This window comes from Vicugna pacos, chromosome 5 (assembly GCF_048564905.1).
Source record: "Vicugna pacos chromosome 5, VicPac4, whole genome shotgun sequence".
Lineage (NCBI taxonomy): Eukaryota > Metazoa > Chordata > Mammalia > Artiodactyla > Camelidae > Vicugna > Vicugna pacos.
The window spans coordinates 39,884,820-39,940,879 of record NC_132991.1 but is presented as its reverse complement, the minus strand read 5'-3'; the positions used below and the strand labels follow the sequence as shown (position 1 = coordinate 39,940,879).

The 56,060-nt window shown below is 37.0% G+C and overlaps 1 protein-coding gene across 1 annotated transcript; it reads left to right on the top strand.

The window, feature by feature from the left end:
• Nucleotides 1-14,460: 14,460 nt before the first annotated feature.
• GALNT3 (polypeptide N-acetylgalactosaminyltransferase 3) lies at nucleotides 14,461-54,763 on the top strand. Its single transcript, XM_006201089.3, has 11 exons — nucleotides 14,461-14,724; nucleotides 31,552-32,175; nucleotides 36,142-36,314; nucleotides 40,400-40,549; nucleotides 42,151-42,385; nucleotides 42,864-42,981; nucleotides 44,387-44,587; nucleotides 46,855-46,986; nucleotides 47,186-47,287; nucleotides 51,650-51,802; nucleotides 52,744-54,763. Exons 2-11 carry the CDS (start codon nucleotides 31,661-31,663, stop codon nucleotides 52,864-52,866), a joined length of 1,902 nt encoding a protein of 633 aa, XP_006201151.1. The 5' UTR covers nucleotides 14,461-14,724; nucleotides 31,552-31,660; the 3' UTR covers nucleotides 52,867-54,763.
• The last annotated feature ends 1,297 nt before the right edge of the window (nucleotides 54,764-56,060 follow it).

Sequence of the window (56,060 nt, the reverse complement as noted above, 5' to 3'; positions counted from 1 at the left end):
CAGCAGGCCACCTGCAAGGCAGAAAATGCGGCCCAGGAACTAAATCCAGCAGCACCTTTGTCTTGGCTCTCCTGCCTCCAGAACTGTGAGGAATAAATGTCTGCTGTATTTAAGCCATTATAGTATTTTGTTATAACAGCCTGAGCTAAGGCTACATATATATTTTTCATTCTGTCCTTTTGTTGAGTACCTCTCCTGAGAGTACAGCTGAGTGAAATCTGGGGGTGCTGTCCAAGCATATAGAATATAGTCTATGTATCTGTATCATATATCTCTATATCCAATACAGGATTTAGTGTCAACTATTTTTCTTATGATCTACGTCCTATACAGAAGGAAGGGAATAGACACAATCCCAGTCTTCTAAGAATTTTAAGTTGTTCCAAATGACCTAGGGCATTTAGACAGACCCTTTTTGCTCCCTACCAAACCTCCATTCACCCATCTTCTTGGCTGGCAGGATTTATAATTTTCTTTGAAACGTCTATGTACCCAACCCTGGGTACATAGATGTCTCACAAGGGTCTAAGTCATGAGACTCTTGTTTCCTGCTTTCCCAGCCCTCTTTAGAACTTGCAGTGTCCTTGAGATGTAAGACATTGCTAAGGGGGTTTCTGGGGAAGTTTTGCCTTTCTGACAAAAAAACACAAGTTGCTGGGAGGCCCTCTCTGCAGCCTGTCCTGGTTGGAGCATGCACATATTGCTGGCCAGTGGTGACCTTTTGTAACCCTCGTATGACAACCAGGGGAAGAAAAATCAACATGCCAAAGACAGTAGAGCAGAAAAATAGGGAAGCAAGTTATCGACTATACTGCCGAGTAACTAAGCCGAAGGCAGCGACCACCTACTTCAAGGCTTGTTACATGAGAAAATAAACCTCTATTTATTAAGCCACTATTAATCACGTATTTCTGATAAATTGCAACCAAAGATATTCTCAATAGATACCAAACAAAAGTATAATGTATGGTAGAATTTCTGCTGCTGTGAAATTTCAGGACAAGTAAACGAGGGAGTGAAAAATTGGCATGGCAACAATGAAAAAAAAGTTTTTCTGAGGAGCTCTTTCCCTCATAAGTGTACGATTTAGTTGAGCCAATAAAATCTTCAATATTTAGACTATTCTTAAAATAGATATAGTAGGCAATATAAAACTTTATATTTTGATCCAGAAAGGAGAAAGAAAAAAATATACATTTCAAAACATAAACAAAGAATTCTAGATGTATATGACTATCTGATGACAAAAGAAAAATATTTTGGGGAGTTTTTTTACAGTAAATATTAGTTATATAATGTTGGCAATTAACACATACAGTTTTACCAGCTGTCTCCACATTCGTCAATATCACGTGTTGAGATGCTGAAGGGAAGCGAAGCATCCGTATTTTCCATTTAAATTTCATCAGAGTCTGGCTGCAATCCGACTTCTTATTCCTAATGAATCCTCCCTCACTGCCACCACTGCGTATCAGTTTGCTTGTTTTGGAGTGCTTGCTTTACTGCTGTTTTCTCCTGAGACATTATTACCTCAGGATAAAGCCAGTAATCTTCTTTACTTTTTCAGCTTCAAAAATATCTGAGTTTTACATGTCTAAGCCTACACAAACTTTTAATACAAGTAGGACTAACCATAAAATTTTTTCATGGAGGTGTTTGATCATCGTTAGGCAGTCAGTTTATATACCTTTCCTGTTGACCTCATTTTAAACTGACTTTCCTATATTTGGAATACTTATTTGGCCATTACAAAATTTTTCAGCTCAAATGGAACCTTGTGATTCGCTATATTCAGGGGCATCAGAGTCAAATTTAGAAGTTCCAAAGACATCCCTTCAACATGTATATCTACTAAGTCACAGTAGCAGTTCGTATTGTGTAAGTAACCTACCTGCAAAAAGCAGCTTTAGTCTTTCTGAAATTTATCCCATAGAATTCCGACATGGAATGATGCCATTTAAATGATCAAACAGCAATTTTAACAGTGGTGGTTCTCAAAAAACAAAACAAAACAAAAACCCTTTACTAGAAATCATTATTAAGAAAATGTTTTGCATATCTGTGAATATACTCAGTGAAGTTCAGATCCATTATGTAAGCACTTTTTAAAAATAGAAAACGATCCTTATATAATACTATTTTAAAATAAATTTTAATAGAATCTAAAATTCTTTTAAAACAAACCATTTCTTTTCAAAAAAGGTAATAGAGAAAATACAAACCAAAGCATTGAAGTTCTTTTCTACTCAGAGCCTTTGCTCCTGTTTTGTTCACAGTCATCACTTTCTCAGCGACAGTGAAAACTAGCCTTTTTCCCCTCATTGAGGGAGCTATGATGGCAGGGAATGACTAGTCTTGTTCACCCCAGCATCTAGCACAGAGCCTGGAACTAACTGACACTCCTTAAGTATTTGTTGAATGAACGATATCCTTCTTGCTTCAAACCTTCAATGCCTCTCCTTTGTCCAAAAACTGAGCACAAATGCTTCACCTCAGCATTTAGGATCTTTATAAATAGTCCGTCCTAGTCCAACCAGGTTGAAATAGAAAAGGTGTGCCTATAAATGCCTTAAGCTTTTAGCTGCAGGGTCTGCTTTGAGCAAAATCCTGACTTCCTATTTTATCTCTCCTTAAAAGATTCCTATCACCTGCTTTACAAAGATGCTTCTTGTCCCGCTAGCCAACAGAATTTCTTTCCTCTGTGCATCCCCTCTGTGTATGTCTCTTACAGCACTTGCCATATTTGGCTTTTGATTGTACGTATTTGTGCTCACATTTTATCCCCTCATTGACATTGTAAGCTCCTTGGGGAGAGGGATAGTGAATGAGTCCTTGTGTCAACTCCCCACAAAGTTGGCATTTCCTTCAGACACAAGTGTATACACCACATGTTTGGATCATCAGAGTTCATAACTGTGAGAAGAAAGCTGCTAATGGAAAACATATATTATTAGGGTATTCAGAATTACACAGTGTGATTAAGGACACACGCTTCTGTAACAGTCAGCATGGGCTGAATCCTCACTCTGTTACTCAGAAGTTTTGTAACTTTGGGTAATTTACATAATCTTCAAAGTCTCAGTTTCCTCACCTGTAGCATAGTAATATTATTACCTACCTCATAGGGCTTTTGTGCAAATTAAATGAAATAAGGTATGTGAAATGCTTAGTACACATAATAAGCATTCATTGCTATTCACTCTTAATATCATTATTATCTGAGCTTAAGAGGTTTGATTTTTTTAATAGCTGATAAGTTTGCATTGCAATTTTGGATCATAGATTAGAAAGCATCTCCGCATTGAGTAGCCCTCCATCAACGAAACAATAACACTCACCAAATAATTTAGGGCCCATATATATTTCACTTGGAAATCTCAAAAACTTTCTGCCATTCTCCGTTTAATTTTTGTAGAGACCTGTGATATGTTTCTTATCGTGGTATTTAATGTCCAGTTACTCCTCATTAGGTTAACTGCAATGATTTCTTATAAATAACTCTGGTTACTCATTCAGTATTTATTACAGCATACCAGTGAGTGCACTGCCCCATCGGAATGAACACCTCATGAAAAATCTAAGCCATTGTACCTTCATTGCAAAATAGGGTTTTGCAGCTTTTTTGTCCTACTTCAGGAGACCATCAAGGACACATATGTTAATCAACTGAGCACAAGAGCTGGGAGGGTACCACTCAAGGAATTTTCAAGATAATGTTACCATTTACTTGACTATAATTTAAATAATTTGGAGTACTTCTAATATTAGGAAGCTTTGAAAAGCAGAATGTTGACACAAAGAGAGTAGAAAAGAAAATCTTTTTTTTGGCATTTTACAAAACGTTCCTTCTAAAGAACAACACGTTTTTATAGGCCCGCACTGATTAAAGAAAACTTATTAGATATAAGTGAGAAGCATGTGCTTCTGGTGGTATTGTACCCAGAGGATTTTAGTTAAGTGAAGTCTAAACTTTTAGAGTATATGAATTATACCCAGTTGGGCAGTGAATGAACCCTCTTCAACTTAAAGTGCAGAACTGTTACAAGAGGGAAAAAAAAAGTACAAAAAAGTTATGGAGGAGACAAAAAGATATTGAAATCCTTTCCAGTGTCCCCATTCTGATGATTTTTAGGCGTTATAGCTAAAGAAGCACAGCTTTTCCTCCATCCCTGAAACTGGGTTCTTGTATAACACGTTATTTTGAATGTCAGCAATCAGCCCTTGCACTTCTTTAGACTGAAGACCAAGATTGAGAATGGAGTGAATGCCTTTTCAGGCCCAGAAACGAAGACATCAGGAGTGTAAGAGAAGGCAAGTGAAAGATAAATACATTTGTTTTTCCATCTGTTAAGACATAACTAAAACATTCTTCCCATTTTTTCCGTAATATTTTGTTTCCTGGCAACAAATAACAAAAATTCCCAATCAACCACATCTTTCACAATTCTTGGTTCCTTGAAAAAGCCGCACTAACACTACTATTTAGGTTTCTAATATATAAAATTATTTTCAAAAAAGAAGTAATATACATGATAAAGAGTGACGTATAATTACATGTATAAGTGATCTACATATATCACACACAGCTCAGTGAGGGAGCATGCTGTCAAAGCCATAAGGATGCATTATGTAACCACTTCGAAAAACAATTGGGCATTATCTGGTAAATTTTCTATAACCCAGCAATTTCACTTCTAGATGTTTTTCCAAGTTAAGTTCTTTCACACCCACCAGAAGGCAAGTATAAGAATGTTTTAGCAGCACTGTTTGTGATCTCTTTTTCTCTCACACATGCACCTGGAGATTTTTCAAATGTTCATCAGGAGCAGAATGGATAAACCTATTGATACAGTGTGGAAATTAATTACAGCTACATGCAAAAATATGTACAAATCTTGTCTACATAACAAGAAAATCAAGTAGCAGAATATTACACATACATTTCCATAATATATAAAGTTAAAAATGTACAAAATTAACCAGTATTTTGTTTAGGCATAAAAGCTTATGTGGAAAAACTAAAGAAACACAGGAGAGTAATGAACACAAAATTCAAAGTTGAGAAGGAGTAGGACTTGACAGAGTAACATTCTTTCTCTTTAAGTAGATAGTGTGTAGCTAGTTGTTCACTGCACTGTGATTCTTTATATATTGCATGTATTCAATAAATGTTCTTTGGAAACTGCTCAATATTTGGTAAAAACACTGAAAAGCAAAGGGTGCTACAACATCACTGCCATTACTGTATTTAAGCAAAATATTGTAAAAGTAATACAATTTTCAGTTCTTTACAAAGTCATCTACTTGTGTGCAGTCTGGGACATTATTGAAATTATGGCAGTGTTTAAATGCTGTTAAAACAGTAAGATTGGCAAAACTAGTTGGTCTAGTTCATTATGCTCTGTCATCCTACAAAAGGTCAAATTCCATAAAATAAACTGACAGGCTGTCTGTCCCAGGACTTTTGCTTTTTACAAACCTTAAAAATGAAAAGTTATTTTGAAAACTTACTGAGACATTTTAAAACACATTTTTGCATGAGAGTTTTTATTTTGGCCTCCCTTTTCATTGAATGGTTTTATATTATCTACTTCTAGAATGATTCCTTAAATGAAATCCAGACGCTGCAATTCCATATGTCTATTGTGTTTGTATGGGCTCCACTATGATTCAATTATAAAACTCACAATTTTATTTTTTATATTAATGAATTTTATTGTGTCTTCTCAATTCACATTTTTGCTTTTATCGAGATGGATTTAGTTAAGAATCATTGGTCCCAAAGTCTTTCTAAGTATTTCATTTTCAACTAAAGTTTATGTATTACTTAAGAGATAAATTTTTAATATTAAAATATCAATTTGAAGGTATTTTATTTCCATTTTTCTAGTTATTAATTAAACTGATAAAATTATACCGTTAAATATTATGAAGCACTACTTTGGAGAATTTTATGTTTTTAAATATTTCATTAAAATTTACAATCACAGTTTGCAATTATGTCAAAATTTTAACATCTATTTTTTTATCCTTGTTATACTTAAATTATACTTAATGTACCTAAATGAACAAATCATGCTCGTATTGTTAAATGGAGCACTGTGTTGCAATAGTTTTGTACCCTCTTTTATTCTCCTACGTTACCTAGAGAATCCTGCAATCCTCAGTGTTTTGATTATAGAAATCAGTGTGTTAGCTTTGTGGCATGACATTGTTCCATAGCACCTTATATTTAAAGAAATCTTTATATGAAACGAAATTAACAATTTTTGTTTTAATATATTTGAAGATATTGTAAGATTTATGTGTGAAAAAAAACCTTATTGCTTAACTTTTCCATATGTTATCATTATATGAATGGAATAGAAACTGTGAAAATAGAAATTGTCAATGAATGCCTAAAGACAGGCTAAAGATGCCAAATTATTCATCCTTGGACTCAAGGCAAAATGGTTTTATAGCTTCGACAGCATGATATAGTTTATAGAAGATGGGTTTCTGGGCCTGACAGACCTGCTTTTACATTACAGCTCTATTAACTGTACATTTTTGAGCTATTTATTGAGATGTCCTCACCTGAAAGTTTACACAGGGGTTTTGTGGAGACTAAATGAGATAATGTAGGACTAATTCCTGGTACAAAGTTATTACCCAGTAACTGTCCTCCCTGCCCCACCTTCTAGATCAAAGTAGGAAGTAAAATTTTTTTTCAGTATAAGAACATCAAGTAATTGCAATGGATTACAAGCAACTTCTTTATCATCCAAAGCACTTACCAGTGCTTTTTGGTGACTTAAACTACAGACTTCAGGATTCCTGCCCCGCTGTCTCCTCCCACTCACTTCATACATGTTTTCCTATCTGTTGTTCTCTTTTATTTTAGGGGTTTGGGACAAGAGAGAGATGTGGTATCTCAGGGAATGGAAAACCAGAAGAGGGAGGGAGGGGATGGACCAAAAAGGAATGTGTAGCATCATCATCATCATCTTTGAAGAAAGCTTCTGTACGACATGAGTTGTGAACAAAATACTTTCTACGTGAAATGGCAATGCCATCTTGCAGCTTTGTAAGATAAGAGATCAAAGGAAATCCCATGGAGGCCAGACATTCCACATAGATTTCTCTTGCATCATTTTGTGCTTATCACTATGGAAGGCCTTGCAGTGGGTGCTAGTTTCTGAAGACAGAATCAGATATACAACAAATTCAATGTAAAATTATTTTTCCATTTCTATATCTAAGGTTAATTTCTCTCTCAAATCCATTCTCACCCACACTGAAAACATTTTGAGACCTCTCTGACTCTTCCTGGGGCACAAGAGGGCTTTAGGGCTGTCCTAGGCCTGTGTTCCTCAAGACCCCTTTTATAATGTTTTCTGTTCTTACTCAGCATTGGGCAAGGAATAACCTTGGGGGTCTTCCTGCTCTCCAGGGTAGGATCTAGGAGCCCGGCTTCTTTTTTGCTCTCAGTCTCCCCTCACCAGTCCAGTGCTTGAAGTCAAGTCTGCATTCCTGTACATCTATCCTGCACACCACTCTGTGAATGGTGGCCCAGGTAGTTGTGCAATATGGCATTCCTCCATGAGTACACTCTCCTAATGCCTTTGCCCCCAGCCCACCTCAACTCTCTTCTCTTTTTCCACTCTGCACAAATTTTGTTCAGATTTAGTGTGGGAAGAGAAAACTGGTTGAGACTGAGCACATAATCTTTAAAATACATGGTTTATGTCGTATTTTGTGCAGTCATGCAAGGCTTTAAAATTCCAACACATCCAAGATTTTGCATCTCAAAAGTTTTCTCTGTATGAACAGGGAGAGTACAAACGGAGCACAAGTAGGAAAGGTGCTTATATTCTTGTTCTTGTTGTGAGACCAAGTTTAGGTGAAATTGTTAAATAAATTAAAAATTCCCCTCCAAACTTAGTGGCTTAAAACAACAAATTAACATTGCTCCCAGTTTTGTGGGTTGACTGATGGTTCTTCTGCTGATATTTATTTGCCTGGGCTCAGACACAAAGTTGCAGCTGGTGGCCAGCTGGGGTCTGAGCTCAGCTGGAACATCTGAGACAGCTGGGCCCCCCTCTCTCTACATGGTCTTTCACTCCAGCCTTCCTCATGGCATAGCAACGCTCCAAGAGACTAAACGCAGAAGGTGAAAAGGCTCTTAAGGCCTAGCCTTGGAAGTCCATAATGTCACTTCCCCCATATTCTACTGGTCAACACAAGTGGCACAAAACTCCATGTTCAAAGGATAAGGAAACAGACTTCACCTGATTGGACACCAGGTTATGTGTGCTGTGCCCAGCCTGCATAGAAGTACCCTTGTCAAAGGGCAAGGTTGAAAGGGATCCTGGGCTCCATTCAGCCAGCTGGCTGCTTTGGAGTGGATTTACCGGTACTGGGAGGATGGGGGTCTTCCTCTTGCCAAGTCCTGTGCTCGTGAGCGCTCTCTGCCCACTAGCGACATTTTCTAATTCACGCAAAACACTGTTTAAGCTAGTCAAGGCCCTGCTGAATACCATCTTAATGTGAATCAAATAGACGCCAGACACTGATGGAGGCTAAGCTCATTCCCACAGAGTTTAGGTGGTTATTCCAAAGCTGCACGAGGTTGCAGTGTGGGGAGAAGGGGAGAGGGAGACAAACTGGATGTTTCTGGTTTACCTCCTCTGTGTCCTTTTCACTCCCAGGAGTGAAGCCACATTATCAGTCCCTGGGAGGGAAGTGTTCCCAAGATTGTCCTTAAGCCTTCTGAGCATGTCCCACATGGATGATTCCTTTGCTGGCTACTCTTCTCCTTCTTTATCATTTCTAAGCCCTCTAACCCCTTTTTGCAATTTCTCCAACCCCTTTCCCCTTTTCTCTGCTGTCCATCAGCCCTTCTAACAGAAATAAACACATTTCCTTCCCTAGCAGTGATTTTTTTTGGTCTGCGGCCTCAAATATCAGCTGCTTGTCAGGGACTCCTGTCCCTATAGCTTTGCAGAGGGGAGAAGTAAGCTGTGGTCTTAGTCTGCTGACTCCCTTGGGAGTAGAGAACAGGTACATTTTGATTCTGTGATTAGATGTAGGGAAAGAGCAAATGGCTTTTCTGTTAATAAACTAAAAGCAAAGACACTGAATTTGCAGACATTAACTACTATATATAAAAATAGACAAACAACAAGTTTCTATGGTATAGCACAAGGAACTATATTCAATACCTTGTAGTAACCTATAATGGAAAAGAATATGAAAACAAACATATGTATGTATATGTATGACTGAAACATTATGCTGTACACCAGAAATTGACACAGCATTGTAAACTGACTACACTTCAATTAAAAAAAGATTCATATAAAAAAAGACACTGAAAATATAGTTTCCTTCAAAATTTTGCTTCTGGTATGCATAAAAAAATCATTATTTTTCTCTTCAACTTAATTACAATGATGCTATATCTTTTAGTAAAATATCTTAGGCCAATTATGGTAAAAGGGCTTCCTTATCGCCTATGACTTAAATTATATAACAAATTATTGCCTATTTGGCAATAAATGAAACCACACCCAGGTAGCGTTTCTCTACAACTCTTTCTTCATGATATTGGAGTAAGCAGAGGGGTGAGGGCCAAAGGAGGAGGGAAGTTTCTTAAATGCCACTGTACTGGAATTAAAAAATATCAAGGAGATTTGGGCTGATCTTGGAGGTGCCATAGGAGACTGGGGTCTTCAGCTGGGCTAAAGGGCATTTGGGGAGGTGAAGAGAGGGAAGAATATAGTAATAAAAGATCCACAGATTTTCAAAGGTGGGAAGCTGAGTGTGGTATGATCAGGAGATGGTAAAATATCTGACTTTTCTAAAATAAAGGGGCACTCTACTTCCTATTTCTAAAGTGATAAGGTTTTAATTATTATAAGCATCCTTTACATAAAGTTTGGTAACTAGAATTCTTACAAATAGAAAATGCGAGATTGTTTCTATTTCTATGATTTATCTTTATGATAAGATTCTTCTATTGATATCATCATTGTTTAGGATCTTGAATCACTGACACTAAGTGGCTTAATAAAAGTTAGAAGAAAGTCATTACAAATGTTTCAACAGATGAGGACAGTGATCTCTAGATAAAGAGTGTGATCATCACCCACTGTTTGCAAGAGCAAAATTTGGAAACAATCTTCATTATGCAATAATGTGACTGATTAAATACACCTATGCAAAAAGAAACCATGCAACTGTAAAATAATGCTATAAAACGTGAATTATATTGATATGGAAAGATATGTTAAGTAAAAAAACTCTGGATACAAACAAGACCCCGCCAAATGATCTAGTTTTAATTTTAAAAGCCTGTCTCTGTCTCCTTCCATACATCCTGTTCCTCTCCTCCAACTTTTTCCAATTAAAAAAAATCTGAAAAGATACACGATAGAAAAAGGTCTGGTAGTAGTACTGATTTATCCTCTTGGGGGAAATTTTGGATGTTTCAAAACGGGCTCTTTTTAGTTCATCTGTATTTTCTAATTCTTCTACAATAAACATGAATTGCTTTACAATTTAAAGAATCATTTTACAGAGAAAGAGAGATAAATTGAGGAGAAGTGAGTCAGGAATACCTGGAGCACACCTCCGAGGTTGACATCATGCTGGACTATCACCATATTTTCCCACTAAATACCCTTTGGCGCCAGTATCAGAATTTAGAGCTAGCTAGATTGAATATAGCCTGACTCAGCATAGTATTTGTTTTTGCTCTTATGCTAATGCTTAAAAGCTTGAAACTCTGCACTCTAGTCAATCCATTTCATCAAATATTTATTGAGCACCTACTATGTGCCAAGCATTAAGGACACAAGATTAACAAGACGTAGTTCTATTGCAACTTAAGTCAATAAATGCCCTTACAGAAGTTTGTACATCTTTGAAAGTCCCAGATGGTTTTTCTGACGATATTAGCCAAGGGGAAAAAAATCATAAGCAATCCTCATACAATACGATGTCCACGAGAGTTCATACTAAAAATAATCCATCCATGTTTTCACTGTTTTAACTCATAATATTTCAAACACAATGTAGAATTGTGCTGAATCATTATTAAAAAAATACCCACATATTTCTGGCTCTTCACTATGATACCAGCACCATTCTCCTTTTAAATCAATAGCCTTTCAATTCTTTTCGTAGAAATTATTTCAATCTGTTCAGACTTTGAGCCAAAACTCTCAATTTGCCTTTGAGATCTTGAACTGAAGATTCCAATTCCCATCTAACACAAAATTGTTTTTAAAGGCTAAATCAGGCAGTATGTTTCAAACTAAAGTTGCTAATCCCTGGGTAACCATAAATTAAACACTTAATAAATGAAACATTTAAAGTTGGAATTAGTGAATCTGAATAATTTTACTAGTTATATTATACATTATAATTAATTTTGAATTAAAATTTCAATTTCAGTTAAGTAATTTTCACTTCTTCATTTGTATTTTCCATTATTACTCCTTTATCTAGTGGGGTTTTTTTTTTTGCATGACAATTATCATAGCATTTAAATGAATCAGTGTGTAAAGGAACTTGGCAATCATATTATACCATTATTTTATTTTGTGGAAGAGAAAATGTAAGCCCAGAAGTAAGTAATTTGTAGGAGTATATGTTTCTTTGCATAATGCCTTATGAAATATAAGTACATGATAACTGGTAACTATGGTTATTAGAAGCTTATCCCTCAGATTCCTAGTCCATTACCATAACTTGCCCCAGATAATTTCTCCATACTCTTTGGTTAAACTAGTCTTTGGACTTGTACTCTGCTCAAGACACTCTGTGTATTGGTTTTTTCATGGTATTTAATGGATCTATTTATTCATTTAACTATTATTTATTGAGCACCAACTGTCATATACTGATCTTAGCATTAATTTACATGTTAACAGAAATTATCAAACAGTGATTATTATTTTAAACCCATATATGATATGAGCATTTTATGGCTAGTCGTGTGTGTGTGTGTGTGTGTGTGTGTGTCTGTGTGTGTGTGTGTTTGTGTCTGGGGGTAGGGGATGGGGTGGAAGGAAGGGGGCTGTAGGAGGGAGAGAGAGAGATGTTTGTTTTTTTCTTTCCTGTGTAAAATCTGCTCAATTCTGTATCTTAACTGCCATTTTATGCCAAACATGTAGTATTAAAATAAGCTTGTTTCTGAGAAGCATGTCTACACTAAGGCTCCTGGATTTTATTTTATGATGAAATACAAATTTCTCCTTTCTAAAACAAATTTTTTTATTTCATAATTTTGAATAGAATGATATTTTCAAAAACCCTTCATCTGATTTAGGGCATTAAACATTTCAGCATAATAATATTTTTCTCTGGGTTTACAGCGTTTTAATTTTACTGTTAAGTAAATAACGTTAATTAATTTTAAGATTCTGCTTTCAGAATGAAATGAAATAGTACATGCAATGCTAGTAGGTATGCCAGACTCAGAAATATTGCTTTCCTTGTTTAAATTATGTCTCCATTGTGAAACTGACAGTCAATTTCTAATAATTTCTGATTTTTATCTTTTTTCTGTGCTTTTCTCACTCCTCATGCAATATTTTGGTCCTATTTGCTTGCTCTCTCCTTTTATATAGGTCTCCCCTAGCTTCTCTTTTCAGTTGTTATTTGACTTTACTAGTCTTGCTGTCAATGCATTTTCAGTCCCTGGATTCCAGATTGCTAGTCTACATCCAACTGCTCTGTCAGTGAAAATTCTTGCTCTTTGCTTGGTGGGACATCAAAACTCGGATCATCTTTGGCTCCTGTCTCATTCAGGGATGGGTTAGTGCAAGACAAGAGAAACAGACTCCTTGGTTACACATTTAGGATTTCTCCCAAATTTCCCAAAGCCTAACACTAATCTCCATTTAAAGGCAAACAAAAAGAAAGTGGCAGAATTTTTTAAAAGGGAGGTGGGTGGTGGAATTTAGGTAGTGCTTTTTTTAGCTCTGGGCCTAAGGATAAATATTATCAAGCTGGCATGGTAATACTTATAATTTGCTCCTGAACTTTTTGGAGAGAGCGCTTAAAAATTGCTTATAGGTACTAATGTTAAAATGTCACAAATACAATGTTTCCTCAATGCTTGCAAAGTAACCACAATCTACAATGAAAAGAACTGAAGTTTTAAATCTAATTCATGGGTGTGGTATAAAATCGTACTGTGGATGCTACAAACAATGTCAGACTAGCCAAGTCCTAAAGATACACCCTGTTGACACTGTACTAACCTGTATTTCTAAATCTTGATTTTAGGTCCACACATAATACTAATATACCAATAAATAGGAACCCTAAGAGGATGTATGAAAATGCAGGAGAAAGGCCACAGCAAAACTTTTTAGAAAACCTGCCACCATGTAATTAAGCATTCCACTAAAACACACCCAGCTATTTTCCCATTTATATTCCATGTGCACTGAAGATACAGCCAAATAAATGAATAAGTTCATAGGAAGACAGAAAGGTCATTTTTAAGCCCTGGTTTTGGGTGTGTCAATGTTTGTCAGAACAGCAGAAGGAAGGCTGAAACAGAAAGTCGCACCTATCACAAAAGAAAAAAAAATACTGCTTAAAAAAATTTTTTTTGTCTTAGAAACAAAGGTAAAGCCCAGCCTCTCCTTAAAGCCTGCGTTCTCACCTTCCCAATAGATGTTGGGTTTTAAGCAAACCTGCAGTAGAAGCAAGTCCTTTCCAGGAAACCACAGTGTCTTTCCAAGCAAGAACAGCGTGTTTCTCTCTAATGTCATTACTTTCCCTCTCATTTGGGAGTTGGTTTTGCCTTTCGATAGCAACCCAGGAAGCGGTGGTGCGCCCCAAATTGGCGAGGCTCTGCCAAATACCAGAGGCGCTTCTTAAACGAAGAGGAAGGCTCCTCCTTTGGACGTGAGGCGCCCCTACCAGAGCGCGCGCTTACAGAAACGGAAACCACTAGCTGCGCTGAAGTGAGTCAAGTGATGAAATCAAGACTGCATGGGAAGGAAGCTCACCCAATAGCTCACGAACCTAAGTGGTGACAGACACTGCTGCACCCTGCTCGTGGAAACCGCACGAGCCAACAGTGGCTGCCGTCATGAGGTGGTCCTCGGAGGCACGCGGCCCCCCCGACCTCCGGGCAGCGCACCCCTTCGTTTTGGCGAAACACAGAGGAAGGGAAGTGTGTGTGAGGGAAATCTAGACCTTCTGGTTCCCCAAGGACCCAGACTGTGTTCTGGTTACAAGGTGACCCCTGCCACGAGGTCAGCTCAGGACTCCTCAGTGTAGACGCGCTTAGCCTCGCCTGGCGCAGAGACCAGCCTCTCCTCGCGCGGAAAAGAAGAGCCGCGCGGCAGCCGCGCGGGGCCGGGACGGCGCCCCCGCCCCGCGCGCGGTCCCCGGTCCTCACCTGGAGCGCTCAGGTAGGGCTTGGGCGGGGCGGGAGGCTGGCGCGCAGGCGCGGGACGGGGGCCTCGCCCCTGCCGACGTCGCAGGCTGGAGCTCACCTGGGAGACTCCGAGAGGAAGCGGAGCCTCGGTTCGGCCTCTCCTGGCAACGCCGGAGGCCCAGCGGGAAGGCAGGAGGCGGCGGCGGAGGAGGAGCTGGACTGAGCGGCAACTGTAGCGACAGCAACCGGAGCTGCCGCCACTTGCACCTGGCGCCCGGCCCACGTCCAGCGCCCGCCCGGCCGCCGCTTCCCGCCACCTTGCTCTGCGCACCCGCCAGGTAAGCCGGCGGACCAGCGCTCGGGCCGGGGCGGGGGACCAGTAGCCCCTGGGCAGAGTCGGAGTTGGAGGGGGGTGTCGGACGGCCTCGGAGGCTCACGTGGCGGGGAGACGGGGCCGGTCCCAGTGGCCAGTTAGAGATGGTCTCGAGAGCGGTGTTTCAGTTGCCCCTCGGGAGAGGCCGAAAGGGGCGCCCGAGGCCGGGGAGGGGTGGTGCTCCGGCGATCTCCCTGTCGCCCTTGTCCCCCGCGGTGCCCCTGACAGTCTCTGTAAGGAGGCTCCGGAAGAGCCGGACCCGGGGCCAAGTCCTGGGGGTCCCCGAGCTGGTCCCTGGGAGGGTCGCGGAGTAGGGGGTGGGAGGGGCAGGGCCGAGCGCGAGGCGGCCGCGTTTTCTCTGGGCTAACAGGTGGCTGGTCTCCTCCCGCGCCGGTGCCAGAGTGGCGACCCGCGGCGGGAAGGGCACTGCTTGGCCAGGCAACTTTCCCAGCCGGACCCCAGACAGTCCTAGGCTGGAAACCGCGGCCGCCCGAGCCACTCAAATGGTTTCCGAGTGGTTTGGAAGGCGCTCTGTGGTCGGGACGCGGACATCCCTTTCTCTCTGTCTGTTTCGTCTCTGCACTTTTCCGGGTGCGCTCCCAAGCCAGAGCTGCGCCCACTATCCGGTTTGATCGAGAAAAGTTATTTTCTTCGTGGCGGGAGGAAATCCAACTGCCACTCACCAACCGCACACTATCTCGTTAAAGGACCTGTTGACTTAATGACCGCATATCGCGGCTTTGGTTTGCCTGTGGCATATGACTCAAAGGTTCAAAAAAACTTTGTTTCAGGAACCTGCCACGTCTAAACCTGGGTGTGCCAGGCCCAAATTCCTTTCCCTGCCTAATTAAGCTTTTCTGAAGCCCAAGAATTGAGGGTGAAACTGGTGCTTACCTTACACTTTTATTTCCTTTTCTCTCCCAACCCATCAAAGCACTTCCTTCTCTCTCAAAAACTCATCAAAACAGTTCACTTCAAATTTATCAAATAACTATTTCTGTTTTTAGAACCCCATGGAGTTACCAGTTCTTCTGGTTTTCAGAAGACCTTATTCAGCAAACATAACTTGCCATAGAAATTATACTACATAATGAAGACTTCTAAATTCAAATTGTATTGTTAAACATTCAGCAAGTTACTACATTTATGTGAGAATTTCTGTTTTGGGGTATATCTGTTTCTTTCACTGAATTTTTCTTTGAGTTTGTGGCTAAAATACACAAAGTTAAAGTCATACCCTACAATTAGATTTCTTTAAGTTTAACTTTGACTTTTCATATCTGAAGTCTAGCATACATACTAGTTTAAACATTCTGAACAGTTTGTTCGTACCAAGCATTTTTTGCATTGCTTTAACTAGCATTTTTACATAGAAGTTTCTAATAATAAATGGCAACCTCACTGCTTAAATTTGTTTGGTAACATCTTTGCTAATTTTTAAAAGATATATTTTAGATTGCATACTTAACATAGCATGCCTTAGGAAACACATCTAGCCTTTTTTTTTTTTTAAGGTGCAGTTAAAAAGCTAACCACAGCCCAATAGGACATAATTATTAATGATCCTTTCAACCAGTGCTTTCTGCTTTTCTTAAAATAGCCTCACCTGCCCTGTTAATCTTGTCTCCATATGGAGAAATAAATATGCTAAATACTATTTAAAAATTAGATGTAGATGCTGCTCTCTAAGTCTAGGGTATTAGTTTAATCTCCGTTGATTATTGGGCCAGATGTTATTAGACTATCTTTACTCTTAACTGTATGGAGAAAGATAACATATTTGCATTAGCTAGAGTAACAGTGTGCCTCAGTTAAACTATCTGTAAAATAGGAAAAATAATACTTCCCTACATTATGATAATGAGGGTTTAACAAATCAAGAATCTCTTCTAGCCCTGCTTTCTTAGGATCCCCTTCTCACTTTGGATATCCAGTCAGTCCATCCAGTTTGGGATAAACTGAAGCTAAGAGAAATATTCTAACTTCAGTTCTCCGAGCAAATTAGTGGTAGACACGGCAATATTATTTGAGTGGCTTGACTCAAGACTTGTGTTATCTTTACTTTTCACCACCCACATCCTCTTTATCATAAGATGTTGATTTTTTTTGTCTTTCATATAGTTTGTAAGCCTTTGTAATTACACAATAGTCAATTGTTCTTTGTCCAGCTCTTATTTACCCTAATTTCTACTTGTCCAGATGATACCTGACTCCAGGGAGAATGAGGCCATCATTCTCTTCCTCTCACTGTGGATCACATGTGTACTGAAGATGCCATGTGGACTGAGATTTTTAATCCTTTCTTGGTATTTCAGAGCCATAGTTAATTTTTTGAGTCAACATAGACAACATAATTTAGTCCTCTGATCTTTTATTGTATTGGCCTGAAATATATTTTATGAGGCAGCAACCCAGAGTCATCCTTCCACTTGCAACACTCTCGATTTTTGGTTGGCAAGCACACTTCCTTAACATCAATGTTTTTTAAACTTTTTTTGGACTACAATCTTCAGTAAGAAATGCATTCAATGCCTCAACACAGTATGCTTAAGTATGTGTGTATATCAATGAAACAAGTTTTACAAAATAGTACTTAACCTTACAACATGGGTATTCTCTATTTAATTAAAAAAAATTGGTCTTAAAACACTGCTTTGATTTTATGACCCCAAATAGACTGGAACCTACAATAAAAATAGTATCCTATTGAATTTACATTTTCTTAAGGCTCATTTTCTACCAGTTTACTATGTCTTACACATACACACACAGAGGAACACAAATACACAAGCATGCATTCACAAGAAAGAAAGGTAAACTATACCTTTTTAATATATAAAATTAAACTGTAATCCTTATTAAACATTTATTGGAAGTCTTGAGATTCTAGGACTTGGTGCTAGACTAAACCTCTCAAACGTTAGAACTGCATGAAACCTGACTGTCCATTATTGTATCTTAAATGGATTCTCAGCATATTGTAGTATGTTTGGGGATAGGAAAAACTGAAAAGTTTTTCTGAAGAGACAGTGGTAACAATTATCAAGTGAAAGTTTGACAGAGAAAAAGAATTCTATCCAGCTCTATTTTAAGTTCTAAATTTTATGGTTGAATTATAGTGCTGGGTGGAGTCTGAAAAAAATGATTAAACAGGCAAGTTTATTATTTGGTTTGTAGTCTGCTCATGTATCTTTTTTTTTTTTAACTATGAAACAGATATAAGACATATGGTAGGAATCATACCACGTATGCTCCCCACGAAAAAAAAGAGTAGATGGAGAGATTGAGATATTAGATCCCTAAAGGACCCATAGGAATGTACGCTTGGAAACTGTTTAGATGATTAAGCCTTCCATGGAAGCTTTTAGTTTTAATCTGCCTTCAGATTCCTGGTCAAAGGAATTTTTCTCCAAAAGAAAATATTAATGTATTTAATATTTTAAAGTAATCAATGTCCCAGTCATCTTCAGACATACTCATTTCTCTAGTCTGTAAAGTATGAAAAGACCTTTGGTATGACAGATCTTTTATGGTTATGAAATCTGATTGAGAAGGAAATGTTTTCAGTCACCTATCTAACTATGCATCTAGTTAGTGTCGGAATAATTACTTTTATATAATATGGGTAATCGTAACACAATTAATATACTGCCAGTAGCGACACTGAATTCAGATCAGTGCCGGCAAAGGCAAAAGACCAAAATGCATTAACTTATGGCAAAGCAGAGACAAACAGGACTCTGAATTCTAGGTCACTCGTGACTCCTGACAATGAGATAAAAATCTCCTTCAGTCATTCTCTGAGTTGGGCTCATGTTTTTGGCACTGAATAGAGAGTATTTTCCCAAGTCCACATTTTCCCTATAATTGCTTCAGCTTCAAGCTATCCAAACTAGTTTACTCTTCTCATCTATTCCATTGCCTGCTGGACATCTTTAAGATGTCATAATTACCTGAGATTATACATGTGTAAACCAGAACCTTCATCCCATCAACACAGAACCCCCTCCTCAAAAAAACAACCTATTTTATTTCCTATGTTTTATTTATAGCTATTATTACATTTACCATTTCTTATCCGCAATTCCACCCTTCCCCCCAAAAATCTCTGATTTGGTTAAAATTTTTGGTTAAGGCGTTTGTCAGCAAAACTTGAATGCATTTGCTGCAAACCTGAGTGAACTATAAGCTATTTGTCATCTACTCTGCTTGGTAGATGTGTCCTGCTGCGGAAATAGTAGTGTTTGATTACATGGTACTGTCCTAGACCCTGCTGGGGGTACACAATTATATTGGGTGTGTAAATTGTATCTCCTAACTTCCAAAGTATTCTAAATTTGGAAAGACCTTTGGTTCCTGGGATTTTTGAGAATGGGTACCACCATCCAAGTGTCGTGCCGGAAATCCAGAGGCCATTTTTTACTCTGTTTCCTTAGCTTCCACAACTATCAGATCACTTAATTTTCTTAAGATTTTCCATGTATTCTCCCCCCACCCCGCCCAATTTCTCTCCTACTGCTCTCTTTCTGGATCTTGCCAACTTTTGACTTGCGTACCACAGACACCTGCTATCTGATATCTCAGTGGATATAGTGTTAAACTCAAATCCATCCTCAGCAGAACCCGTAAGGGGATGATCTCTTTAAAGATGTAAACCTGAACTTCTTTCTCTTCTGCTTTAAGTCATTTAATAACTTTCCACAGCTCACAGGAGAAAACCTGTGGCCTTTAAAATGGTCTCACAGGATCTGACCCTTGTTTAACTGTGGATTTATACTGTGTGTTCTGAAATTTTATTTTCTGACAACAGATTTCTTTTCCCCCCTGTCTGCTTCTCTTTTGTTACTCTCCACTGCTGAGAGTACATTCCATTTTGTCTTTACCTCTTTTACTCTTTCTGGTTCTTAAGAGTCAGCCGAGATCTTACCTCATTCAGAACACTGCTCCCCTGCCTCCCCCAACACACACCTCCATGTGCACCTGAGCTGGGTGAGATGTCCCTCTGTCATATGCCTCACATATGTAATATAGTCTGCTTTTTCACCTGTGTTCCATATACAACTTTTAGATTATTTGCAAAGCATGTGAAGTTTCTCTTCCCTCTAAGGCTCTTGTGGGGTATGTTGGAGTAAAAGTGGCACAGGAAGGAAGGGGCACTGGGCAGGCGGTGTATTTACTTTATTTTATGGGCAGTGGCCACAGAAACTGGGAAGTGGGCAAGTTGTTTCACTGCACTTAATTAGGCTATTTAAGTTGCTGTTATTTTCATCTCATTCCTTTGAATTCGATGCTATTTTTGTGCCTTTTGGTTCTGTTCCAAGATCTGGTTTTTTAATTTGAAGTAAAAAGTTAACTTTGTGATTAAAATGTCTTGGAGCTTTTGTTTATAAGTACTCTACAACTGAGAGTTTAGGAGAGAAGCTTTTACTTAAAGAATATAATTTAATTAGACCAAAAAAAAAAAAAGGCAAAAGATCCCTTCTTAGGAGTCTCCCTTTTCCAAGTTCTGTCAGTTTTGCCTCTTAAATAAATATTCCTCAAATCCGTCTACGTTTCTCCATTCCTGTCACCACCATCATCTCCGGCTGGGACTTTGGCAGTGTCCTCCCTATTGTCGATCTGAATTCGTCCTGGCTTCTTTCTAAATGATTTCTCACACTGCGCCCAGAGGGATCCTCTCTCAGTATGTGGTCTTGTCACCCTCTGCTTATGGCCCTTCATTGCCTAAGGATAGTTCATGCTCCCTAATGTGGCCTAAAGGCCTGGCATGATGCAGCTCCTGTCCAGTGCCCACCTCTCTGGTCATCACTCTCTTTCTAGTTCTGCTAGCCTTGCTTATATCGCCATGTTCGTCCTGCCTCTATGTCTTTGCAAGAGTCATTCTCCCCGCCTGGAACTCTCTTTCCTTCTCTTTTGGCCTATCTTGAGTTAAAACTCATCCTTCAGATTCCAGTTTGAGCTCGTACTGTAAGTGGAATTTTTCATGGGTCTTTTTTTTTTCCCCTCAAACTATGGATTAAAGTCAAGACTGTAGCCTGAAGAAATAAAGTCCTACTTAGTACCTGGGAGTAGTAACTTTAAAAAATTAGCCTCCTCACAAAGGGAGCAGACTTAATATGTGGCTCATATTTTTAAAAAATAGATTTTAGTTAGTAATGCCTTTATATTTTTATTGAGTAACAGTAGCTAATGTTTATGTCTTAATAAGTATTAATCCTTAATTACTATTTTACTGTTGAGCAGTTATGTGCCAGACATATTTTAAGCAACTTACATAAATTAATCACTTAATTTTCAGAGCCACTCTATGAGGTGCATATAATTTTTTTCCTACTTTAGAGACAGGAAGATTGAAAGGGTAAGTAATTTGTCTCTATCTACAAGTCTAGTGAAATGTCAAAGCCAAGATTCAAATCCAAGCAGTCTTATTCCAAATCTTGGACTTCCACCTGACTTATATGTAAATAAAATTAAATAGGATTGTTAAACATATTACAACAGCAAAAGCAAAAAAAATCCAGTCAACTCTCATCCCCTAGTCTTGCTATGTGAAGGCAAATGCTTTCATCTCTTTTAACTGTTTCTTCCAGTATTTACCTTTTGAAATAATATGCTTATACTGCTGTTTCTTAATATATCAATATTTGACATTACCTGTTGACTTCCCATTATGGTGGATAAGTATTAAGCTTTTTCACACATATAGCCCTTACTCCCCCTTTCTTGACTGCCCAATAGCTCTCACAATATAATTCTCACATTCTTTTGTTTGCATTTTAGTATGTATTTATTATTGTGTAAATATTGTTCACTGTTGAGCCAAGCAAGTATATTATGAACATGATTCCTTACTCAGAATTTTTTAAAACCCTGGAATAATAAACTCACTTAAGAAAAAAGAATATACTTAGTTTTTCTATATATTAGTTTCTATTTTTATGTAATTCAAAGTCTTCTCAGTAAGACTTTTTCCACATAATCTAATCTATCAGATTTATGCGTTCCTTCCTGGAGCCACCTGTCCACTTGTTCCAGTTCCAGACTGTTGCTTTCTGGGTCTGTAACATAGCAACTGTTGGGCATGTTTCTTTGCTGACATTTCGACTGAATCCGTATTTCTTAGATATGATGACTTTTGTTGTTTGTTTACTCCCTCATTCGGATGGAACACACCTCCTAGTAACCTTTTTCCTTTCACAGTTGCCCTCTGATACCCAGTTTTCCTTTCTGGAGGCAACCAATACCTTTTTTTTTAATTTATTTAAGTAAAAACAATATGTATATATTTTCTGTTTTTAAAATGCAAATAAATCTTGCTTTTTTTTTCATTTTCTTATATTGTGGCACTAATTTCATATCAGCATATAAAGTTGCTTCTTTGTTTTTAACTCGGCATAATATTCCATCATATGAGTTTATCATTATTTATCTAATTCCTTGTTGGCAGAGTTCTAGGTCGTGTCAACCTTTTGATATAAAAAAATTGCTTTAATGTGCAAGTTTACAGGTTCTCACTTCACCTGGGTACTAGCATATCCATGGGATAAGTTTCTGTAAGTCATTCTCATACCTGATTGATACATTGATGAGACTGGGGTAGTGTAAGACCTTACATGTTGGATAATTTTGAGTCAAATGGGGTAAGAGCAACTTGTAAAAGAACACCTGATGGCAGGGTGGGCCCTTCTGGAGGACAATTAACAGTGCAGAGAAGGTTCCTATTGTGAATTGTTTTGTTTTATCTGAGATTTTTGAACATGATCTTTGTTTTCCTAGATATGACCCATCTTTTTGAACTTTGTCATCACCTCCTTTAAATGTTCATGGCTTCTTGCTCCATTATTTTAGCTCTAGTTCTGCCTCTGCAGATAGTCCAGAACAGAGAGCTGGTCTTTTTCAATAGGTCAAGAACCCATCTTTAACACACTTCACAATTTAACAACCTTTCCAGCCTCCACGTTCATTTATTTGCAGAGTTCCGCTAACTCTACCTTCCAAATCCTATGCCAAGCCTCCACACCCCTTCTCACTTCTTACCTGGATTACTCTTAATAATTTCTTAATCGCCTCCGGCCTCCTCTCCAGTTTTCCCACACCCTTCCCCCATCGGAAAAAAATCCATATTCAGCACAGCTTCATACACAATTATTCTAAATTTCAGTTCTGATTAGGACATCACCCTGCTTAAAATCCATTAAAGCCTCTCCCTTTTGCCTAAAGAATTAAGTACAAGCCCCACAGAATTAGGTACCCCTCCCTTTTCTACGTGGCACTTGGCATTCAGCATGGGTCTCACAGGCCTCACTGTGCGGTAATTGTCTGGGGATGGTTCTGACGAAAATTACCCTACTTGAGGTCGGCTGTTGAAAGAAGAATTAAAGTTTAGGCTGATACTGGTTTATTTCCAACTGAAACATATACTAAAAGGGTCTTTTCATACTTTAACCATGAGGAGTGGGTAGTTCGGAAATTTCAGATGGTAACTGGATCAGTAGAGGGATATTGTGTGCTTCACATTAGGCACATACCTAGCCTAATCTTCAAGGCAGACATTGCTTTTATGCATAATTTAAGAAATAATGTTATGGATTTGTGGGGAATTAATTTTGTTCTTTTACATCTGGGGATGTGGAAGCTAATGGAGAAGGGGTAAGATTAGGGAAATATATAAATGGTGAGATGGAAGTATTCTTGAATTTCTGGACTGGGGGTTGGCAAACTACAGCCCTTGGGCCAAATCCAGTCTACCACCTGTTTTTGTAAACAGAATTGTCCTGGAACCAGCTATGCCCTTTCATTTATGTATTGTCTGTGGCTGCTTTTGCACCACAAAAATAGAATTGAGCAGTTGCAATAGAGACCATATGGCTCCAGAGCAAAATAAATACTTACTATTTGGCCCTTTACAGAAAGTTTGCTGACATTTTTTCTAAAAGGAAATGCAAGTTGAGAAATGGAGGACAAGTGTTTACTAAATGAACTGTGCGTACACCTGTAGAAAGGTGAATGCAAAGTGACAGCAATTGAGCAAGCAGTCTTGCTCCCCCCACTCCCCCATCCCTTAATATTCCGGGGCCTCAAAAGGAGAATGGGTGGACAGATACTGTTTACTACTTGTGAATTTTGGGACTCTTTTAAGAAAGGAAAGTCTGCCTGGATTTATTGTATGCACCTTGCACACCCATCTTCCAACTATATTCCATATATACATCCCATAAGAAGGCCCAGTAGACATTTTCTTCACTAAGCAACATGGACTTCGTCTTTCTAAAGTTGACCTGGCTAGCACTACTGCTGACTTCCTACTCTGCAGAAACCAGTATTGAGTGCCTAGGGGCCTCAGACAGCGGCTGGGTGGCAGGTTGATTATCTGACTTCTACCGTCATTGAGGGAGCAGAAATTTATCCTCATTAAAATAGAGAAATATTCTGGATATGGATTTGCCTTTTCTGCCAGCATCAACAGCACAGAATGCCTGAGGACAGGGTACATTCAGAATGGGCAGTGGAAGAGCGACACCACCGGTATCAGTTGTGGCCTTGTAGCCAATTAGGTAAATGAGGATTGTAATAGCTTTGCACATTTTCCCTTTGCTTTTTATATGTGTTTATTTGTATATGCTAACAGTTTTCTTCTCTCTTTCTTATTTTCTTTCTTTCTTTCTTTTTTTTAATTACATAGAAGTTGTTAATATTAAGTTTACAATTTACTCTTTAGGTAACAGATGTTAGGTGGGACTGTGACAGAATTTGAGAATTCATATATTCACAACAGTGGGTACAATGACTTTGGCACTCTGCATCTCCTCACTCTGAGGTCTCCCCTTCACTTGTAAGAAGGATGCTTGAATCTTGTTAGGGGGAATATAGTGTTGTTTTGTTACCATATAGGAGTTCAGATGTGTGGCAAAGAGGCTGAGTATTCAAAAGGATAGACTATGCTCTTTATCAATTTATTGTGTCTTGGCTTCAAAGTCATTCTGTTTGCCTGCTTTTAATGATGGAGCTGGGCCCTATAAATATTTCTCCTAAGCCTTTTCAGTAGAGGCCACTGGAAGGACACTGAAGGCGGAAGGAGCTTCTCTTCCTGGCTTCAGAGTGGCTCACTAGCCAGGGTCTTGCTGGGCATACTTTTCCTCTACTGCCCCACATGGTTTTTTCCAGTGCTAGGCAACGGCTTGGCATAGCTTTCTCTACAGCTGGCATCTCCCTGCCCCCCTGCACTTTTCCAGAGCTTGACTTGGGCAGCAGTGGTGTATGCTGGAGCCACAGACATCAGGGACCTATTCCTCAGCCAAGGTCACTGCTCCCCATGTTCTCTCTTTAGCCTTGCACATGTGCACACTGGGAGCTCCCCAAGGCTGGGTGTCTAGGGGGCCAGCTGCCCAACTTTTATCCCAGGCACCAACCTAGATGCACATTAATGTGCACTAGACTCCTGCAGAGGACAGCTTCGCAACTCCACCAGCAGCCAGCAGTTTTCCTCGGCCCCTAGCAAGTTCCAGGATTTGATGCCTCCCTGTGAATGGCTTCTTCCAGGACTCCGGAGGGCAGATTTCTGGCTAGTGTCACCTAGTGAGGCACCTCTGTGACTTTTTCACATTAAGGAGCCAGTGCTCTGCCATCTCCATTAAGATCTCTGGATCTCAGCCCTTGTGGGGAGAACGTTCTTCCTTGGGCCTTCGTCTCAGCCTTAGGGGTAATGGTTGCCCCTTTTATCTACTACTCCTGTGTTCTTTAGAATTCTTGTTGACTCTTACTAGCCAATTCCCTATTACCCCAGTCCTCCCTTAATAATAGATTAAACTTTCCTTGTTCAAATCTGTATCATTTCTGTCTCCTTATTAATCCCAAAGCCACCAACTACATTTCGAGGTAAATAGTCAGATGGACAAATCCTTCAAAATGCAGTGCTTCTGCCTGGGGGAAATATCACTTACGTGGGTCATCTGGAATCACTCCTCAAAATGCCTCTAGAATGCAATAAATAATCAAATAGTGTATTTTTCCTATGTTATGTAGAATTCATTCATAGGTGCAAATGAGGCAGGAGACAGTATGTGAGCCTCCCTTCCCACCACGGGTAAGTGTAGCTTCCTAACTGCTTGTTTGTTCCAAACTGTAGAGAGAGATGGGCTGGTCCACAAATCAAGATCCTGTCTACGACCTTTCACCTTCAAAGATAATGGAGATGTTTATCTGACCCAGGTTGGCTGAGAAGTTGGATTTCTGACCATGCCCTTTTCCTTACTAAAATCTGTGCCTCACAGTTGCTGAAAGTAGACTCTGTCACTAGGCTTTTTGTCTCGTAACCTGAAGATACCTTTGTTCAGAATTCATCCTATTTTATGACAGAAGTCATCCTACTTTATGATAATTTCAAGCATATAGGTGTCTGCTGGTGGCATTTTCCAATCACCCAGAGCAGTTTTATTTGGCCTTTAGCTGGGATCTTGGAATTCTGTCTCCTGTTGCCTCCTGTGAGATGGGCTGTGGCTGTCTCAGTGCAGTTGGCTTTGCATCAGTGTTTGTCACATGTCACACAGCCACAACTTACTTCCTGCTCAGAAGAATTGCTGGCAAGGATGTGAACGTGGACTTAAACATAATCAAAACTAACAAACCACAGTGGCAAATCACCATGAAATTTGATTCCACCAATAAATACAAACAGAAATGGCTTTCTGCCACTCCTCCATTCCCTAACATTTTCACCAGCAGATGAGGGACACTTAAAATTTCTGCCCAAGCACTTAAGGATTTATTGTCAGGGCAGGTTTTGTTTTCTTTTTAAATTTAATTAGGAAATCCAGATGACAGTGCATGGGAAAGCTCCAATGAGTATTCATTCATAGTAGTGTACTTCTGTTAATCTACAATCTACACTGTGATTAGGGGATGTAATTTTGTATTTTCTTGCTTTGTGTAGTTACTCTTAACTCTTTGCGGCAAGCTTTAACTCTAAAAAGCAAGTTTCATACACCAATTAGGCTTTGTTCCAATTAAATTCAGCTGGAACCAGACCTTTAATCCCTGGAGCTAGCTGTAAAGGTTTATTGTCACAAATACAGAAACAAGAAATGGAAAGACCACTGTCCTCTTATTTTATTAAATGTTACTTTCCTGTGCAGTTATGAAGTTCTATGTTTCAGTGCTTTAGAAGATTGTTTTAGGTGGAATTTTAAAATAAACTAACAACTAACGTTCTTGCAACGTGTGCTCTTTCACCTTGAGGGACAGTCATGACTGTAGAGATGGATCTTGTCTTGCTATTTTCCCATCTGAATCTGTATTTTAAAGACACCTGCAGGTGATTCATTGTCACATTAAAGTTTGAGGAACCATAGTCTAGATACCTGGAAGCCACAGTTTTATAGTTAGATCCTTTTAATTTATGAGATTTAGTTTTTTTTCTGTTGAGATGGAAGGATATTTTTACCCCTGGGAACAGTTCATTGATTTTAACCCAGTCTCACAGATGGTTAGAATTGTGCATTTTGTTTTAGCCTTTCAAAGTATCATTTTGTGGATATCTTTATTTATTATTAATGCCTTTTTGTAATGTCTGCATACATACTGAGATATAGATTAATGTTTTTTTTAAGACCAGAAGTTCTCTGAATTATAATTTTTTTCTAATTTTAGAAATTTATAAGGATTTAGAGTTTAGAAAATCTCTGAATTTTAGTTAATTTTTTTCTAGTTTTAAAAAACTGTTTCATGGTATTTCCCTTTATTCTGCTGTGAACATGATCTTTTATAATTAGCAAATGACCATTCTGGAGAGGTGTATTTAAAGATTTTAGAAAGAGTACAAGAAGAGCAACCCCCCATCTGCTAATCATTTCTAATGTGCAAATACGACTTCTTATACCCTGAGTTTGCTGTTGTGCTGATTTTTATTCAATTCTCAAACTTAATAATCCAATTGGATTTGATTCTAGGATAGACTTGTATTGTTTCATTGGCTGTTTTTACACTGGCCTTCAGTTTGGTAAGTAGTGTGGTCTAGGAACATGGTATTATTCCCAGGAAGAGGTATTGAGAATCCTTGTTTTGTTTTACTTACCTACTTACTTACTTAATTTAAATTATGTCTTTTATTGTTTAGAGATTCAGTTTTCCCACCTTTGTGATGGGAATAAAATATTTAAAAGATGATTTTACAACATCATAATTTGCAGTAAAACCTCAGTGCCTCACTTATAACAGCATTAATTCCTGAGCCTTCTCAGGAAACTTTGGGTCATTCTTGCTTTGGATTTTATCTTACCTCTTCATGTCAATATAATTTTGCTTAATTTATATCAAGAATCTATTTTGAAAAACCTGTCTTTGGAGTATTAGAAATTAATAATGTGGTTGCCTTTGGTTAGATGCAGTCCTTTAAGTGCTGGTTTTGTTTTGCCCCAAATCTTAAACCTAAACCAGTGATTCTTAACCCTTGCTGCCATTTAGAAGTAGCTGGAGAGCTTCAAATAGCAACAAAAGCAGGGCCTAGGCCCCGTCCCTAGACCAATAAAATCAAACTCTGTAGGGATGAGGCCCAAGGCACTGCAGTTTTAAAAGGGCTTTCCACTTAGTGTATTCAGAGTTGAAGACCACTGGTGGAGATACTTAATGTTAAATGTAATTTATCATTAATGGAAGCCTGATATTGTACATTAGCAGCAAAGAACAGTAAAGTCATATACAATCCCTGGGGTATCTATCTTGGAATTGTCATGTGATCAGCAATGATAAAAGAAAACTATTCCCTTCGAAATAATCTGAGAAAAGCAAAGCATTGTGTTCCTATTTGAGTAGACTATACCACTAACCGGTCTCAGTTTCGTAATCCTCCGTTGTCAAAATCTAGTCTCATCCTCCTCAATCTTTCCAGAAACATGCTCTGAAAATAAGGTTTTTAAAAACTCATTTGTTTAGAAAACCTTACGTGAGGTGATAGGAGGCTATTTGTAGTTTTTCTCCTTAGGTTTTCCCCTTATTTCCTCATATTTAGGGTATCAATTCTTGACTTTTAAAGACCTTATTTCAGACAAGTTTAGTTAAAAGTTCAGGATTTTACATCAGATCTGAGTTTGAACACAGTTGGGGAAATGCTCCTCTTCTACTTAAACGAATGACCTTGACCAAACCACTTAATCTGTTTGACTCTCAAAGTTTGTCAATAAAGTGAGAATGACATAAACTTCACAAGATCGTTGGAAAGACTACATGAGAATAAAAGTGTTAAAGTCTTTATCACGGACCTAATCGACATTGACCAAAAGTTAACTATCGTTTTTCCTATTTCTGATAATAAATGGCATCTTGGTCCTTCTCCTTCCCTTGTCTAGTCAACATTTATTGGGTGCCCATTTTGTCACCAACATTGTGGTAAGTGCTAAAAAACCCATGAGTAAGGGAGGCTCTCTCCCATGCCCTTCATGAGCTTTTCTTGACTCCCTCGTTAGAGAGATCCTAATTGAGTGACTCCCTTAGGCACACAAACCTACACACGATAGGATTATTGCCCTATTGACGAGCTCCTCTAGTTTATAATTTATTCCTAAAAAAGAACTCGTTTTCAACTGCCTTGTCAATTCCATCCATTCTTTCTAATTCCCCACCCCACCCACGAATATGATTTCCCACAATAAGATGTTTTGGGAAAACCATCACAAGTGTAGAAGGATCCAGTACTGTCATCTCCCTCTACTCTTTGTTTTCCCAGGACTCTTCCTTGTTGCATGCTGTGTTAAACCTTCTAAGAGACCAGCTCATTCCTTCTCAAATTCCTAATCTAGCCTACTCTGGCTACTGAAGAAATCTGGAGTCACTAAATACTACCAGAGAAGGGGGTTTTGGTGGTTGTCTCAGAAGAAAGGAGGGTGAACATAGGTTGATTTATATCTATTCATCTATTGCCAAGCACGAACATTTTATGCTGGAAATCATATTTGTGGGTAGGCAGGGGAATTAGAAAGAAGGATGGAATTAATGAGGCTGTTGGAAGAGAGAAAATGATCCAATTCTGTTTCATTGGCTGGGGACCACTGTCCTATGAAAATCCAACATTTTGCCCATCCTTTCCTTCCTGGAACCTCTTAGATCATTGTTGCCCCATTAGTCTGAAGGTACCCTGGATCCTAAGCCCTAGGATCTTGGGGGCATGACGACAAGTAGTCTATCGGATTCTCTGGCAGATTTCCTGGTTTTGCACTAAAATCTATTGGACCAGGTCTTGTGAAATTTACTTTTAAAGATCAACCACTGTCAAATAATTGACATCTCTCAAGGCTAAGATGCAGATTGTATCCAGATATTCCTTCTGTCAGTTTGTTCTCCCTTGAATCTCCTTTGTTTTGTTTTCTTGTGTTCTTATTCCTTTTGGTCTTTTTTTTTTTTCCAGTTTCTCCTTTTTATTCCCCCAACCCTTAAATTTTGTAGCTATTTCTCTGGGCTTCCTTATTTTATGTACTGTAGGTGAACTCTTTTGTACCCCAAGACTGTCAAATTTTCATTCCTAACACAGAGCTTTTCCCTAATTTTCAGTCCTGTATCTTTTTGCTCATGGAAGCTCACTTTGGAAGTCCTTACCAGCATCTCAAATTTGTCATGACCAAAATTGAACATCCCACCCCAAATCTATCCTCCTTCCTATATTTCCTGCCTTTGTCAATGTCATCACTTTACGTATCTACCTCTCATTCTTCCCTTTCTCTCACCAACCCCTATTTGATTTCACTTCCTGGACTCTGTTGAATCAGCCCTCTCTATCCTTCTTTCTCTCCTCAACTCTCTGGTATATATTACCTCCACTGGTGCCAAGGAATCTGTGATTTTTCTAAAACATAAATTTGATTACAGTCCTTCCTTAAAATCATTCAGTTCTCTCCATTCCATCCATTCAGGACAAAACTGGTAAATTCCAAATTCACTTTGTGAGCCAGTCTTCATCTGACCTCCCAGCCTCATCACCTCCTGCCAATCCCTGCCTGTGCCTTTTGCTTCTGCTGTACTCAAAGACTGACCACACTTTATCTTGCTCCTTTGCCTTTTCATCTGCTATTCCTTCTCTCTCCTCTCTCTTGTCCACAAGCCTAAAAATTGCTTATCTTTCATGATTCTGCTCAGTGGTGTCATTGCTGGGAAATTTTTCTAATATTTCTCCTTACCTTCCATGTTGCTGCCATAGTCTCCATCATAGCTCGTATCACACTGCTCTGTGGTTGCCTGTTGAAGTGCCATAGTTCATACTGGCCTCTGCTCCTTGAAGCTTACCTTCAAGTTATCTTTACTTTGGTAGCCATAGCCTATCAGAACATTCGACACAAAAGAAATGACACAACCACAACTGTGTGGTTCTGAAATTCCTTGTATTTTAAAATGATGTAAAAAGCTTAAGAGGTCATTTTAATCCTTATATGAAGTTCCTTCTTTACAATCAGTTTAATGAAGTCCTTTGGCCCCTTGGTTATTGAGCTGAGATTTTTTTTTAAACTCAAAATATATTTATAAAACTAATCTATGCATATCATACATAGATATTAGCCAGAATTAACAAATAATGTATTTTTTACTGGAGAGAAATCTCTAATGTTTTATAACCCCAATAGATTGTAGTTAATTATAGCAATTGTGTTCTTACAAAAGTGTAATTTTCTTGAGGGCAAGGTACCTGTGTATTATTGTTACCCAGAAGAGTACATTGTGTACAGCTTACATTCAGTTGCGGCTGAATGAATGAAGTCAGCCATGCCTATAGGAATGAATAGTTACTAATGTCATCTATTATTTCTGTTTGTAGGTATTGCAATTTAAGGAAACCTTCCTGCCAGCAAATCTATGATAAAAAATACATGTAACAGAGGAAACTGTAACTGTTATTTGTCAAGTGACAAGCTTTTAATGTCAGAATGGCTCACCTAAAGCGACTAGTAAAATTACATCTTAAAAGACATTACCATAAAAAGTTCTGGAAGCTTGGTGCAGTAGTTTTTTTCTTTATAATATTTTTGATTTTAATGCAAAGAGAAGTAAGTGTTCAATATTCCAAAGAGGAATCAAGGATGGAAAGAAATATGAAAAACAAAAACAAGATGTTTGATTTAATGCTAGAAGCTGTAAACAATATTAAAGATGCAATGCCAAAAATGCAAATAGGAGCACCTGTCAGGCAAAACATTGATGCTGGTGAGAGACCCTGTTTGCAAGGATATTATACAGCAGCAGAACTGAAACCCGTTCTTGACCGCCCACCTCAGGATTCTAATGCACCTGGTGCTTCTGGTAAAGCATTCAGAACAACCAATTTAAGTGTTGAAGAGCAGAAAGAAAAAGAACGTGGAGAAGCAAAACACTGTTTCAATGCTTTTGCAAGTGACAGGATTTCTTTACACCGAGATCTTGGACCAGACACTCGACCTCCTGAGTACGTTGAAGGAATGTCCATTGTTTAGTGTTTATCATCAGGGTTTGCAGGGGAGGAGAATTAGCTAAGGAAGCTGCTGGTTCTTTAGCCACTTTTAGGCAAAGAATCAGCAGATACCATTTATTTAATCTGTTTTCATTGTTTTCCGCTTGCAATTATTGAGGATAGATTTCTGTGTCTATGCTTGGTGAGGCACTGCAGATGTGAAAAATTATCATCTTAGAAATTAGAAAACTGAATTCTAGATCTGAGCTTTGTAGAACCACAAGGAAATCCTTTATTCTTAAATGCTATAGCTTTCTCATCTATTAAGTAGGAAATATGGGGTGGGTTTTATGGGAAATGTGGGAGCTGGAGGAGTTGTTTCTGTTCCTCTGTGCATTGCTATGGAATAGATATAATAAAAATTGTGCCAAGATTTTGGAGCTATTAGATAATGATATTTTATGAGCTAAGTCACAGACTTTGTGGCTACTTTTAGTGCAATAATTATATTTCAGAATACCCTGAAGAGACAATATCGCTGTAATTACTAATTCAACTATGATTCTTTCTCTAGAGTTTGGTTGAATAAGTTCTTGTATTTATAGGGGTGTCTCCCTTTAGCTTATGAGAGGCTAACATTGCTTTTTATTGTCACATTGTTTACATGTTTATCTCAAGCATACAGTATTTTGATTACAATTTCCCCTTAGATTCTACTACGCCACCTCTTTGTTAATAGTTAACCATTTTGTTGTCTTTGCTGTAGTGTTCAAAAGCTCTATTTACACTGAAACAGCTAAAATGAATTCCAGTGCTTTCAAACAATCTGTAGATTTGTTAAAACTACAGGATAGATAAACTGCAAGCAAACAGTGCTTATGTATTTTGCTTTCCGGTTATAACAGAATTACACTTGGATGTGAACCTGAAGAAATGTACTTTAATAGACTTAGGTCTATTGCTTCCCTCATAATTTTTTAGATTTATGATCACGAGTCCCTGCTCCAACTATGAGTCCCTCACTTGAAGTCGTGTGAGTGAGATTTCTGTCGCTATGTCCTAATCTGTGTGATTCAAGGTTATACTGCTCATCATTTTAAATGAATGTGTGAAGAAACAGATGTCTGTAAAATGTTCTAACAGGGCACAGTTTAGTTCTTCTTTTATTTTAATAGGTTAAAATGCAATATGGCACTTTACTGATTTTGAGAGAGTTCCTGACTGAAAAGCAATCCACATCACAAAACAAGAAGCATGATTTTTCTTCTTTGACATGACAGTCAAAGTGAGCTCAAGATAAGCTTTTTTTTTCCCCCCAGTAAAGCATTGAGAAGCTGCTATAATATTTAATAATGTTAACCAATCAGTAAGTGCAAAATAGCAAAGCACACAAAGAACCTTTTTCTGGATAGGAATGGATAACCTTAGAACTGTGAACGGTTGCTTAAGATTTAATACTTTCATACTTTCAATTTAACTTATATCAGTAGGGGACACATTTTCTGAAGAATTGCTAAACTTTTACATGCTCATTAGAAATACAGATCCAGTTTCTCCCAAAGCCAGATGGTCTTTTGACTGATAATTTAAGCACGTCCTATATGCCAAATTTTTCAGATGGTTTGACAAGGAATCTGTAATCACTTTGGCAACTTATCTTAATTTCACCACTTTGAATGACATGTGAAACAACTTCTTTTAAAGCATAAGCTGAGCATGCAAATTGTTTCAAAATAAATGGGGTTTATGAAATCACATTGTGAAATGCTATTATCACCTGCATTTACAATATAACATGATACTTTTACTTGATATTAATACTTATCAGTTGAGCAAATAAATCTTAGCTTAAACTGAGGGAAGGCCTCATGAGATTAAAGTGGTAACGCTTTATTAGTGTGAATTTTTGTGAATTTTTATACTTTAAATCTTAGAAACCTTTTTGTAATTCTTGATTAGTGTATTAATTAGTCACACGGCAAATAAATTAAGGGAAACAATTTTTTTTTAATCCCAAAACTCCCTCTCCAAAATGCTTATAAGACAACAAATAGTAGGGCTTTCTCTTTTCTTAAGAAAGAAATACTATAGTATGGAGTTTTTTGTAATGTTTACATGGACCTGATGTTGGTTTATAAGACTTTATTAAAAATACAAACTTGTATTTAGTCATTTGTTTCTGTGTAATTCTGACTCGAATATAAATAGGTAGTTTGTGTTTGGATTTTATTTTTAGTTGGTTGTTTATCCAAAATTCAATTTAGAATAAATCATTTGCTTTCATCTACCAGTGCAGATGAATGTGATTGCCTCTGGCTACGCGTGTATGTTACACTTTAAAACCATGACGGTACCAAGGAGCAGAACCACTTTCACTCAGAACCTCCCTCTTCTTTTCCTGCTCAGTGGTGTTGTCACCCTGTCTTAGTATTTTATCCCTGACCTAATTCCTTTTTATCACTACAAATATTTCAGCCTAAAGACCTCCTCTCAGAAAAGGATCTGAAGCACATTCATATTGAGATATGGCTATAAAAGTAGTAATTAAAATTAATGAGAGTATGGAGAGTGTCTTTTTAGGGTGGCTTTCCCGGGCCTCTAGTCCCATTCTGGGGGCTCCGGTTTCCCCACTGACCCTGGCAGAACAACTGAAGTGTGCTGGGCTCTTCTCTCCATAAGTGAATGATTTACTTCCTTATCTTTGGGTTTGAACAGCACTGTTTGATTGTTCACACACTGTTTATAGTGGCTTTTGACTCTGTGGGAGGATTTCATAGTCTGTTGTCTAAAATTGTACAACCCTTTAGGTTTTTAAGTGAACTTCGAGATAGTTATCTTACTTTTTTATCTTTACCATAGACCACACATGCTTTATGCCCCAGGTTCACTCTGTTTGATTTTACAGCGTTTTGAAGTCCTCTCTTATGTATTATTTCATTTGATCCTCACATCAACTTAGCAGGTGAGGGAATCTGGTCATCTCCAGTCTCAAAGGCTGGAGATTGTACAGACCCACCCACACCCCAGTGGCTTCATCTGAAGGTTATTTTCATTCAGGATGACACTGCTGTAAAAATAAATTCACGATCAATTTCTCACTAATGTTTTTAGTGAACGGGTAGAACCACTGATCAGTCAAAAATTACTTAGGGGTCTCTTTCCTTGTGTCTATCAGTGTTTCAGGTGGTGACAGGAACACAGGCCTTTTAACATGGATTTAGATATTTTACTTTAAATTTAAATATGGCATTTTTAAAAGGAAAATTTTAAATGCCTAAGTCTTATTTAATTAAATAATAGATTGGATTATTGGAGCAAAACCTTTAACACAGCATGGCATATGGCATATGGTAGGTACTTAACGAGTTTTTGCTGAATGATGAACATCATAAGAAAATAGGCTTACTTACTGTAAGTAAGCTGTTTTTTCCCTTTTGGTTCTGGTATAGGTTAAGTAAATTGATTAAATAAACTTAGAAAATATTACATATGTAGAAAAGTATCTAATTTGAGATAATTTCTACAAAGATGAAGATTCATTTAATAAAGTTGCACTGTTTAAAATTAAGAAAATATTAAGAAAAATGCCTGATTTCTATAAGGAAGGAGAAAAACTTGGTTTTCATTTGAGTAGTTACAAACATTTGCCATTTTTATAGGTTGTTTCACTTGTAGGTTATTTTTCTTATTTAAAATGTTATTTGTATTTAAAATTATATTGTTGCGAATGCTTACAAAAGCAGGTTTCAATCCTTGACGTGTGATCAGTATCACTGGACATGATCTCTGGGTGAGTGGTCTGTAAAAAATTTTGTTTTTATCTTTCTGCCTTTACATAGCATTAAGATCATCTTACGTGGAAAGAAACTATCCACTATCATTTCTATTGTGATAAAGGTTTAACAATAATTTTAGTAATGCTATCGCTGTGAAGTAAAGTAATCAAATTCATAACTATTCTACTTCTTTGGCTTTTTCTAGATGTATTGAACAGAAATTTAAGCGCTGTCCTCCCCTGCCTACCACCAGTGTCATAATAGTTTTTCATAATGAAGCGTGGTCCACACTGCTTAGAACTGTCTACAGTGTGCTCTATTCTTCACCTGCCATACTGCTGAAGGAAATCATTTTGGTGGATGATGCTAGTGTAGATGGTAAGAAAGCGTATGCAAATTAGATTGTTTCCTGAGTAAACCCATGTGGTGCCGTCCAAAGTCTATTCAGTTATATTGTACTCTCTGTGTGCCATCTCAGAGCTTGACTATAGTGGCTTGGATGGCATGTATGATGGATGAAAGGAGCATCCAGGGATGTCCATATTCACACATTTTGGAGTTCAGAAATGTATGAAACACCATTATTCATAACTTTGTAGTCCCCGGTGTGAGACTTTTATTGTAAGGCATAGTGGTTAAGAGCACAGATTTGAGCCTTAAACCAGGCTGCCTTGGTTTGAACCCCAGTTCTGATCCTAACCAGCTATGTGACTTGGGCAAGTTACTTAACCCCACCCCATGCCTCAATTTCTTTATCGTTATCTGTAAAATTTCATCAAATTTATTGTGTATGATACATCTCTAGTGTGCCTACCACTAGAATAAAAGACCCTAACGGCCAATTAAGCCAACATGCCATTGATTATAAGAAGTATATAATTGTACAGCTTAGAACTGAGGAAATACACAAGTGGTAACTCCTGTGGTTGCTTTGAAGAATAGATAAATTAATATAAATCATACATTAATTAATAAATAATGTAAAAGAGTAGTTAAAAATTACTGAAGTGTCACCACATCCTGTTTCATTTTGGCTCTTTTAAATACTCCAGTAGCACTTACGAAGTTAGCCAAAATCTTTAACGCATTTTCATTAAAATTACAAGTCAATAGGTGGTTACTAGGTTACACATTTTAAATTGGACTCATAAGGATAATCTTGTAAATACTCCAATTTACTGAATTTTCAAACATTAAAGTATTTTAAATACCAAACACATACACATTATTTCAATGATTACAAAATTTATTCCTGAATGAGCCCAAGTTTGGAACCAGAATCCTTAAAGTTAAATTCTAGCTCCAGCACTAACTAGTTGTTTCCTTATCTGTAAAATGGGATAACACTCTTGCATCAAATCCAAAGCACCATCCATTGTAAGGTAAATCATTACTTTATGGACCATGAGGAAAAAAAATGCTACCTATTAGCTGACATGTCATCAATTATAAGATGTATCCAGACTTTAGATATGGTAGTAAGTGAATAAAGCATAAAATCATTATCCTGGTTTATTTAATTATTTCTACATACAATTCTAAACATTCCTGTGGTTTCAAAATAAAATATCCTGAGTGAATTGAAGTTATATTCTTGAGCTAAATTAACATTTAGATGGAATAAGTTTGCTTATCACTAGAGATCTTTGACTCGGATGTGTAATCTATCCACCAAATGGGAAAGTTTTATAATTCAAGTCCCCTGGATTCAAGTTACACACTATATACAGATCTCTGATTTGAATCTCCAATCCTTTTACCCAGGTTACTTCACCACCCTGTTGTAATCAGCTAATTTATTTATTGCTTGATTTGTTCTGAGTTTTTTCTTATCTTTCAGTCTATTTGGACCAAAATCCATGGACTTTTAAATGACATCTGATTAAGTTCTGCATACCTCTCGTATGTTTTATCTAAAAAACCCCGAAAACTTTATTCTAGAAATGTTTTCCTTTTCCTTGCATTCTTGAACTTTTTTCTCAATTTTTATTTTGTTGATTTTTGAAGAATCTGGGTAATAGGGGCATAGTAAAGCTTCTTCTAGTGAGCCTTCAGTTAAGGTATCTTCTGTTAATTTAATCTTACAACAAGATTAATATAATTAAAGGAAATCAGAATGAACAATGATATACATTTATGATCCTCCTGTTTTAACCATTTTAATCTTTTCCTTTTCTCTCTCATAATCACTGTTTAAATAAAAACATAATGTTTAAGTAATTATGCCCATGTCAGAAATCCAGTTTTAAAATCTGACATTTTCACATAACATTTGTATTAGCCTTTTCCTATTACCTTCAAAACTTTGGTTTCAATAACAGTAATGGGCTAGATACATTTTCCTTAACCACTTACTTTTATTTACCTCCTAGTATTACTATACATGATACTGCAATAAATATCCTTGTGCTTAACGTTATTTTCCCTTTTTTTTTGAATTATATGCTTAGATAAGTTAGAAGTAGGACGACTTTGTCAAAGGGTCTGAATATTTTTTATAATTCTTTATAGCTATCAACAATAGATTTGGAAAAGTTTTCTTGACAAGGGCTATTTTTGCATTATAGTGTAATTTGTCTTGTTAAATCAAAGAGCTATCTAATGAGTACCTACTGTGGAAAATGTGTCCCTAGTTACTGTAAAGGAGCTTGTGAAGTAAAAACCATAGTCCCTGATTTCAGTTTGCTTCAGGAAAAGCAGCGTAAATATGTGGATTATCATTTAACAAAGAGATAGTCAAATCCCAATGACAGCAAACAAATTATAATTAACACCTTCAGAGCATAGGCTGTGTGCGAGTTAGTCCCTGTCTTAAATGTCTTATTGGTATAGTAACCTTTCATCTTATCCTCCCAACAGCTCCTTGTGAAGGCAAGTCCTATTATCCCCATTTTATAGGTAAAGAGACTATGAGGTACAAAAAGGTAAAATAACTTGCCCAAGGTCACATAGCTAAAAGTAATGGCGCTGTACATCGAACCCAGGAAATCCGATTTCATGGCTTTGTGTTCACAAAATGAGGGGTGTGGATAGGTGCTGAATTTGTAGGAAGTTCAGAAGTTGTGGGTAAATCAAATATTTCTTAACATATGAACAGTGGGAGGGTTTATTGAAGGAATCTATAGTGACTCTATTTAAAAAATCAATTCCCATTAAGACCTTTGAAATGTTCCTGTCTTAAAAGGTTTCTGTGTTACCAGTCTATGATGAAAGCAGAAATATCTATGACTGTATTTTTAAGACAAATTATAATCCTACTTGTCTCTCAGAAAATTAATTCTGAGGTGCTTAGAAGGTGTTTAAAAAGTTTATTACTCTGAGGCAGTAATGTTTAGATAGGCTTATTTTTCCACAAAAGCTGTTCCTAGACTCTTACCTCCTCTATGAATGTTTAAACTTTAAATAAGCAGCTCTCTTATCTGCACCACTGGAGAGTTGAAAAAAACATATGTAATGACAGATAAGTCAAAACCATCTGCACTTGCTTCTGAAATCTGGCAGAAGCAAACATCTACCCGGGACATTCTGACATTCTCAATATTCCCAAATCTTTTTGAGACTGTGCTCTGGGCCCAAGAAGGCCATGTGAAGAAATGCATGATACACTCAACAAAGAATCAAGAATTTAATGGTGAAAAAGCAGACTTAAGAAGTTACTTAAAAATATGAACGATACTTGACTGACTTGATTGATGTGTTTTTCTTTTACCTACTGTTTTAACTCTTGCTTGGTATGTATCTCATCCAAATTAGAACATTGAGTGCCTTAAATTATATACTCATTTTGCCTGTTTTTAACTTCATTCCTGATTTGCATGCTCACTTCTTCCTTCATATTTTTACTGGAAAAAATTCTGTGTCAAGAGACTCCAGAGCTTTCGAAAATTTTCTGCTGACTCTTTGTAGAAATATTCCCAAACTGCTGTAGTCCTGGATTTTCCTACTTGTCTTCTTTTTCTCAAGATTTTGGTCTTAAAATACTTTGACCACTGCCTAAATATCAGAGGATTTTTTTGATACTTGGCATTTTTCTATAAATTTCCAGATTTAAATACCAATTTAAAAATGACTCAAATGTCTGTTTTGGCCAAATTCAATTTTTTTCACTCCTTGGTCTGTCTTCTCTGGCCTCCAAGAGTCATTTTAAGTCCTGGGGTCCACTCGATTTGAAGTCTCCCACTCCCCCCAAATGCATTGTGTTTATTGATATGATGCAGACACCTTAACTGTGTTATAAGTCATGCACTGTAATAATTCAGAAGGTAAGATGTGTATATATAGTTTTTATTCTCTAATAAAGAATTAAAATAAAGACGATTTTTATCATCAGGAAGGGACGTGTACAACTGTTAAGATTAGGCATGTGGAGGGGTCATTCCTCTGTGGGCTCTTTATTAGCTTTCATATGTTATATATGAAAATAAACTTAAGAATGAGTTAATCCTGATTTTTTTCTCTTACAGAGTACTTACATGATAAACTAGAAGAATATATAAAACAATTTTCTATAGTAAAAATAGTCAGACAAAGAGAGAGAAAAGGTCTGATCACTGCAAGGTTGCTAGGAGCAACGGTAGCAACGGCTGAAACACTCACATTTTTAGATGCTCACTGTAAGTATGTACGTGGAGACATAGTTTGTAACATTTTCCCTCCCCCTCCCTCTAATGTAAAAGGTAAGGAAGCCATTTCTTTAAATACCTAATTGCATTTTTTTTAACATCATTTTCAACTGGTGACTTCAGCACTGACAGCCCAAGCAGACTACAGCACTTATTCAGAGATCTTACCTCCTTTGTGTTAGAGGCTCCTCATCTTTATTTCCTCCAGTGACTAGCTTCTCCAGCGAGCTATCCATATCTGGGATTTTTTTTTTCAGATACGCATTCTGTGGGGAAAAAAAGTGATTTTCCTTATTATTCTTGATTACTACACTTCAAAGTGAGTGAAAGTTTTGTTTGTTTAAGTGTGGTCAACCCTATTATTAAATTTTGTCCTGGTCCTAACACTTTTACTTTTTATATTTCAGTTCTTTGCCCCTCAAAGGGTCACACACTCCTTGTGCCAAGTTAGGGGCACCCCTTCACAATTTCTGGTATCTCTCCCATAATGCTGTCAGTTTTTGTTGCTCCTGGGTTTTTTTCCTTTGTAGTTAAATGATTTTTTTCCCCCAGTGTCAGTGATTTTAAATGAAGTATTTAGAAAAATATTTTTAGAGTCAATGTTTAATGTACATGTTAGGTATTACTAAAATGCCACTTAGTCCCTCAAGCTCTAAGTTTAGTGAGTTTTACTCTGAGTGTTTAGCTTTGGATTGGCCAGCCCTTAGGTTATGTTTGACCAAGAAAATGGTTTTGAGCACATGCTAATTGTTACAGAAGGGCTTTCAGATTTGCTTGAGTCTCTTTAGAGCTTTCACATCCTGCACTCTCTTAATACCAGGCAGTTAAGAGACATTAAAGGTAATACAAGAGAGATGTTTTCAAAAGGAAATGGTGCCTTCTCTAGTATTCTGTTTGCTGCTCCAAAATTACAGTTATGTCAGATTAGGCATCCTTCCTCTCCAGGTGGATGTATCTGATGGTCCTCCTGGACCATGACTGCCAAACTCCACTTGATGATGGGAGCCCTGAGTAGCACTGCACAGGCTGCATCTCCTGAGCTCTGTGTGTGATGGGAGACAGCCTGGCCTTGGGCTGGGCCCAGACCTTTCATGCCATTCCTTTACCCTCTGTCACTAAGGCTGCACAGGTTTGAACAGTCCTTCTTCTCCAACTGCTGAAGTCAGAATATTCTGACTCCTTGACTTACTTTCTCCTAAGACCCTGTCAGAGAAATGAAGATTTCAGTTACTATCCTTGACTCAGGGAGACAAACACTTTTTGGAGCTAGGTGGTATGGATCAGCAAAAAGTTATCTTTGATTCATAGCCCATTTTAAAGAGAAATACACAGTCTGAAAGTTAAATATACCAGTATCATTTTGCTTCCATTCTAAAGTTTAAAAAAACCATTTTCTATCTATGCCTAACCTTGCCTCACTTTTTTCATCCTACCCTTACTCGTGACAAGAAACCTTCAAGAAATCTCCCCTATATAAATGTTCAAAACACAAATGGTTTTGTTATTCTCATTTCTCTGTAAACCCTCTTCCAAAATCCAAAAGGGACAAAACCCTGTTTTCACTGAATTAATTAAAATTGTATTTTTTCCAGGTGAATGTTTCTACGGGTGGTTAGAGCCTCTGTTGGCCAGAATAGCAGAGAACTACACTGCCGTCGTGAGTCCAGATATTGCATCCATAGATCTGAACACGTTTGAATTCAACAAACCTTCTCCCTATGGAAGCAACCACAACCGTGGGAATTTTGACTGGAGCCTTTCCTTTGGCTGGGAATCACTCCCCGATCATGAGAAGCAAAGAAGGAAGGATGAAACGTACCCAATTAAGTAAGATGATTGCTCTCAAAGTCTTATACACAGCTCAATTATTTGAATATGTATGCAGTCTTTGCCTTTTACAGTAATTTCCTCCAATGTAATTCACACTAACAAAGAACACACGTATTCTATATGAAAGGAATAGAATTAGAAGAGTCATTTATTTATGTACTTGCTTACACATGGTGTTACTGACTAGGAAGCGGAATTGAGTTCTTATGTCTTCCTCAAAATCATTACTTAAGAGTCTTTAAGTTTGGTTAGAAGACACTTAATGTGCTCTGCTGGGAAAGGTCACTTAAAATACTTCTTCCCCATCCCCTAAAACTCGACTTTGAAGATAGCATTTTTAGTTTTTATTAATCTATATAAATTCTTGAAATTGTGATCTCTCTTTATTTGTAAATTTGATTCAGTTGCTCTTAAATATGTTCTTTTTCTCTTATTTGGCTTTTAAAATAAAGTTTGACAATTAATTATTTTTCAGAACACCCACTTTTGCAGGAGGCCTTTTTTCCATATCAAAAGAGTATTTTGAATATATTGGAACTTATGATGAAGAAATGGAAATTTGGGGAGGTGAAAATATAGAAATGTCTTTCAGAGTAAGTGTATCAATATAGCACACATATTAAATAGATCTTTCTAGTTGGCTGATACATAGTATCACGGATGCATGCAGTCTTTACTTTTTGTGCTTTCTAATATTAGAAATTTTAGAATTAAGTATATTTTCTCTTAAAATGTAACTTATGTATTCTTTGCTCTCAGTGTAACAAGAGGAATCAGTTAAACGCCTGTGTCCAGGCAATAACACCAGTTAATGCACTTGTAGCTACTGAATTCCAGCCAAGATAAATATAATTAAATATAGTGCTTCAGGAAATTGGTTGATTATCAAGGGAGTCAGAATGGAAAAACATTTATGTATAATTTTAAAGGACATTGAACTTGACTCTTTGGATTAAACAAGCTTTTTTTCCTATACATATTAAAAGTTAATATGAGAAACTAAAGGCTTTGGATGGTCTCCACATGTACATGTATGATTTCATGAGTTCGTTTCTACAATGACTTTGTCATTCATTTTTTATCCCTTAGGCTGGAATGTAGTGGAAAAAGAACTGAACTAGGAGTTAGAAGATTTAAATTTTGGCTCTGGCTCCAACACATAATAGCAGTGATGATCTTAGCCAAGTTTGAGCTGTTTAAGGGCAGGGGTCTTGTTTTATTCATTTCAGTATTCCCAACCTCCAGCACACATTGGCTCTCAAGCAGTTTGTTGAACTGATCATATCACCGAGCTTTCTCATTTTTCTTAAAATGAAAAGAGAGAGAGAATACAATCACTGCCCTAATATTAGCACAGGCTATTAAACATGACTTTTAGATTTTTATTTATGGCAGAATAGATTGTCAAGATATTTAAATGAGTAGTTACTGATTTAACGATTTGCTGTTTTATTTAGAGTTCATGCAAGTAAGCTTTTTGACCATCTAAGTAGTATGATTCTTTCTAAATAGTATGACTTTTAAAATAATGAACAACTATTTTACAAGTTTAATAAATTGTGCTTCGGTAATAATGACTATCTGGAATTGTTTTCTTGATTACAAAACTGAATCTGCAAAGGGTAGAGTCTGGGCCCATGTACTCCAGGTCTGCTATGGAAGCCAAATGCAGAAGAGCCATTGGTGAATTCTAGAGAACTTGTATAATTATTGCAAAAAAAAAAAAAGAAATTTTAGAATTTATTATGAGAAATCTGAAATTACTATTTCATTAAAATTCTTTTTGAAAATATGGTTTTTTTCTTTAGTGTCTGTACCGTTTAATAAAATTGTTCTTTATATTTAAGAACTTAACTTGAACTGTCAGGGAACAGAGACTATTTGTAAAGTTATAATAAATCTCTTATCTTTTTATCACTATCTTAAAGGTAAACTTAAAAGCAACACTTTGATTTTCCTAAAATACTGTAAATTTAAACAAATATCATTAATTATCAGGTGTGGCAATGTGGTGGGCAGTTGGAGATTATGCCTTGCTCTGTTGTTGGACATGTTTTTCGCAGCAAAAGCCCTCATACCTTTCCAAAAGGCACTCAGGTGATTGCTCGCAACCAAGTTCGCCTTGCAGAAGTTTGGATGGATGAATACAAGGAAATATTTTATAGGAGAAACACGGATGCAGCAAAAATTGTTAAACAAGTAAGTGAGAACTAAAAAATTACAACAAAAATCCACAGTAAGTTCACATGTCTGTTTACTTGTTTGAGTCAACTCAAATATAAAACATTTTTTTAAAAAGTTATTTTTCAGAAACAGACTCACAGACACAGAAAACAAACTTATGGTTACTGGGGGGACAGGGGGTGGGAAGAGATAAATTGGGAGTTCAAGATTTGCAGATACTAACTACTGTATATAAAACAGATAAACAATAAGTTTCTTCTGTAGAGCACAGGGAATTATACTCAATATCTTGTAGTAACCTGTAATGAAAAAAATGTGAAAAGGAATATATGTATGTGTATGCATGACTGAAACATTATTGCTGTACACCAGAAATTGAGGCAACATTGTAAACTGAGTATACTTCTATTTAAAAAAAAGTTATTTTTTAAAGCTGGGCTTTTTAACTCAAAAATACACAATTTATTGATGCCATTTTTTTTTGAAAAAGTCAAGTAAACTGCTTTTTAAAAATTTAGGCATTCTACTCGATGTGGCCCTTTTTAATAATGGAAGATGTTTAGTTTAGTAACTGCCTTGGTTCGATATTTTACTCAAAGTAAGAGTAAGTGGAACTGCTTTTAACTGGTTTTAGGTGATGTGATTAGCACCTAAGTCAGTGTGCTAAGTGGCATTTTGAACTGGAGAGAGAGAAGGTGTCAGAACGTGGCAGGAAAATGAACCGGGAGTACCAAGGCTTTTTTAATAGCAAGTTCTGATTCCATTACTCCCTGGAAGAGTGACTTTGGCTAAGCCGCTTGAGACTGTAAAATTGGGATGGCACCTCGCAGAGGGGTTGACAGGTTGGCCAGACATGGAGTATGTGCTCCACCATGTCTCTTCTCTCTCCTTCCCTGTCTTAAAATAAAATGCTTGCCTGTCTCCCAGAGCAGCTGTGAAATAAGAAAATAAATGCTAACAAATGTATGGCACTGTGGTTGGTATTGACCTGTCCTAGATAAAAGCCCTTCAGAATCGTCATGCCTAATACATTAGAGCTGAATCCCAACAGTTTCAATGTTGGATGTGGTAAATAAACTAGACAGCTTAAGGACATGTTTCAGTGAACAGCACCCAACTCTTTGTAAGAAACAATGCCGATTTGCCAGGAGGTATATATTGAAATTAAAGGGCATCAACATTCTGAGTGTCATAAAGCTCTGGTTACCTCCTTTCACCTTTTCTTTGGTCTCTGGTGTCTCCCTGTAACATGTCAGGACAATGCAAAGTCAGAGCACTATTGGGTTAGATTGCTAACTCTTTACCCAAGGCCAGCAAAACCAGTCAGGCAGATTGTATACTGCACAATGGTACTTGGCTGAGCAGGCAAGCATGTGCTAAATACAGCGTATGCTCTCTCGTCACCCACAGAGGGGCAAGCGAGCCAGCAAACCCCTATTTTTACCACAGGGCAAACAGAGCCACATGGTAAAATTCCTTAAGCCATCCAGAAGTCCTTTAGCGTTTCATACGTTTTGCTAAAACACTTGGGTTCAAAACATTGAAGCTGGTGGAGAAAATATTTTCCTTAGTTGAACTGATGAGCTTGAGTATTAGTTTTTCATATGTTTAGGCACCCACTATAATTTTCTTTAAAATTTTGCCTAGACCAAATACCTTTTCAATTTAATAGTGTTTTGTTTTGTTTTGTTTTTAGTTTTCTTAGTCCTTTTAAATAAGATAAATAAAACGCAATTTATTAAAAACTTCCCTTTTTCTACTAATACATTGTTATTGTTAGGATATTATTAGAAGATACTGTTAAGAGTAAAAGTAGAAAAAATTATTCCCAAGTGTGTTGTTGTTTGTGGTGTTGGCTGGAGGAGAGAGAGAAATTATGTTACACGTCAGCACTGTTTCTCTGTACCTGCTTTCTCACACCTCACTGTACAGACCACTTTTGTGTATAAAACTGGGATCAATTTTGGATGCCCCCACTACTATTTTTTGCCCTGAACAGTTTGCTAGAGATCTTTGTTCCCTGATGGAGGTTTGTGGCACAAAGAAAGAATAAAATAGCACTAGGTCAGCACTGCAGGAGTCCTTGATTCTTTTTGAAGCCAGAGTGAGCAGCAAGGCATACTTGTTGCCTAAATGAATGGTGACTGCTGTTAGACTGCATCTTGCACTTTGGCCCAGAATTTTTTTTAAGACCTAAATGTAAATACAAATAATAGCATTTGAAGTACTTTATTAGTGCTGTTTTAATTAAGCATTCCCCTTTCCTTCTCGTCTTTCTCCAGAAATCATTTGGTGATCTTTCAAAAAGATTTGAAATAAAGCAACGCCTTCAGTGTAAAAATTTTACATGGTATCTGAACAATATTTATCCAGAAGTATATGTGCCAGACCTTAATCCTGTTATATCTGGATATGTGAGTATTTTCCTGTTCCTTTACTGCATTCTCTTGCCACCAACATTTATGTGGTTCAGGAAAAATTGCTGAAATACTTTCTGGTTTATTGCTTTTGAGATTTTACATTATTATTATTAACAACACTTCCTGAAATTAATTGAAAAAAATGTAAGCCATATAAATTTTTAAAAAATTTAACTTGAAATTTTTCCTTCAGATTAAAAGCTTTGGTCAGCCTCTGTGTCTGGATGTTGGAGAAAACAATCAAGGAGGCAAACCATTAATTCTGTATACATGTCATGGACTTGGGGGAAACCAGGTGAGCACTGCAGTAAAAATTCTCCCTTCTCATTAGCGCCTACAATCTTGAGTAAGTTGCTGCGTATTTTCCAGAACCCCTAAATCAGTTTTATGTTCACTTAAACTAGTATGTGAAATGTTTTTAGATTAAGTTTGGCAATTAATATTGAAGTTACAGAGTATTTTGATTTTCACTCTGACTCAGAGAGCAGTTTGAGGTTGCTTACCCATTCAGCAGAAAGCCAAATAAGAAAATGACAGAATAATGCCATTTGAAATAAAAAACCAGGATCTTCTGGGTGGATCTTTGATGTTGCGTGACTATTGGCATGGTGATTTTGCTAAATTATACATAAAGCTATATTTAACTGGATCCAACAGCAAATGACATAATGTTAATACCATATTTTTGTGCATCATGATATTGTATCAATATATACTGAAAAAAAAGTATGTTCTTGATTCTCCTTGATTGAGAACACCTCTGCTTGAAACTACCTTATGACTGTTTTACCAGTTAGGACTGAAATGTCAGATGTCACTATGGGTAGAGAACATATTAGTTCTTAGTTTTTAGCTTCTAGCTTCATTTCCTTGCATTTTACAAGTTAATTTCTGGAAGGATTAGACTCTCTCTTCATTAATTCAGCAAATTCACTGAGTGATCCCTGAATGCCAGATTCTCTGCTGGGTTCAAGCAATTTGGATTCTAACTCCTTCAGTAATCTATATTTCAAAACCAACAGTTACCGTCAGGGTGACGAGGTCTGGGGTAAAACATTCAGGGTGCTCTGGGGGTATGGAGGAGGGCATTTGAAGCAGACTCTGTGCCCACACATTTTCCTGGGAAAGATGACCAGTTGAAGATGTTTTTTGAATGGTATGCAGGAGTTAGCGAGGTGGCTGGCAGAAATGAGAATGGGCTGAGAATAGCATGAAGAGAGGCGTGCTAAGGGGAGGACCTGGTGTTTTGTTTTGTTTTGTTTTTCTGGAAATTGCAGGTCTTTTGGTTTAGAGTCCAAGATCTGTGTAGAGGGTTTTTACAATATTAAATACTCATGGTGTCCTATTTTAACAGGATGGGACTTTGATGATATCAGTTTTAAGAAGAAAGGGCCAATTTATCTCCTGATCCAGCCTCTTCCATGTTTCTTCCTACTCAGCCTCAGCTTAATCTACTTCCAATCCTTAGTTATCCAAAGCAGTCAGTCTGCTGAGGGTAGATGATGCTGATGCCCAGAAACCATAGGTAGTAAATAGGGTCCAGGATGGTTAAGGTGTGGCTCTGAAACAGGATGGAGAGACACATGCATACACTTACATATACACATGCACACATGCATATATACCTGTATCTATATACATATACATCGTGTGTATGTATACATGTAAGTGTATGCGTATTTTAAAAACTTCCTTACTCTCTATTAGAAGAAAAATTATGTAAATAGTTGCATTCTTTTGGCAATAACACTGGACTATACTACTAGACTATCCTAGTAAAAACTAAGTTTCTGAGCAATGAGAAATATTTCTTCATTTGTAAAAATCTTATCACTAAATGTAAATACTTATAAACTTTTTTAGGCTTCCTCTAGCGTTTTATCTATTCTATCACAAAAGTTAAAGACATATTCTATACGTTGTCCTGTCTTCCTCTTGTTATTGCCATAAAGCTGTTTTCATAGTTCTGTCTCAAATAATTTTTAAAGTATAAATAGCATATAGCTGTCTTAAAAATTTGGGGATGGTGAAATAATTCACATACTCATTCAACAAATATCTGTTTGGAGTCTGTAATGTAACTGACACTGTTGTAGTAGTGAAAAAGACAAAGTCCCTATGTTGTGGAGCTTGTGTTCTAGAAGGAAAGGAAAAAATAAATATGTAATTTTAGGTATGAATAAAAATAAAGCAAGAAAGGGGTGATAATTTGTGTGTGTGGGTGGATAGTTATTTTCAGAGGTTTAGGAAGACCTCTTTGAGAAGCTGACCTTAGAGTAGAGACCTGAGGGAGTTAGGAGAGGGACCATGCTCCAGGAGGAGGGCATCCTGGAAGAGGGACTGCAAGGCCAGAGGCCCCGAGGCAGGTAAATGGAACAAGCATGAAGCCAGTGTGGCTGGAACAGAGTGGTCCAGGGAGAGAAGGGCGGAAAGTGAGGTCAAGGGCGTGGATAAGGCACCTGGTCAGATAAAACTTTGCTGGCCTAGTGAAGGAACGTGGATTTAATAGTTAGTGTGACAGAAGCCACCTGAGGTTTTGAGCAGAAGAAGAATAATATTTTCTGGTTTATATTTTAAGATAATTCTGGCTTCTATCATCCTGACACAGCCATTGGTTTTTTTTTTTATTTCCTTTAAATGTTATTTTCAATCACACACTGCATTTAAACTAGCTTGGGAATTGTAGCTCCTTGAGTACTCGATGTTTTATGATGTGATCTAACTCGATCATTTCCTCATGCTCCCTTCTACCATTTTGATCAGATAATGATACTTTTATAGCATAAAACTCCATTGTAACAGTGTTTGAGTATGCCAAGTCAAAGTATGTATTTTGATAATGTGACTGGATGGACTAACATCCTGGTGCCAGGCAGTTTAGTTCACTATGGCTTTGTAACACACTGCTTTGCTTCCTCCCATTTCTCTTCTAGTGTATTTGTCCTGCTTCTAAATTACAAGTCTCTCTAATGTCTTCAGCTAGCTAATTATGTCTAAGAATCTTCAACTATTTTCCATTCCTTACAACTTCCTTTTTAATGATTTTTAAAAAGTAATATGGAGTGAAGTAAAGCACTAGACAACCTTTCTTACCATCTTTGAGGTCCTAAGGTTTATCTTTCTTAAAGAAGTACAGCCAGAGTGCTGTTTTTATGATCTAAACCCATTTTCTTTCAGTGACTCCATGTGAAGAACTATCAGTTATAAAAATGACTGATATTATATTTGTGGAAGGAGATAAATTAAGCATGAGGCTAAGACCAGGGGAACTCAAGATTAATTCAGCGAATGTTTGTAGAGAGCCTACTCCGATGCACTCAAAGGGTTTAGGTCTAGCACATAATAAGGGCTCAATAAATATTGTGCTAAGACTAATTACTTCATTATTGAAAATCAATTATGTTCACTTATTTTATCTTAGGAATGTCAACATTATGAAATATTTGATTTGTAATGAATGTTATTACTAAATACACTGCCTGACTTTGGTCTATGGTTAACAGAGTGCTATGAAAGTTATCTCTGACGGTCAGTGGGAACCCTGAGAAGAGTGTAATTTTTGTACATAGGACCGATTCAGGGAAAAGTAAAGGGGGAAGGTAATATTTGAATTGGCTTTTGAAGGATCAAAAGGAGTTAGCTAGGCAGAGAAGGATCCAGAAGGATGTTCTAGGCAGTGACAGTAAAGCAAAGTTTTAGAGTTATGGATACACCTGTCCTGCATTGGTAGAATTGTATGAAAAGAATATAGTGTATAACTGGGGCAATGGTTGGTGTAAGATTGAAAATGGAAGATTTAATGTACCAGTCAAGGAGTGTGAACTTTATCTTAGCAACAGGAGTGATTCACTTAAGCAGGGAAGGTAGGGGATCAAATCAATGTTATAAAAGACTAACTCGCAGCAGAGTGGATTGGATTATAGGTTGCTGGAGGTGTTGCAGTAGAGATTTGGAGTGCCTGAACAAGAGAAGTGAGGATGTGGAAGGAACGGTGGGTGGGATGGTAACATCTGAGAGGAAGATTCAGTAGGACTAGGGAGCTAATTAATTGGACATATGGGAGACAGAAGCATCAATAATAGTGACGATAGCTAAGAATGTATTGAACGCTTACCATGTACCAGTTACTGGTCTAAGTGTTTCACATGTATTAACCCATTTATCTTCATAGCCCTATGGGGTTGGAGCTATTAAATTACCTATTTTACAGGCAAGGAAACTGAGGCATAAAGAGTGCTCTGTGAAATGTTTCTAGTTTAAAGGAAAATGTTATTAGTTGAAATGAATAAGAGAGAAGGAACCCTTGCGGAGGGGAAAAGGCAGGAAGTTAGTTGGCTTGCTAAAAGCTTCCAGGCTCTTCTGTGGCATCCTTCTTGCCACCATCCCATCTGATAGCCTCCAATTTCAGACATGGTGATGGAGACAACATTTCTTAATTAAGTAACTACCTGTTGGTGATAGGCTAGAAAAAGGCTATAGTATTTTCTGTCTCAAAAACTCAGCTTATGATTCTGATACCTATTTTATTGTATTATTTTGTTGAAGTGCATATGACTCCATTATTCAGTGAGTTGGTATTTTTTTTTTTTTTGGCTGATTATTTTGCAACTGAGGCTATAGCGTACTTTTATCAGTAACAGTGTTCTTTCTTTCACAGTACTTTGAATACTCCGTTCAACATGAAATTCGCCATAACATTCAGAAGGAATTATGTCTTCATGCTGCTCAAGGTGTTGTTCAGCTGAAGCCGTGTACCTACAAAGGTCACAAGACAGTTGCCACTGGAGAACAGATATGGGAGATCCAGAAGGTATTTCAGTGTAATTAATCCACCCCTTCATGTAATTATTTCGATTAGCTCTAACTGCTCATCTGGGAAAATGCATGCAGTGCATAGTGTGTTAACATCCTCCATCAGAACTTCTCTGTGTTAGCTCAGTCGTTGTGTATGTCTGCCCATGTGATAAGAAAGAGTATATCTGTGAATTAAATACTTTTAGGAGCAAAATAGTTGTAAAATTGCTTAGTTAGAGCATGAATTGTGCAGATCAACAGTCTGTGGATTAGTAATAATAGTTATTCAAATTTGTCTTTTTAGAGTTCCTTATAATACTTCTTGCAACAGTCATACATTTTTTTCCTGGCAGAGAGGAAAAAAATACTTTTTCTCACCTAAAGTGATTCTTTCCCTGTGTTAATACTTTTTCATGAATCTAGAACTGAGAGAATATGTGAAAGGTTTTTTGCTGTTTTTAAACATATGTTTTAAAGCTTGGCTGGAACCTAGCAGTTCTTACCTGAATATTGTTTTGTGCAATACTAGAACACTGTAAGATTGATTTTTATGACTTAGGGTTTTTTTTTCTTCTTCTTTTTGTTTTTTGGTGGGGGAGGTAATTAGGTTTTAATTTTTTTGTACCCTCCACCCCATGACTTAGGATTTTTTAAAGAGTTTGTCACTTGCAATTAAATCACTGAATTTTTTAAAAAACCTTGATTGAGACCTTGCTCTGTACACATCTCTTCATTCACCTTCTGTGAACTGAACAGTGGTGGCATAAATGGTGTTGCCTGTACCAAAACCCAACAAGATTGTATCAGACATAGCGGATCTTAGATTAAAAGTTAAGAATGGTGTACATTTGGTATATGTCTCCCTTTAGTTTTGATGAGACCATAAAGTGTTTTCATATTTATCAGTTAACTTTGAGCCTTGAAACTTAATGTCTGCTGTATTTCTTTCTATTTTAGGACCAACTTCTATACAATCCACTCTTTAAAATGTGCCTTTCAGCAAGTGGAGAGCATCCAAGCTTAGTGTCATGCAAGCCATCAGATCCACTCCAAAAATGGATTTTTAACCAAAATGATTAAGTGTTCCTTAAAATTAAGGAGTTGAAAAAGGAGATATTCATTCTCATAAAACTGTGACTAGGCATACACTGTAGTTTTTGAAAATTATGCAAAAGCAGCTAATTGTAACTTATTCCAAGTGCATTTTTCTTATTTATATCTTAAAATGTCTATGTAGCACTGCTACAGAAACCCCTTAAGTTTCCATTTCAAAGCACAATAACTAGTCATACCAAAGACTATTTTGAAATGTCCAGATGTAGGAAGAGATGTTTACAGTATGATGAAAATAATTTTCCAAGTAAAGTGATGTTTGTGTGTTTTGTATGCTTGAGAATATGCATAGCTACATTCACACACTCACAATTTAAATATTTCTTCTAGTTTTTTGGGGGGAGGGGAAAAGATTTGATACTCTATTTTTTTAACTACTTAGAAATGGATCAGTTAAGGTCAAAAATTGGCCTTTGTGTGAAACCAGGAAATTTTTTATAGATCTAGAATTTACTGTATAAAAATGCAGGTAAACTTTTTTTGCATTTTATTTACTTATCTGTCAAATGTTTCCTTAAACATGAAATTAAATGAATAAGGAGGAGACTATTTTTAACACTTGAGTTTCTTGGCAAATTTTAAAATATATTTTAGTCTAAAGTACACTTGACTTGAAGCACTTAAGTCTTCCGTAAAAGACTTTTCTTAAATAACTATCCTGTGTTTTCTCAAAGTAATTAAAAACAACAAAAACAAAAACAGCTCTTAAGTTGATATCTGTTAAAAAGGTGTCTTTTTCCTTTCTGCTGGTCTTTTTTTTTTCTTACCAAAATTCACTAATCTTGAATGTTTATGAAATTGAATTTCAAATGCAGAATACCTGACTCATTTATAGCTAAATTTTATTTGTTACTGATTCAATTATAGATTGTCTTTGTAATGAATTTTTTTCCACCAAAAAAATCCCCCTTATTTCTATCTATGGAGAACACAATAAAACAAATTCTTATCACTACTGTAACTATTTAAGGGTTTTTTTTGGGGTAAAATATATAATTGATAATAAGTAGGGGAAGCATAAATTTTGGTCACTAAATTTCTGAGCACCAATTGTAGAGTCATCAATGTTTCTTAAGAAAAAAGTTATTGAATAGAAATGGCATAAAAAATAAGGAATGGAAAAGGTTCTGTGTTAGAGAATTTTAAAAATTTTGTACTAATTGCTAATAACTTCCCTTGAGCACATGATAGAGTAATTTTTTAAAAATGTGATGCTGACTTAGAAGATTTAACAATTTTTCTTTTTGATCGTATGTAGATCTCTTCTATTCTTATTTAAGAAGTAAAGTATGATTGGCTTCATGTATTAAACCTGGCAGAGCTTCAATTGTACAAAAGAAAACATTTTAAAATTATTGGCCCCATTTTCTCATTGTTTGTACTTTGAGCTTATATTTTAAAAAACCCCTGCATTCTCTCCTTTATTACAACGCCAACTTTTATTTTAATTCAACTGATATTTATTGTGTGTCTGACTTTGTGCCAGAAATTGTGGTAGGCAGAGGAAGACTTATCTTGCCTTTTAGCTTGGGTCTTATGGAGCAGAAAGACAATTTTTAAATAGTACAATGAGTGACATTATGATGTTATATTTTATGATGCAGATGACAGCTCACTATTCATATTTGATATTTCTTTAATAAGTAAAGATGTTTCTTTATTACTATTTCTAATACTAGTATGTATTATGAAATATATACTAGAGCCCAATTACAGGTACAATTTTTGTCTCAATTTGTTACTCTAGAGTGAACATCCAGGAGCAAATATTGCTCTCAGAGTTTGTTGTAACTCACAAAACAAAACAAATCCTCAAAGATATTTTATAAATGAGCTTAAGTAAAGCATTAAAAAAAAACCAAAACAAATCTGAGTGCCCTTTGTGTACTGGTCATGTATCATCATGTTAAGATCCAACCAAAATCTATTTAGATTAGGTTGATTTTATTATGACTTCATTAAATGCGTTCAAAGGAAAAGTCCTTCTTAAGTGATTTGGGAGCCTGAAGGGGTTGCTCAAATGTCATATAACTCATTTCACTAGAAATTTGCCCTTTGGGGAGAGGGTAGTATCTTTTCAAATCTGAGTTTCAAAACAATGCTAGCAGAAAGTTAGTTATTTATGGAGCCTGGTTGTCATCTACCTGAGAGATCTGAATGCACTCAAGTGTGAAACTGTGGAACTGTTGCTGAACTGGAAGCTACCGTGGACATGGTCTCATTGCTGCAGAAGACCTGGCCTGTTGTTTTCACTCCCCAGGACCAAACCTGCTCGGGTCAACCTGATGGGTGGGCTCACTGAAAGCCAAGAGGTGACCACACAATTAACTGTGGCAGAAAATCAGCAGTACACTAGAACTGCCTGTTACTGCAGCTGATGACGGTGAACTTTGAAGTCCTTAGATAGACAGAGAATTGGTCTTACTGTTGACAGACAATTTAATTAAATATTAGGTAAGCCATCAAAATATAAGTTCAAAAAGGTAGGAACTACTATTTCTGAGAGAACAAGTTTGAATGTTTGGGGGAAACTAGGAGAAAATCTAATTTTTTTTTTAATTGATGCTAAGTGATATATGGTTGAGATCTATAAAAAGAGAAAACAAAAATCAAATTGCTTCACAATTCACCTTAAAGAAAGCAAAACGAAGTATCCTCAGATGATGCATTTTTAGTGTGGTTTGTGCAGGAAAGATGTTACCTAATTCTCATAAACCAACTCATACTCAAAAGGCGTTGGCCTTACAGTGGAATATTTTCTAAGGAATTAATATATACATATAAACATTAGAAGATCAATATATTAGGGGACTTACATAATAAGATTTCCAGGAAGAAACTAATAATACAAAAGAGATTAAAAAAATCAATATTTGGAAATTTTCCCAGAATTGAAAGACATGAGTAAAGAGCACAACAAAATGTACGGTAATATGACGCTCACTGTGAAGTTTCAGTGCTAGGGCAAATAGGAGATTTATAAGTTTTCAGAGAGAAAAAAATAACATCACTACCAAGGATCAAAAATGAAAAAGGCATTGGACTGTTCAATACTGGAATTTAGAAGGAAATGGAACCACACCTTCAAAATACTAATTAAAAGTGATTTCCAACCAAGAAATCTATACTCAGCCAACCTATTGGGAGGATGGAATAAAGTT

Bases quoted from the DNA above. Each gene is read 5' to 3' on its own strand.
- GALNT3 (XM_006201089.3), top strand. From the start codon at position 31,661: ATGGCTCACCTAAAGCGACTAGTAAAATTACATCTTAAAAGACATTAC. The intron at 42,386-42,863 runs GTAAGATGATTG...ATTATTTTTCAG, and splicing joins GATGAAACGTACCCAATTAA to AACACCCACTTTTGCAGGAG. The intron at 51,803-52,743 runs GTATTTCAGTGT...TTTCTATTTTAG, and splicing joins AGATATGGGAGATCCAGAAG to GACCAACTTCTATACAATCC.